General features: G+C 45.6%; 1 pseudogene; it reads left to right on the forward strand.

The window, feature by feature from the left end:
• Positions 1–9,482: 9,482 nt before the first annotated feature.
• LOC120835998 lies at positions 9,483–30,046 on the forward strand (annotated as a pseudogene).
• Positions 30,047–72,089: the final 42,043 nt, after the last annotated feature.

Genomic DNA, 72,089 nt, shown 5'->3' on the forward strand with positions numbered 1-72,089 from the left:
TGCACTTTAAATCCTCCACGAGGACGTCTGTATGGTTCTGATAACTGACGTCAATCAAGCTCCACAGGTCTTCCGCGTACAATCGAACTGATTTAGCTTGTGCTACACTCGGGGTGATAACTTAATGAGTGCGCAGAACGAGGGCCTGGCTGACTACAAAATATTAATACCGAAGTTACTACATTTCGTTAAAATGTTTGGTGGATACGGAAGCTGACTGACATGTATTTTGGTGATCCCAGATTCCCGCACGAGACAAAAGAGCTAGAGGGGACAGAAGGGAGAGCCTGGGAGCTGATACATAAAAGTTTTGAAAGTAATTGACTTTACTTAGGCGTCAGCAGCCGTCATGGGTCCCCTTTTGTTATTCTGTTTCGAATTTCGTACAGTTTCTGCTATACAGTTCACAACACAATGACAACGCATATTAAGACATAAAAGCTTCTCAAGTAAGGAGGGTGCATGACGCTGTGGTAATGTTCCACGGACGCCCGCGCGTAAGCAACCTGCTCCAGCTGCGCGCGTCGTGCTCCCTCGCATGACTCATGCCGAGCCAACGAAAGTGGATGTTACGGAACTTCCAGCGCACCACCGGCGCAGCGTGGAAACGTGGGATGTCCTGGGCGAGGGTCAGACACATCGGAGTGGGACGCACATCCTCGCAGCGCCCTTCTCTCCAACCCGCAGTTTTAATAGATTCAAGATGCCTCCAAGAGGCGCAGCATCTACGGACGGCCACGCGCTCCACTGTTCGCATTTCATTTGAACCCGATAGTACACATGAACTATTTTATGCATGCGAAACAAAACTGGACATTGAGATTGGTAGCACCCAGTAAAGCGAAGTATACGTGTTTATCTACCTTTTCGTTACTTTAAAAATAATTATGTCCTGCGTTTACCTAAGCACGTTTTGCCTCGCCTTTGTCGCTGACATCATGAAAAATAACGGTGTATTTGGTGTTCTACTGCGCTGTTTCCTTGGGTGTGTTCTAGACAGAATTGCTTCGATTAAGACCTGTTCATGATTCATCCCAGTATTGCTGCCAACACTACGTTTTCGGTACTGTAGTTCATTACACTTTTGTTAAGACAGATGCAAACAGAAAACATATTGTGAAGGTCCACTTTTTGTCCTCTGTCATCGGCGGCTTTTAAAAAAAATTCGTAGAATCAACCATTTCGTCTGTGCACTCACTCAATATTCAGTTAATCAGCCGTTTTGATATCTTTTCTTGTAAAAAAGCTTGTTTTATTTATACCATAACCTTTTGCTTCCCGCTGTCGACATTTTCGAAAGACACCATCGCGCATGACCACCACTAACGCCCTATTTTCTAGTTATGCAGAGGAGGTATGACTGTCGGTACTACCACCTCTGCTCCGTGACAACGCCATTGTCACTGCAAGCTGGAAAATAAAACAAGGCGGTAAGTTTTGCGAGTTGGTTGAACATCTTCAATCGTGAAAACAGCGCAAAAATTAATCATAAAAATGGAAAAAGAAACATAAAATAGAGATGTAGGCCTTGTCTTTTTTTATTGCGTTCTAACAGAAAAATGAGGAGACCTCGAACTCCGCCGCCTAATAGACCGAACCAGAAAAGACCAACCACTACGAACTGCAATATTAGAAGGCAGAAGCTACTACTTCTTTTGCTTTGTAATGACCTGCAACACCCACAAAACGTTTCCGCGGCTGCCAAGCTCTTTCGAAGGCCTGCGCCGTGCGTGGGACCCGTTGATGTTCACCACAACCTGAAGGCGTCCAGGCAACGACGAGTACAATCTTACGCAATGTCTTGGTTGTTGCGCAGACGTTCCCAATCCTCCTTTATGGCGGCCCACAGATGCTTCACAGTTGCCACTTGAAATGATCTTTCGAAATGTCACCTTTTATGATGAACTTTATGAACTTTAGACTCGGCACCTATTGGGGCCACTCAAGCGTAGGGATGCCCAGCTGCTGCTACATATTGTGAACGTTCTTCCTGGCAGTGGGATCGAAAAGGAGAAGATGTGGCAAACGAAGCCGCGTATATATAATTTTTCTCGATGGAACACACTCTAACAACTCGGCTCGGTTTTTTTTCTTTCTTTTACTAAAGGCCGAGGAGACACAATAGACTCTCGGCAGCCGGAGCGTCCTTCGGATTTCTAGTTGCAGCGGTTGAGGTGGTAGTTTACAAAAACGCCGACATTATAAATTTGAGCAGCTCGATGAGCATAAGACTGCGATTTATACGACGCACTTATTGAGATCAAAAAGGTGAAAGAGGTATAAGGAGCCGCCTTGGAGTAATAACAAGCGAAGACTGCCAAATTGCCTTATGCGGGGGCAAAACTGCTTTCCAATAAGTCTATATATTTTTTAATTTACTTATAAAAGCACTCCTCGAGCACACATCATGACGTAGTAGCGTCATTTCTTTATAAGCATACCGATCGTGCATAACTACATGTATCCTAATGGCTAATTTATCATTATTTACAACCAAATGTTACATTCTGCGATGCAACACTCACTAAGCTTTGTTTTATTTTAGGATGTGTTCAGATAAAGACTGTCATTACAATTTTTTGTTTTCAAATACATGTTTATATATGGTAACAAAACATGTTTACACAACAACATAACTCTTACTTTCTTTCGTTAAATATATCGTGTGAGAGAACCGCGCATGTTTCCAAATTTAGTAGCCTAATTGTGCACCTTTATAGAGCTGTGCGACAGACTACACGTTTGTTGCCAATAGCAAAAGTGTCAGCGTAAATGATCAATGCTTCGAGAATTACGCTCCAGAGCACGTTTGTTTGGCTTCACAGAGTAACTCATATTTGCGCGCACGTTGTTTTGTTATATTTTTGTTAGAGGGTAACAGTAAATAAGTGACATGAGCATAATCAATCAAATATAGCCACGTATGAAAATGTTAAAGACCAAAAAATTAGTGTGCAATTGTTGTTTCATTGTTTATTGATACTGTAGCTTCGTAACAGAACAAGCAAATACACACAATTCCCACAAAAAAGCACAACAAAGTTTTAAAATAACTCTCTAGTAACCACACTTGTTTACAAAACTTTGCAAGTGCTAATGCAACAGTCAGAAAAAATTAATCTTACCGATCATGCATTATGGCATGTTTAATTGACCCAGATACTTTATTTTCAGTATCTATATCCGACGACGACAGCCTGCCGCTTGGAGCAGACAAGCCTGCAACAAGGAGCTATTTATGTGCCTGATCCGCACAACTTCGATTCCCCTTTAACAGAGAGGGAACGACGTGACAGCCAGCAACACGAAAGCCAGCATTCCCAAGTCTAGTACGAACTACATTACACAGAAGAGAGCTATTTGTTCAACTTTCATTTCCTGGGGTGACCACAAGTATAAAAAATTCAAACATAACAACAAGGGGGGTCAAGTTGGCAGGAAAAACGTGAAGACCTAGCCTCTGAGGTAGACCTCAGAACAGCGTGCTGATGCTTCACTAGGAGACGTATAGCCCCTTCAGGGCTAGGTCTCCTGAAGAGGGCAGGTCTCTTAGTGAAACGTCGGAACGCCGCTTAAACATCTACCTGCAGCTTCCTTCACAGATAAGTATAGAAAGAGAAGCTTTTCAACTGAAATGTATCCTCTTTCAGATGCACATGTGGAAATTGCCCCCAGGAGGAGGAGCAATACTGCAGGGACATGGCGAAAATCACACAAAAAAACTTGCGAAGCTGTGTAAAAAAAAAAAAACATTTTCCGCCTGTATGTCTGCATGTGCGGCTGCTGAACATAGCGTACGACCAACTTAAAATTGTCCGCCCAAATTATTTGGAGCCAGAAGCTCGGGATCGGAACAAGTAAGACCAAAACGTTTATAGCAGATCAAATATAAATGCACCACACCGTAAGACGCCTGTAAATCATGCTTAGTATATTGGCGACTCGAGCGCAATCGATGCCGCGTAGCGGCAACGCCGAGAAGCTCAAGAAATATGGTCGTTTCGACTCTGTCGTCTGCTATCGCTGCTTGGTTCTCGTAAGCAGCAGATAAATAAACATTTTTTCCCGTAATTATTTTTATGCTTCCGCCGTATCATTCCTACGCATTGACTAGAAGAAGGTTTATGCGGTCGAAAGATTGCTTTGCTTTCATATGTAACACAGATTTTACGCTGCAGTGCAAGAAATGTACGGTGGTCTACATGCTGAACGACGAAAATGACCTTCTTTCGTCCGCCATTTTCTCTGACTAGCGTGCCCCCTGTAGAAGCGGAGGCACAGGTAGGGAGATCATTAATATAAATAAGATATAGTAGTAGACCGAGTACAGAATCTTGCGGGCACCGGAGTTGACAGGAGAGTATGAAGAAGTATTTCCTTTGGCGTGGACAAACTGTAGACGGTTAGTCAGAAAAGGCGTTTATTTAAGCGTGAACATATGGGCATATGTTAAGGCTACTAAGGTTATGAAAAAGGAGGGCGTGAGGAACTTCGTGAAAGCTTTAGAAAAATTAAGGTATATGCAGTCAGTTCTGGAACCCTGGTCGAGTGTGACATAGAGATTATGAGTAAATGCAAGAATTTGGGTTTTGCATTAGTAAAAGTTCCGAAAATCATGTTATGATGAGTTAAGGACAGAGTTAGAATCCAGACAGTTATCAAGATGAGCGTAAAGTCCGTTTTCAAGGATTTTGCATGGTATGCTCGTTATAGAGATAGGACGGTAGTTAAATGGATTTTGTTGATCGCCACCTTTCCCACCTTCGAATCCAATGGCAAGACATCATGTTGAAGTGACGGAAGAAAAGATCTTGGACAGGATAATGATAGAGTGCATTTTAGTGATCTTCAAAAATGTTCTGCTGATGCTATCAGTGCCTACCGCAAAAGACATTTTTAGGTTATCAATAACCTTAGCAATTTCTTCACTATCTACAACGACAGAATAGATAGGCAAAAATCACAGACGGTAAATACAGGGCCACATGAACTAACTGGAATATAGAAATGTTAAGTAAACACATCATTTAAAACAAAATAACACCGTAAATTGGACAATTCGTCTCCGTCGGCATCCCTAAGCGTTATATTCGAAGAGAAAGAGGGACTGATAAGCTACCAAAATTGACGCGGGTTATGTGACCACAAGGAGGATAACGTATTATTAAAATAACAAGATTTTGTATCTAGACCTGCTTTTCTATACACACTAACTGCAGTACGATACGCTGACCCTCGCTGTTTGTGGTCCGATAGCTTTGCGGTACGAAATATTCGTTTTGTTGTTGTTTTCTAGCCTTTTTTAAGAACATGTTATACCAAGGCGATTCAGGAGAAGACGAAATAGAGCGAAGCGGCACGTGCGCTTCCATGAGGTACGGAACTTGTTATTTAAATAAACACCAGTTAATCTCAACTGAGCGCTCATCAGAACAATCCAAGTGTGTATCAGGAGAAAGTCAAATGTTCCTGTTAATGAAATGAAAATCAGCTAGTGCATACTAAGAAGTTCGCTTAATTTCTTTCGACCTACAACCTGAAGGTAGATCTAAAGAACAATGCAATAAGGAATGATCACTAAAACCTGGCAAATGATTTAACGAAGAGATGAGCTCAGGCGATGTTGTTAAGATGAGTTCTTAAACACAAGAGGTTGAAGCAGCAATACGCGTGGTTGAGTAACTACTTCTGCGAAATTAAAATCAATACAAATTTTCACAAATTCCCTGCACCCAGACGAGAAGGTACTAAGATGAGTAGAAACCTCTGACCAAACTATGGAAGGATAATTCAAAATCGCCCAAAAGAATGACTGGAGCATTTGGAAGTGAGCAATGACTGTGTTGATTGCATCGTGAAATTTAGAAACACAATGTCGCTTCTAGGGAGAGGGCGATAATACGCGCCTAAAATTTATTTCTTGTTTTTTTTTTTTTAGGTTGAGCCAGACCCACACGAGATCAAAATCAGATACCATGTTCACTTCAAATCTGTCATGACAATATATATATGCAAAAGTTTCTGCAATTTAAAATTTCGCTGTTACGTATCTTGTCGGATAACCAGGTCTCAGTAAGAACAACACCGTCAGCATTAGAAGAACCAATTTTAGAAGATAAGTCACCGTTCTTGTTCCTGACGCTTCTAATGTTAATAAAAATAACAGGAATAAAATTAGGAAACGTGATAACTTCACAGCTTCCACCCATCACTGCGTCTGATTGCGGAGCTCGATTGGGATTAGAGGCATTATGTTGAGGCAAATTGAAGTGCGGTAATGAACTTGACGAGAGTTGGTAGCTCCGGTATTATGTTCAAATGAAGTGTATTCTGGCTCCCAGAAGTTCGATCCAATAACAGAGTCAGAGGCAGGTGCAGGTATATAGCATTTGTTCCCAGTGAGTATTTTGTCGAACCGCAGTTTAAAAGGATCTCTCCCTGTCCTCGCTACTTGGAGCAGTTTACACCGAGCGAGACGCACCGGGGGGTAAAACCTTTACCTACTGAGAAGTTGGTGCCCTTGAATTTATAAGCATTTGGAATCGCCGCCTCTTTATCTTTGTAAGATGCCATTTTAACAATATTTGGGCGACCCTATTGCTGATTGAACTGGCCAAGACGTTGAGCTATTTCGATACACGACGCTGGAAGTTGTAAACCTCATTTTTCGAGGCATACATAAAGGACAGTCATTTAGGATTGTACCCAAGGCTCCCTCTCAGTATCGCGGAAACCAAAGAAAAGAAGATTAGCCCGGCGCGCTCGGATCTCAGCGTCATCACAGCGTGTTCTGAGCTGAGATATCTCGGCGGCGGCAGACTCCATCGGGTGAACAGAACTGACGCTGCTGCTTACTCAGGTCGATTTGGTAGCGGAAAGGTTATTTTTCAACGGGTTAACCTGTATTGTGAGCTCACCTAGTAATTTTATGATGCCGCTTTGTTTTCTTTTTAGGTTTCTCACTTCCTGAAAGATGTTATTTCGGCCTGCCTGCAGTGTCGTTCCAATATCAAGAACTTTATTTAGTAGAGCTTCTTACTCTTTTGGCATATGCACAGGGTTAGGCTCAATATTCCCGCTGAGGAGTAAGTGCACCCAAAATCGAACACTATCGGCGTATTTAGAAATGGATGCAAAAGCAATCTTGCAAAGGTCTATACATTTGAAATACAGCTCAAGGCATGCCTTGGGGCCCGGCAGCAAAAAACGACACAGGTAATTCCATTTGAATTGAAGACAGTAAAATGAATTACCCTGAAACGAGACGACGAAAAACTTGGGCATCTTGATGGTGCAGATGCTGCCAGGCCCACTGACAAAGTTGACGGAAGTAGGCTCTGTACTTCTCGGAGGCGCTGAGGTCGCAGTGATGGTAGAAGTAGATAGGCTGATTCGCCACGGCACCGTAGGAAACGGCGCAGCAGTAACTACGTTTTTTGGCGCAACCCACAAAGAGTGGGCTTCTGATAACGAGTACGTTTTTTTTTTCAGTAGGTTCCAGAGAAGTAGACGATGTAATGTTGAAGCCAATGATAGTGTTTCCGTCGCCGGTTGGCGTAGGCCATGACGGAACCAGGAAACGGAGTAGCAGCAGAAACGAAACGTCGAAAAACTTGGGCATTTCGGTAGCGCAGATACTGCCAGGCCCACTCACTTATACAGAATGACATATCAACTTATTTCCGATCTAAAAAAGAATAAGTCTTGATGATCAGGATCCAATGGGCATTAAAAATCTGCTGGACCATGTCTGTTCCCTAATCTCCCCGCACATTTCTTGCAACCAACGACGAAGAGCAGAAAACCTAAGGCCCCCACCGAACGAAGCGTTGCTCGGGCTGCAGCCAGTTCTTTCACCAGCCATGATGTGACAATTGCCGATGAACCCGAAGCAGACGACGATGAAGTAACCCGAACAGACACGAGCGCCTATGTTTGGTGGATCGCTCCACGCTGCGAGGTGAGAACTGATCTCCCGTAAGGCCCCTCGATATGTTTGCGCTTGCCTCGCAAGTAGCGTCAAATGCGCCACTGCGCAAGGCCGGTGTCTCGAGCGGCCCTTGAATGCATATGGTGGCATACCACCGAAATTAGCGGCTTTTGAAAGCGAATGGCGGTGGAGTACCCGCTCGTGTCACGAGTCTTGGGCGTTTTCAGAACAATGGTCGGCTCTACTTGAAAAAATCGCCTTTATCAAGGGACTTTAATCTCACGTAGAGTGCATTCATATACACGCGCGCTTTTGCTTGAGTGGTGACATCTCTGCCATTTTTCCGCCGAATCGTTTTTTTATGCATTTTGAAGTGCCGTTCATGGATTTATGCAATTTGAAGTCCCGGTGTCGTTCAGCTCGAGCGCGTAGCTTTGGCTAATGCATAGATGCCATTTTACCGCCCAAGTCACGCACCGAGTGTACCAGAGCGTCACGCGCTGGCATATTCAGGGCAACAATGGATGTCTTCACCCTGAGGCAGACAAACATGTAGCCACCCTAATCTCACGGCGACGGCAGCGCCACCGTTTCACCAGCTACCTCAGCGGCTCGCGGTTCTCCGGTGAATGGCTCTCGAGTTCCCAAAGTAACCGCCCCCTAGTAACGTTCGTTGCGACTGAACTGTATTCCCTTCTGGTGCTGGTGTCCCCTGTTATGAGTCCTTCACCTTTCTTTTCTTAACATATTATATCAGAGTTATGAGTAGGCTCCGGTTGATGTTGTGTTCAGGAGGTATGCTGGCGTGCGCTAGCCCACTCGGGGGCCGAGTGGGCTAGCACAAACTAGTTCGGAGCACGTGGTGCGAAAGCTAGCGCTGCAGAACCTGGCGATCCCAGGATCAATCCTCTGCCCTGCCCATTTCGAACTGAATGAGCACCGTACCGCCGTGCGGTCGCATATCCATACTGCTTGGTACACGTTAAAGTCCCCAGGCTAGCGGCCGTACTGCACTGGCGAAATTGCTCATCTACAGTACGTAACAACGTCGCCATGTTCTGGCAGACTAAGCTTTCGCTGTATAAAAAAACTTAGGACCAATTTGTTTGTTTGTTTTGTCTTCTTTCTCTTTTGTTTTCGTCTCTTTGTGTGCAATTTTTCATCAGATTAAACGTTTACAACCTCACCCAGCTTACCACCTTACTACATTTGACTACGTTTTGAATCAACGTGTTTGCGTTATGTCGATTGCCGAGGCGGGTTGTCGGAAAGGAAAGGCAACACCGTCATTTGTTTTTATAGCGGATGTACACCTAAGGCCTTTTAGCTGCTCTGTGAAAGCAAGATTTTCTATCATTTCCGCAAAAACGGTAGTCGCGCAAAAGCCTCTCTTGGCATTTTCACTACATCGAATCTTAGACGAGAATTTGTTTGTTTAGTTTTCTTTTACGCACATCTGTGAATGAGATATAAAAAAATTATTAAGCAAAAACATTGCTATATATATAACGTGGCGGCAAGGACTTGTCCACGTTTCTTTGACAATAGCAGCATGTTAAATAATCACAAACTTGCCTGCTTCCTCTTCCTTGGCTGCTTAGCTACTGGAAGTAACTTAAACGGCGATGTTGATAGTTGTGATAGCGAGGCGGATGTCGGAAAGCCACGGAACGATGCTGGAACATCCTCACTTGAATTGGTCGGTCGACTGGCACTTGTAACTGGTGCGGGCAGTGGCATCGGGCGGAGTGTTTCTGGTACTCGCTCGGGAAATATCACGGTAATCATAGCTGATATCAACAAAACAAGAGGATCAGAAACCGTTACAACGCTTCCAAGTACGTATGACCATATTAACAGCATTCGCGAATTTTGAAAATGGATTTTTTTGGTTGTTTTTTCACAACAGAATCAAAACTTACCAAAAGCAGCAAAGCACACCCAGTGGTTTGTCTCTTCGCAACCGGAAAATGTTTGATATAGATGAATGAACCCAGTTCATCTCACCGGGCAATAGAAGAGTTGTGATGCAAGTGCCGAACTAATACAAGGGCTGTATTTTTTTTCTTTTTGTTTTTAAGTTCCGATAAACTGTGTTCAGAAAAGTAAAAGATGAAAGTTTAAGGATCAAAAGCGAGCAGCGGCATTGAGAAGGACAGTCTAACGAGCTATTTCTGGAGAATAAAGTTCGTTTCTTGTGCTTCTTGAACGAAGCAGTCATACTTCCAGGTTTTTGGATCCACTCGACAGAAACCCGTAACTTACGTGCATCGACGTTTTGGATATGTAGAATCTTGTGCCACCCGAAGCCTGATCTGTAAACCGTAAACCTACTCTCCGTTGCTACGTCCATAACATGGCAAATAATTGTGAAAACACAAGTAACAGCGACAAGTGAACCAACATCTTCTGACAATCCGTCACTCCCCGTGGCGTTCGAGCAAGGTGGTATACCCCCTTTTCACCTTACGTCCGGCCACAGCGGATGTTATGAGCCATCGAAGCCAACCTAAGGTCATACTAGTTTACAGTTGCCTTCGAGAGAAAGCGACGTGACCAAGGGAAGTGTAGTCACGTGCTAAGTGTACATAGCTGGTTTGGCTGGGATGACCCGTAGTGTTCTCTGCGGTGAGACACAAGATGAAGCGGACTATAAGGTTATAGGTGGTGCAAGATATCGCCCGATTCAAACGGTTTTGTTCAAATCCGTCCGTTTACACTGTACATTTTATATCCACACAAGGAATGGTGTGCACATTCGTTAGCTGTGTCAAAAGTTTGTCAAGTCAACAGTCTTGGGTAGTAACGCGTTACTAGTTACGCGTTACTAACTGTAGTTCTAACTGTTGTTCTATTACTTTTTATCAAGTAACGATGAAAGTAACAACGTTACTTTTGTCGTTACTTTTCAGTTATTTTATGACCACCGTATTTACTTGAGTAATTGCCGCACTATTTATGAACAAGGCCCTTTCGTCTACTTCCTCACAAAACACATACTCAATCAATCATTGCGTTGCGCATAAATAACGCGGTGCATAACCAGATCGAGAATATGATTTTTCATACAAAAATTCAATCTCCAAAGATGGTATCTTGGCCCGAAGACGTTATCTCTGCCCTGTAAACAGTTGGAATCATGCTGTCGAACGCGGTGATTGGCAATCTGCGTTCTTTGCGAAAAGGCGAACACTCAGGCTTTCTTCATAAACACTGCGGCTATTACTTAAGTAAATACGGTAATATATCAGTGAACGAGTACAATCTAGCTATTTCTTGCATTTTCCAAATTGTCTTTTCCGACATTTCGAGTGTGAAGTTGCCCTTACACGAACTTGTGAATACGTTCTGTCTCGCGAGTCCCAACCCGAATATAGCCACGTTTAGGTTTGATGAAAAAAAAAATCAGTTATCTTTACGCACGTGCATGTACTTTGTGACTCAATACTTACATCTTAGTATCTTAAAGCACTATTTAGATTGGGGTTTTTCTTTTTTCTGCGCAAACGCTTTTTAATCGGGTGAATCAACCGTGAATCAACAATACACACGGAGGGCGCTGCGCATGATTCGTATCTTGATTAGCTCCGCTACTACGCAGTGCGCATGTCTCGTATTTTGATTTGCGCTACTACTCCGGCGTGGTGTCAACAGTCGAGGCGAAATTTACTGCTGTTTTCGCGAGGTTTGTTTCTGAGTAAAGGGCTGTAGTTGAGCTTGTTGGTGCATAATATTCGTTTTTCCTAAGTTCAGCTGGCCGCGTTTGCCCCCGTACAATTCCTTCCTGCGCGCCAGTTGAGCGCCTGTTCTGCAAGGGCAGAAACGTGTCCGCATTCAAACGAGGAAAACTTTCTAACACTAATTTCGAGAAGCAACTGCTGCTAAGCTACAATGTGAAGTCAAAAGCGCACTTTTTAATTTTATGCAATAAAACTTGATGAGAGGCGTTTTCTAGTTTTTTCTAAATGTTTCGTGTTATAGAAAAGTAACTGAAAAGTAACGTCGTTACTTTTTAGAAGTAACTATAACTGTAACGAGTCACTCTTTTGTTGCGGTAACTGTGACGGTAACTTCGCTATTTTTTTACTGAAAGTGACTGTAACTGTAACGAATTACTTTTTAAAAGTAACTTACCCAAAACTGCATGTAAATTCGATCGTTAACATTTTCCTTCCTACTAGCCTCGTCCTTCCTTTTGTCTTGCAAAACGATAAACAGGTTACACTTTATTCACATCTTTGCGGCTTTTTTTGTTTATGCGATCGCATTCTTTTCCCTTCGACCTTCTTTGCGAAAACCCATTCAATTACACGAAACGAATGCGCATGCGCGGTAGGGCGATAAGTGGATGAATTGAGAAGAAAGAGCACAAATTCCAAACGTCCCTCAAAAAGGATTGATTCCAGGACCCAGAATTTTCAGCTCGACACGCACACATCCAATATGCCAACAGGCAGTCTTGTGAAGCGACAGTTATTATGTTAAAATCTTCTATTCTAATCGCACGCATGCACGGATCTGAAGGTGAGGTATTCGCTGGATGTGCCGCAATGTTCAGAATGCTTTGCAAGACCAAGCAGCTGACTTGGCAGTACATAGCTGAAAAGAAGCGGTGACGTTCTGAGTCTGACCATCTTTATTACATCCAAATGCATACGGGCATTTGACACTCACTTCCACGCTACAGGGCTCATCCCGATATAATCAACGCAGTAAAGCCTAAAGAGAATTATTATAACGTGGCGCAGTCTTTTGAATGCCTTCCTTACAGGGCCCCTCCAATCATGCTTAAGCGCCAACCTTTTTTGCGGTTTCTACTTCTCTTGAAGTTCGGGCAAGCCAGCGGGCACGGAGAGAGTAACTAAATATCACTGCGTCACATTTTAACCGGACGACGCGGAAACCTCCTCCATTTAATGGGGTGATCCGCAGTGCCGAAAGCGCGCGAAATGTGACGTCTTTGGTCCTAGGCTTACTACTGGTTAGAGCCGCTAAAAGCTTCTTTTAGCCGAAATACAAAATATAAGTGGCGCGAACTGTTTCAATTATTTATAAAAGTAGTTTTTGTTCAGTATTTTAGATCAGAAAAGAAATAAATGCAGTTTATAAAATACGGTATCAAGAAATGACCCGTCGACATACCCGCCACCAAGCGGTGGAAAAGGCGGCGCATACAAGAAAGGTGTGGGTCATAATATTCATAGCATTCCTCACACCGCGTCAAATAATTAACTGAAATTTACTAATTATGTCTTGAATTATGGAAAGGAAACTTACAGTTCCCATTAAATATTTGTTGAGCGTCACTTAAACTACTAGATAAATAAACTTCAAAAAGATTTCGGGCACGTGGGAAGTGCCGGTGTGCGCCAACATTACCACTAGTGCAACAGGCATAAGGTTAGCGCTGCCAGCACCCAGATGCCAAGATTATAATCCGCGTTTTGGCACAACTAGCACACCGGAAGAGAAACAGACAATAACCAAAATAAGTAGTGGTTTAATTTGGCAAATTCGTGCCAAAATCAAAAGAGAAAAATAAGCGTTGCAGGCGTGGAATGTCGGCGTGACAGCAGGGTCGAGCGCTGGCAATACACCGCATAAGTGAGGGCGAGGACGATACGAGAGAACGCGGGGATGTCAGATTGTCGGGCACTGGTTCGAATGATCAGTGGGTAAACAAACCTAAAGCTAGCTGCCCTTGCCTCCAGTATCACGCGCCGAATGCCATAGAACCGGAAACGCAGGCGACCGGCGTTCGGCTTTCGCATTCGAACGAATTTGACGAGTGTAGTGAAGACAAATGCAGATAGATAGCTTTAGGTAAACCCATTAATCATTTTAAAAAGAGCTCGGCGTTCTGACGTCATCATTCGCTCTCCACTTCTCTAACTCAAGTTATCCATGTGTAGGCAACACCGCCTAGAAGACAAGGCCGTATACGGCCGACGTTTTTGCGTACACTAGTCAAGGCCAACGCTGGATACCAATTGGAAAACAGTGCCGCTTAAGCGCTCGGGTTGGAGTCCAGTTTGAGCCGAACGTTGACGCAGTCGTTTCTATCAGCACTAGGACTTTTTTTTTATCTAGAAGGTGTTGGCTATACCAACGCCTCCTAGATAACAAGGCCGTACTACTGAATTAGATTGCGACATCGGCTAAGGCCAACGCTGAACACATGTACGATGGACACGGCATGATTGCGTGAATGTTCGGCTCAAACTTAACTCGAAGCTGGACAGAGATTGACCCAGTACTCGTGTCCAATCTCTGTCCGTCGTCGGCCTTCTCTGATGACGCCATCTCACTCAGCACTACACCTTTGTTATCTAGGAGGACTTGGAGTGGCGATGTTGCGCATAGACTGACATCGGACCGCCACGTGGAGTATCTCTTGTACCCACGTGGGTTTCTAAATCCTTCGGCGTAGAACGTTTAGAGCGTAGACGATTCGTAACTTGATCCGACAGTCAGGAGGACGCTAAACTGAAGAAAAGAAATATAATTATGAGAAGTGTCCTCACTCGGGAATCGAACCTGGGGACTCCGCGTGAAAGCCAAGCATGGTAACCATTTCCCCTCGCACGTGCTCGCACGGTAACGCGCGTGGCTATAGTTTATTAGCCGACGTGTTTTACCAATTAGCCACCTATATATTATGTAGCCCTGGGCGTATAACTTACCCGCATAGGCTGCATTAACGTACCTTTGAAGCATTAAAAAAACTGCCCGAATACATTTCAAACACCCTCTACATTTCTTCAAATTAATAATCTATTGATTTAATTGGTGCGTAAACTTACTTTTACTTGCAGACCAACACCTTAACCACACGGCCCTGTACGTGGACGTTCGGAATTCGACTTCAGTCAAAGATCTCTTCGAAGGCATCGAAACTAAATACGAAATGAACATCAGTATGGTGGTCAACAATGCGGGGTTTCTGCATTATATTACTCCGCTCGTAAATCTAAGCGAAGAAATATTCGACAATGCAATCAACACCAACCTATAGGTGAATCACTGAGCTTGCTTCCAGTTGTCCTTATTGCCTTGTACTTTACGGGTTTAGTTGTGGTATAGAGATAACCTACAAAACTATTTGCTCAATATACACACTCACGAATATATCTAAATGTATCATGCAGGGTAAGTATAATATACGATTATTTAATACCAACAAGTTACCGTTAACGTGGGTAACTCCAAGAAATGCATAGTCACGAACTTGTGTTGGCTGCAAGAGCTGAAGTGCTTGGTCGGTGGAAGGATCGGAATCAACTACGATGGCCTTGGCCCCTTTCCCTGTAGAGAGGAGGAGGCCAGGAGATTCTTGCACTGACGATTTACCCTATGGTATGGTCAGGCCTAGGGAGCGGTCGCGGAAAAGGTGTGGATGAAAATGCGGGTCGCCGTCGTCTCTCTCGCTCGAAACTCAAGCCATTTCATTCGTGTACAGTCGCGGCTTGGCGCCTCATTGAGGGCGAGCAGTGCACGCACCAAATCTTCGAGGAATTCTGTAGTGTTGATTGAGGGCTCAAGAGGTCTTGGTTTTATGTGCCTGCCGTTTCTTAGGTGGGAGTTCGCCACACGACATGGGCCATCTTTTATTTCATAGGCTTGTTTAAGTAAGAAAAAAAACATGGTGGACTCCTAAAAGCCCCAAAATTCCACAGACACGCAAAAAAGGGCGATTTTTGTGTGGAATTCGACGCTTTATCGAATGCCAATCATGCCGTAATCCCCAAAAGTTTATACAAATATTTATTTGTGCGTAGTTTGTAAAACTATAGTCTCCCAATTAAATACTGTTAAACATAACAATCTGAAATCTTTCGAATTCGTCCCCGTACACCACTTTATAATTGACACCGAGGAATTGGAACCTGCTCTATCTATGCCAATCTGCCATTCCCAACATCCCAACGAATCTTTACCCGCAGTACAAAAAGAATCAGGTCTCCTCAATATCAGAGTAATAAAAGCTATAAAGCTAAAAAAAAAAAAAAAACGGTATGCCAAATGAGGTTTCTACTTCTGTTATAAGAGGTGTGCATTTAAAATCTCTATCCTTGTCCATGAATGCCTTCCGTATTTCGCTTCAGTGCTTCCTAAAACGCGATATTAGTTTGACGTAGCTTTCATGAAACGTATTCACCTAAATTCTCCTCGTATACTGGAGGCTGGAATTAAAACTTATTTGTATTTTCGTGTAATTGCAACGTGATTGCGAGTTTCTGAACGTATCTAGCTAAAACTATGCACAGAGGGGACCGAAGAATGTGCATTGATGCTTAAGGCTTTCTCTGAAGAAATACATGAGTAAAAAGTTAGAAATCCATCACTTCGTTTCACTATCTACGGCGTCCGTCTGCTAAAAAAAGGTGTCTGATTGGCGCAACAGCCGACTGATCTCGGTTGTCCCCTGCGCAGAGGCAGCTGAGGGTCGGCGGCAAAAGCAGGGGGTACCACATATTTCAGTGCCAATCGCAGATGTCACACCACTGTTGTCGGTGGACTGTTTTGTAGGTTTCTCTTCTCGGTGAAGCGCCTCACCCAGCGTAGCATTAAAGAGGAGCTCGGAGGTCGCCTCCGAAACTGTGCCCTAAAACGTCGGCGGACCTCTTTCGTCCTGTGCCGCCCCCTGTACCAGAACTCGACCTTGACTCGCATGTTGGGCGTTACCCGCATCATGAAGGAGACTTACACCACAAAACAGCACAAACCGAAGTTGCAGACAAAAAGTATGGACGCGGTAACAACGACAGTGCAAAGAAAACGACGGCATGCAGCCGAAGAAGTTTTTTCCGACAAGATCCTAAAGCTAACTTATTTTAGGTTTTCTCGTTTTGTCCTAATTTTGTGTATTTTATTGGAACAACAAAACAATAAAAAAATAACCTGCACTCACAATGCGCTCAGAAAAAGAACGCATCACTTCTGACTAAGAACAGCCGTCTGCTATTAGAGTTTTATTATTGAGTACAGGAGCAAGCGCAAACTGTGAGCGTTTGCGTTAGCATTTTGCGCTTCACGATGCGCATGCGTGTCGTCCCCATGTGGCAATTCAGGAAGCAGCTGGGCTCCGTGCATGCGCAATATGGTACACGTAGCACTAACGCAAAGGCACAGCGCTTGCGTTGGCTCGTGTACGCAAGATTCGATTTAGTATTGTGTATACAAGCGAACGCAGGCGCTGCTTGTTTGCGTTAGCATTGTGTGTTGCACACAGCACGTGCGCGCTCTTGGAATGCGGTCTTTGATTCGCGCATGGAAACGACGTGCACGCGCAGCATGGAGCACAAAATGTAAACGGAAAAGCATAGCGCTCGCGTTCGCTTCTATACAAAGTAACAAAACTATCTACTTCAAGTCAATATTACCGAGGATGGAATAAGCGCCCGTAGTGGCCGCCTGCAATATTACGTTTCGCAATCTGACGTCTGTTGTGCCACCCAGACGCCGTTTGTTAGCAGCGGACCCCGTAGGTAGGGATTTAAAGTGCATGATTTCTAACTTCTTATTATAGTCGGTTACAAGTTAAGGAGGTAGTAGAAGCCCCTCCCCATAAACGTGATGCGCCCGCTTCAGACGCCTCCGCAGTCAAGAAAACAGTTCGCTGAAAACGCCCCTTCTGCTTCAATGGATGGATATTGACTACAGACAGACCTTGTAGCGGGCGGCAGCTTGCGCCACCTAGCCGAGGCAAATTACTCGCTTCGGAAGGTTGACGTAAAAAGAAGGCTTCAGTGCAACAAAATTGTTACTTTTATAAGTAATGCATATATGGTTGTTGGTCTTAGTTTGATGACCTTTCTACTCGAATTAGGTACATTCCGTGTATTTCCTGCGTTTGTCAAAAAAAAAAAAAATTGCGTTTCGGGTTTTGAAAGTTGCTACGATACGCCTTTTGACGAATCCGAAGTCGTCTTTCCTTTTCCCTTATGAATCTCAACGTGGAGACAGCGGAATGCGATTCCTTCGATTCTTCTTCGTCAAGAAAGTCTGGTGCAGCCTCGCCGCCTACGCCAAGGCGCCTCTACAAGAAGCATAAGAGCGGCGATGTCCTCAACCGAGTTGCACAGCAGCTGATAATGAACGCGTACGTTCAGGTGCGACACGAACCGCCCGCCCAGCCCGGCCAGCCCGGCCTCACTGTGGAGGAGTCCAGCATCAAAGTCAGCAAACTGCTTGGCGTTGGTGTACGCACCGTCCTCGAGATTAGGAAGCAGGCGAAAGAAACCGAGGGACAAGTTGTGACACCTTCTTGGAAGCGCCCAGCAAGTGAAGGCAAGAGGCGGCGCAAAGTCAGGTACGGCGACTTCACGTTGTGCGCGCTGAGATCGTGCGTCCACCGCTTCTTTCGACGGAACGAGGTCCCCACGGTCAAGAAGATAACGGCCGAATTCTGCGCGAGCACTGAACTTCCCTCGTTGAAGGCTTAGACTGTGCGTCGCCTTCTCCACGACATCGTATTCGAGCATGACAAGAGGGAACGAAACTGCCGGTTGATTGAACGAGAGGACATATTCTCCTGGCAGCAGAGGTACCTGCATGAGATCGCACGTCTCCGACAAGATGGTCGGAAGATCTTCTACTTGGACGAGACGTGGGTGACGGCAGGGCACACTGTCTCAAGTGTGTGGGTAGACACGACCGCGGCCGCGTCTCACGACGCCTTCATGCATGGTCTTTCGACTGGCCTCAAGCAGCCGTCGGGGAAGGCCAGCGTCTTATTGTCACCCACATCGGCAGCGATGAAGGCTTCGTCGACGGCTTCCTGGACGTGTTCCGTGGACAAAAGACCGGCGATTAGAACGAGCAAATGAATGGCGCCCGCTTCGAGAAGTGGTTCGACGGTGTCCTCGACAAACTGCCGACAGAAAGCGTTATCGTCATGGACAACGCTTCTTACCATTCACGGCGGTTGGAAGTAGTGCCGACGACGAGTTCCCGGAAGGACGACATCCGACAGTGGCTGATGTCTAAAAACATTTCATGGAACCCCAAGATGCTGAAGAACCAGCTGCTCGACATTGTGGCCTTGGTGAAGCCACAGCACCTAAAGTATTGTGTGGACACTGCTGCCGAGACGGCTGGCTGCACTGTGGTCAGGATCCCACCGTATCACTGCGAGTTCAACCCCATTGAACTGATACGGGCGCAGATCAAGAACGGTGTTGCCGCCCGAAGCACGACGTTCAAGATTGTCGACGTGGAAAGGCTCCTTAACGAAGGTGACAAGGTCACCACTGACAACTGGATTAATGCTGTCAGGCACGTTATTGACATTGAAGCAACGTTCCGACGAGGCGGTGCCACAAGTGCCCACATCCAGCCCATCGTCATCCAGCTGGATGGAGAGGACACCCCATCCGAGAGTTACCTGTTTGGTGTCGAGCCCCTTGACGAAGCTTAACGTCACCATTATGAGAAAGCGTGGAACATCTCGGAACACAAAACGGTCATTTTAAGGACCACTCATATGCTTTAAAATCGGACTGTTGTTCTTGACCACCACTAACCTCCTGTGTCTCATGTTATCATGCTTCGCTGCTCGTTGCCGTATAGCATTTCGATATGCAGCTACCAGACAAACTTTTTTATTTTTGTTGCGATAATGTCTAAGCTAGTCTATACACTGCACTGTGCCAAGAATCACCAGTATAGATTTCAACTTCACGAAAACAGAAGTTTGCAGCCCATCTACGGCAAAGACATCAGATGCCATATTGACCCTTCCCGCTCTCTAAACATCTTTGCTACGCAACAAATAGAATTTTGATTGCAAATAAGTTCTTTTTTTGTCTAAGATAAACGACACAACAGATCACTGCCAGTGATCCGCTTTAAAGCATAAATGGGACGTCTGGGGCCATTTACCTGACTGAGGCCTCTGGGAATAACAAAGCCGTGTGTTAGCACAGTGGATAGCGACATCGCAGTACCAGTGCTCTGTTTCGAAGTCTAAAAGGAACGCCTATGGTCATTCACATGATTTAGGCCCCTCTGAAAACAACAATAATGTATGTCAGCACTGTGGGCAGCTAACTCTTACTGCCAGTGATCTGTTTCGAAGCATAAACTGGACACCTGTGACCATTCACATGACCGAGGCCACCCTGAGAATGACAGTAATGTGCGTTAGCACTGTGGGCAGCCAACTTGAGCTGCCAATGATCTGTTTCGAAGCATAAACTGGACGTCGGTCGCCATTCACACGATCGAGGCCACTCTGAGAATAACGATAACGTGCGTCAGCACTGTGGGCAGCTAGCTCTAACTGCCAATGATCTGTTTCGAAGCATAAACTGGACGTCGGTGGCCATTCACATGACCGAGGCCACTCTGAGATTAACAATAACGTACGTCAGCACTGTAGGCAGCCAACTCTAACTGCCAATGATCTGTTTCGAAGCATAAACTGGATTGCGGTCACCATTCACACGACGGAGGCCGCTTTGAGAATAACAAAAACGTGCGTCCGCACTGCGGGCAGCTAGCTATAAGAGCCAATGGTCTGTTTCGAAGCATAATCTGGACGTCGGTGGCCATTCACATGACTGAGGCCACCCTGGGAATAACAATACCTTGTGTTAGCACAGTGGAGAGCAAAATAACAGTGCTAGTGCTCCGTTTCGAAGCATAATAGACACGTCGAGAGTTCCCTTGAAGTTGACGGCCATTATGACTCTTGGGTTGCACTTCGGCGAGTTGGCTAACACCTCGTGATGGATGAGGTGTTAGCCAACTTTGCCTGCCCTGTGCGCCGAAGTGCGGTCTGAAGGGGTGTGGCATAGATTTCCTGAATTTAAGAGGCGCCATTGTACTCGCTTGAAATATATCGTAAAAACAGCACCGATTGCTTGACGTGAGAAAAAGTCGGCTACAACATTGATGAAGGATTGGTGAGGGGACGGGGATCTAGGGAATGCCAATGCCAGTAACTGGGCCTAGTTCAGTTCGACTCAAGCTTGATATTGCCCGTCTTGCAGAAACGCTGTGATTAAGTGAAGCGGTCTTCCATAGAGAACTCAGTTTTGAGCCTTCCGGACTAGTGCAATGTAGAGGATTAAATTAAACGTTTTTAAAGCCGATAAGAACCACAATGCACAGATTGCAGCCAGACTTGTTGCCGAGGATAGAGTCGTGAAGTTCCGAAAGGTTGTTTTTGAGTGCTTGGGTGGCTTCTAAAGCTGGTTTAGAATGAATAGAGGTATTTCTGGGTTTTGTGATGCTATAGTCTGTAACAGGCGTAATCCCCTTTTTTAATGGTGCTGCTGTAGTGCCCCCATCAGCTGGCCCAGAGGTCAAATATATAGTGCACATCACAATTTGGGGTCCCTTCTCGTACCCAGATTAAGTGGGTCGCCTCCTGGAAGGCCTGGGGATGTACTGTTGGAGCGGAATCGGAGGATCAGTCTAATGGGCTGCTAAGAAGTTATCCCATACGACGGATCATGCAGAACCCTTCGAAGGCTGAAATCTAAGGCTTGCAACGAGATCAGGTAGGTAGGTGATCGCTTCCCACTGGCGGTGTGCACTCGCCATACCCATCGGCTTGGGGAGGCCCACGTTAACCCTTAGCTCTCGGGCCCGAGCCCGCTGTACTCGTCATAATTTTGCACCAATAATGCCGATAACGAGTCCATCTTGTCCAATCCAGAACCATTTCAAATTTGCCTGATGGCTCCTTATCCAATTCCAGGTCGTGAACTTTAACAGCAGAGGGGCGTAAAATTCATTTCGTTTTTTTGTATAGAGTGCATTTTGTCTGGCAATGGCTATCTAAAAATGATGCCTGCGGTAGTGTTTAAGTAACGCGGCTCAGAAACAGAATTTTTATGCGGTGCCACTTGATCATTTCATCAAATGACATTTCCCCGACAGTTTTTTTCATCAACGCTGCGACGTTTTATCAACAGGTTGTTTTATCGACACTCAGTCATCGACATAACTTGCTATGTTTCGTCGACAAAGATTTTTGTTTGGTTGGGGGTGCGCTGGTTTGTTGGTGAGCAAGGGTACGGGTACATGCACGGGGGGAGGACCACCCTTACACGCTGCTCTGAAGTGGCATGTACGGGTGTGCTTAGTGGTCCACATTTTTGTAATGAACTGCTGGAGACTGTCGCCACAAAGCGTCGTGAACTGGGTGGGTCGGATAGTTTAACATGTGCCCAGTGAAAAACGCAAAAAAATGTTCCTACAGCGTGCAATTTGTGTGTCGATGAAACTTCACACCACAGTTTGGCAGTATCAATGAAACAATCTGTGTCGATGAAACGAGAGTCGTAAAAAGTTTTTGAAAGGTGTCGATGAAAACACAGAAACCCTTCTTTCCGATGGTTCCATGGAGGCTCTGACAATGAGGACGGCAAAGTTGCCTCCAAGAAGCTCAATATGTTTTTTACACGAGTCTGTCTTTGTCAAGGCAGACCAGGAAGATGATTGCAGAATCTGAAGAGCTCGTTCGCGGCTACGGCCTGGTATAATGCAGAGATAAACATACATCAGAAATGTAATTAGGCGGTTTGAGCTGTTGCTTGATTCAAACATTGATGATTTTATTTTTATAAAGACAAATCATTCTGCCACTTGCATTCGGACCAAGATCAGGACATCTGAGTATTCGGTATGTTTTCAATTCTTGATTTAAACAAATATTTCGCACACAAGAAAGCCACAATTCATGGAGCGGGAAGCTGCCCTTGCAATAAATTTTTATTTACATACTTTTCATATTTCAGAAATTATCAAACCAACTCTGCGATCCAATATTGTGGACACCTTTTCCTTCTAAAGTAAATTGGAAAGGTTGGTGCGTGTTTACCGATAATACCTCAGGCCGCGACACGACGCGAGTGCAGGTACACGCGTCACGTACCCGGGTTACGAAGCATAAACATACGACTGACAGGGCCTCTGAAGAGCAAGCAGAATGTTTGGAAGCATTTGAGAGAACCAAATCTGGTTCCCTCAGATTCTCTGATATATTTTTCCAAAAGAAGACATCAGCTTCTTAACGTCCAAAACAATGTCAATTAGATGTTTTGTAACATACGCATCAGTGGCTTTATCATTTGTATTCCACATGTATGTAACAGGGTGCACCCGCGGGTACTATCGCAGTCATAGATTGCCGTACAGCTGATTGCGACGCGGAAACTTGACAAGGACGCCACATTTCACTTACGAATACATACTGCTTCAAAGGCGTCATTTCAGTAGACAAGCTATTTATTAACGCCAGCAAAGATGCGGTCGAAATCGGGTGAAGACAGTTACTGTGTTCGTGGTTCACTTATGCCCCTCCCGCACAGCCCACTACACTAATAAAGAAGAGTTTGGTGATTGCTGTATTTTAACGTCGCTCCACGGAAACCACTGCGAAGAAAAGCCGATGCCGTCACGATGTTGAGGCGCAACCTGAGGCAGAGAAGCAGACGGCGTTCGACGTATGTACGACGCTAGGCTTTACTCCAGCATCGAAATTTTCGATGGCAATTCCATCGCTGGATTTTCACGCTGTCGGCAGAACCTATTGCGAATAAAAGTGGACGCGGTTACGACTTAGCGACGTATGCTCGGGTAAGTGAAAAACCCCATTGAAAAACAAAATAATTGCTGCAAGATACTGGAGCCGTAGAAACTCTGCCCGGCAGCCATGTTAAAGATATACATTTGCCAGAACAAGATTGGCTCGGGCAGGTCGTGACGTCACGGAAACAACGGGACGCGACTGGTGGCGGAGGAATACAAGATTCCCTTTGAGGGGCATTTGCCGCTACCTTCTTGATTTGTAACCGACAGAAACTTTGTCCAATGTAATTTATATGCACCTAATACCCGTTCTTCGGTGACCTCTGTACAAAATTTGAGCTCGTTACATTCAAACGCCGTATTATTCGGTTCTTTCAAATAGCCAAAAAATCGGTTTGATTAGCAGTTCAATGTTTCAAACATGTATACTGTACTCCATTCACCCACATTTTAGGTAAATCAGTAGTGGTTACGAGACCAAATGTTTATGGAAACTACATTTATAGAAACGTTCATTTACGCCACGGCCTTCACCTGTTATGCTTCAAGTGCTTTTAAAGTTAAATCTTTCAAACGATACTGGATCTATCTTGTTTCATGATCACCAGCGACAATAAGCCTTCACTCTTTATAACAATGCTGTTTTATGTGGTTAATTTCTGAGATCGTTGCGTCTTGTATCTAGAATAAATGCACATTGAATTTCGTCTTAAATTCAAACGAAGCATTTCGGAAATAACGTATTTTATACAATTGTATCTTGTATATAAATACTCTTCGATTGCTGCCGTCAGATATGCAGGGTTCGTTCGAGAAAAATAACCCCAAGTTTATTGAACGCATGAATAAACTACGCGAGCAGAAAGCTGTAAGTTTACCAGAATGTGACGCATTCAAATTAAGAGAGAGGGAGAAAGTTTAAGGTCATTAACTTACGGGGATCAAATATTTAAAAACGATAGAGACGACGATTTCGAAGAAAATTGGAACAATCGTGTCTGTTTAGCATCGCATCCCATACATGGCGGCGCAACTCCGTGAGTGTCAGAGGCACTGGGTTTACTTTTGGTTTTTGGCGGCGAATCGGGATCGTTGTTAAATATTTTCCGGTGTTTTACCTACACACTGCCCATAGTAATAATAATAATTATAAGAATGCTCACGACTCTTGACGTGATACGTAAATAGACTCACTACGTTGTTAAATTGGCCCTTTTCTTCCTATTTTTGTTTTTTTGAACCAAAGCTAAGAAAGCTCTTAAAAAGCGAGTATGAGGTGATTTTTAGTCTATTTTCGTCCAGTGAGTTTGAATTTTAGAGGCATTTGACCCAAAGCATCAATGAACGCGAGAAAAAAAATAACCGCTGGGTGTGACGTCATAGCCAGAGGTTACGTCTGCCTTGAGCGTGCTGGTTATTACAGAACGCCTGCAGCGAATTTGAATGCTCGGGTATGGCTTAAGGAAAGCGCGGAAATGTCTAGATATCTGCACTGCGGAAATGTTAAGATGTCTGCGTCATGCTATCCTCCTCGCTCCGATCCGGAGTACACGGAGGGGTTGGAGGGCTATTTCGAAAGCCCTGCTGTGGCTACTTGGCGTATCAATCTCAAATACAATTTTGATATTCTTAATGCTAAAACACAAACAAAATCAATTTAGTTTTCGATTTGTTTAATGTACACAATTGTTTTAGTCTTTCTTTTATATTTGCCACCAAAGAAAAAAAGGACGCAAATAATATGTATATCTAAAAAAAGAAGTTAGAGATATAAAAATATATAGCCACCTGATCGAACTCTAACCAAAAATAGGCTCCTCTCTTTTTGTGCTGCTCCCATGCATCCTGACTTTCTATTTTTTTTCTTGTTGATGATATAACATGTTTATTTGAAACATTCAGACTCCGCCGATCTGACCGCTATTGGAAGCTACCGCATTTAAAGAGCCCATTCTCGACTATCCAGTGCGGGTTGATGCCGCTTCAGTGATGGCTGTTCTGTCAGTTGACCTGTCCGTCAAGGTGAAACACTGCTTCGTCTCTGAAGATAAGAAAGTCCGAATTGGCGGGGAATGAAAAGGGGTTGGACTCGATCCTTGGAATATCTTCGCGGCAGACGTCCAGATGTCGCAGTAAAAATCCAGCTTGAGGCTTCAGCTTATACAGAACTTGTGCCTTGTATAGCTCGCATGTTCTTCCCGTAAATGATCCGACGCACAGTAAAAACAGCGACGCCAAATAAAAGTGCCGCTCTCTTCGTCGAAAGATGCAGGCCCTCTGCTTTGAACGCTCCCAAGATCCCGTAGAAGGGCTGTTCTTTTTCCGGCTTGCTGGCGAAGAGGTGCTTCTTGTTGGCGATGCCACCCGGCTCCCCGGAACGCCAAACCCACTTCCAGATCGTTGTCTTTGACGGTGGCCTGCAACGGCGCTCGCGTCGGTATCGACTATCGATAGCGAAATTTCTTGAGGCCTTTTTCTTCTGAATACTACATCACAACAACCATGCGTTGCTTTTGAGTTTATTGCTTTACAAGGCACGACAATTCAGCGGAACGAGACAAAAGATAAACGTTATCACCAGGAGGGCCAATATCTGGCTTCCAGAAGCGAAAGTAACCCGGGTGACGTCTGCTAGAATAATTAATATGAGGAATATTCTATCTCAGAAAATGCACACAAGGACGAGAGTGTACCATTTCTTTTCTTTCTTTTTGTTGAATAAAAAACAACAGTGTGCAAGTAAAACACAAGAAAGTTTTGAACGACAACATTTTGGCGTCAAAACCAAAACCAAAACCATGCAGTTATTCCGACACCGACCTCTAACACTGATCAGAGCCGTTTATACTGAAAGAGTTTCGCGAATGGGCGGAGCCTGTTGCCCGCGAACCATCGGATTTTGTGATAACACAAATGGGCGTTATTTTTTTTTTTGTCTTGTATATTCTTGAGAAATCGCATAGAGTTCCTATGAGCCAGAGCCACAAAATGGCGGACGGAATTAGTCTTCCTCCAGGTGTCAGACTATGCTGGTGTGGTTACCAGGCTGTTAAAATCCCTTTAAGAAAGCCAGACTCCCTCGGTATATACGAATAAGAGCGGCGATGTGGGTTAGTTGGTTCATACTGACGAAAAGGCAAACAGCGCACAGTAAACGGGGACTAAAGGAAGTGCAAACAGGACAAGCGCTGACTCTCAACTGAAATTGAGCCAGCGCTTGTCCTGTTTGCACTTCCTTTAGTCCCTTTTTACTGTGCGCTGTTTGCCTTTTCGTCGGTATATACGACTCTGACACTGACAGACTAATGTCGCCATCTATGTGATGCGACGCAAAGCAGACACGATTGTTCCCCATTTCTCCGGGGTTGTCATCGGCTGGTAGAGATCAGTACTTATTTTATTTTATCTTTTGATCCAAGTAGGTTCATGCTCTCAAACTTTTTCATTCGGGTTTATATTTGTTGCGTCAAATTCTACCGAAAATTCAACATTCTTCGAAACATAGTTTTTTTTTCTGCCGGCTGAAAAGCAGGGATTTCCTTTCTCAATCGGACCCTGTAGATCAATTTTGAACATGTGCCTTGAATAGGTAATAGCAGGAAAAATGATTAATTGCGTGTCTTGTCGTAATCTGCTCTATTTTCGTACGACACGCGCTTCGCACCCTTATATTGGTAAAGGTAGAGGAACATTGGTATGGCATAGCGACTCATCTTGTTTTAAACACACTGCATATTTTAGTTTTGTCTGTACCTTTTCTTGACTACCCAAACATAATTGAAATGTTTATGTCTTTCCGACGGTTAGGCATCCGAATACGTATCATAATGATTAAAACGCGTTCCTCTATTAATGAGAATGCTCCTGTCCATGACATACAGATATATTCAAGTAACGAGGTTATTTCAGTGATAAAAATGAAACAGGTTTACTGTGCCTTGGAGTAGCCTTCATCAAACCACCTTGTTAATTAATACTACAAAAGTATCCGCCAAGCGAACTGTTAGGGAAAACATATAACAGGCACGTAATTGATGAATGCAAACAAGATGAAGCCCCAGTTTGATGTGGAATGACATCCGGCATGTTATGACGAGGTTCCCGTAACTTACATATACTGATATCGAGTTGTTTTAAAGTTGGATAATATTTTATTTTACGTTTGTTTTAATTGGCTCACCATGAGGGCAGACAGCACGTGCAATAGCCTGCACTTTTACAAATTTCTTTAATTTTTTAATCAATCAGTCAATCAGTTTATTTTTTTCTTTCAAGGGGTACATACTCCCTGAAATTGTACTTCCGTGCGAAAGGCGATCGTGTCGCCTCACTGGGCTCCAAGGTCCGTAAAGAGAGGGGGGGGGGGTGTGTTAAACAGCAATAGCTCCGAGTTAAACTTCGACAAACTTTCACGATTGTCTCAACGTTTGCGTCGAGAAAGTTTTTTTTTTTTTTTAAATTTCCTTTCCTATAATTTTGAAGAGTATAAAAGAAAGAAATATTGCATTCAGTAACACTAAGTGTATCAGAGTAAATAATGTGCTAAGTAAACTCTTGGAAGTAAAGTCGGTAAATCAAACGGGTATGTGAAGAAATACGTGTGACACAGTCGTGAGACATAATCCCACCTATTTCTCGGACATATGCAGTAATTCCTGCGACCAGATATTCTTACAGAAGTAGAAATAATTTTTTATTGGGAAACTTTTTTTGAGAAACCCAGATATAACCTTGGTAAAAACAAAGGACTATAACTTTTATTAGGTCAACCGTACTTTGTTACATTACACGAATGTAATACAAAGCGATTAACACAAATCTAAAATAAATACCAAAACCTGCTATCTTAAAATAAAAAAAAAATTCAGCATGTTTACTTTTTTCGATGAGAGGCATTTTTGTTTAGTTTACTCTTCCAAAATTATTAGTGAAAACATACCTCCATTTTTTATGTAATAATTATTTTCCGGGTCTGCTATATAGGTCACAAGCATCTAGGGAAAAACTATTTTACTAAAATATTTTTGCTTGAACCTTAAGCACCTATAGTGTTACGAAGATACCGTCGGCAGTGTGGCAAACACGACACGCGATGACAGATGATAGAATGACTTAAGGAGGCCGAGCCAGCTCGTGGAGCCTACGCCGAGATGACCATGAGCGCCGCTGCCCCGTCGACGTCTTCACCTTCCTCAAAATATTGCTAGGAATGGAAAAAGATGCACACACGTAGAATCCAAAATAAGTGCTTAACGGGGCAAACTTGTGCCTGCAAACTTTAAAAGAAAAAGTTCCACCGTATCTTGTGCCGTCTACTGAGGGGTGACTGCTACGAAGTAGCGCGTTGTCTCTGCATCCACGTACGTGGTGCGTTCACGAAAGTTTGGAAACAGAACACGGATTGGCAGCCAATGACATGTTGTTTGAACTTTCCACAAGATCGGAGGCAAGCGGGACAAAATTTAACCCCGTTCCACCTCATGGCAGTCTACTGCGTTTCCAACTGCAGCTCGCACGCGGCAACCTTTCCTGCGTATAGGGTCTCGTACATTTATAAGCAATAGTATAGACAGGCTTTTTCTGTTCTGAAGAACCCTTTCCTGATTTCTGTTTGTTGCTATTTCACCTTTCCCCTTGATAACATGTATTTCTTTATAAATTCGCTAATTTATTCTTCGATGACAAATATGGTTCTTAGGTGTTAAATATTAAATCATACAGACCGACAAATATTTATATAGATCGTCTTTAATATCATCGAGTAGCTGTCGCAGATCCTGATTAGTTATCAGCAATGAAATAATAAACTGATAAATATCAAACAAGAGGTTATCGTACAGATAACTATCCTTAAAGCGCGACTCCAAAACAAGGTGAATGCACTATATTTATATATATATATATATATATTTTTTTTTTTTTTGTGAGATGGTTAGTTAGCGAGGAGATAAATCCTCAAATAAAAATATTGAGGTTGTTAAATTGTACTGCATCGGGATGTGTTTAGTGGAATTATTTATTTTCCTTTATTTCTATTCTCTAGATATACTTAAAATACACAATATTACTTGTAATGTGAATGGCTCTCGAAGTAAAAATAGGTCTTATATTAGACTGGTCTTATCGCATGGCAACCTCAAACTTGAATGCAGCATTTTTTGCTTGCAGGGTACATTTTTGGTGACCAAAGAAGCGGTCAAGCACATGCTATCACGGAATGTAACAGGAGCAGCCATTGTGAACATTGCCAGCATACTTGGCAAGGGTGGCTTTCCAGGACTCGGCACCTACACAGCCTCCAAGGGGGGCGTCATTGCGTTCACCAAGTCCGTCGCCCTTGAGCTGGCGACCAAGGGAATTCGGGTGAATGTGATTCTGCCCGGCCTTACGGACACTCCCATGATTCAGAAGTATTCAGACAAAGATATAACCACGAGGCTAGCGGCAACGATTCCCATGAAGCGTATCGCGCAGCCAATCGAAATCTCGGAAACAATTCTGTTCATGTGCAGCCCCAAAACGTCTTACATGACCGGAGCTTCTATTGACGTTGCCGGAGGTTCAAAAACATAGGTAAATGTTTGTGACGAGTGCTTTCGATTTGAAATATAGCCTCAAATACGGAAAAATATATGTTGTGAGAAATTAATTGATGGCTATGGTAGGAGTCCGTAAATAAACACTCTTGAACTTCTGGAATTGGTAAATAAATTCCTACGAAAAAATTTCCTCGGTGCATTTTATTTATACATTGTCATTTTTGTTTAACGACAACATATTGAAAAAAGGTGTTTATATCAATTCCTTCTTTTTCTATATTTCTGTGTCTCGGCGTAAATTAGATGGGGGTAAGCGCCTACATTAAATATACTAATCAACACAACTTGGCTAATTTTCCTTCAAATCACTTCATTGGTGTGTCAGATTGTAGTTTCAGTGTTTAAAATAGTCATTGTTTGTGACTAGATTGATCAATAAAACTAAAAAAAGGGGGAATATGTCATGAATTATTCAACGGCCATTTCTTTCGCTTTTTTTAACGTGTGACTTTGAAGCTGAATCCCCCAAAACATTAAAACTTCTGCCGCGTATAATTTTTAAGTAGAGGTTTTGAACACCTCCATTGCATTTTTCTGTCGCACATCTGTCAAAAATATGCAACGGGAAATTGTGACAATTTTTTGTATCAAGTTATTCATAAAACTAGGTATTGACTCGGTAAGGATTCATCGCGACACAAATAAGTTAGAGCTGCTCGGATTGCTTTATTACGAATATTTTCTATAGCATTAAACCAAGTAATTAATTACGGCAGGTTCGGTTCGTAAATACTTCAAAGTACTAATGCGATTTGTTTCTTAGCTTGTTATTTGAGCTGGCTATTCTTGTGCATAAATTCAGCACGCGGCTTAGTCGAATTGTTGCTAAGTTGCAAATAGAATCTTGCATTCCCTATTGAAAATTCCATCAAGATACGTAATTTGGGACACTGACTGCCAGTCAGCAGTCTTGGTGGAACGTGATGGACCGTCAGACGTCATCTGATGGTCCATCAGATAAAGTCTGACTGCCACTGCCAAGGGAATTTCATCAACAAGGGCGGCATTTATGAAAGAGTGAAGCTATATGCACTCATAAATATCGCCAAATGCCTCGACAAAACAAAATGTTCGAAAAAAAAAAAAAAACCACGACCACCGTGGATCGAACCCGCGGCCACTTGCGTACAAATCGGACACCTTAACCCCTATGCTACGCGGTTGCTTAGAAAACTCGATTTCACCATTCGTTTTATACGGGATGCTTCGGTTGCAAATGCACTTAAGACTTCAGCATGTTATGCAAAGCACTCGTACATCACTCGCCGTACTTCAGTTCTACTCACCTGCCATGTAGAGTACTTCCGCCCTATAGCGATCCTTTTGTTCGCGCGTCTCCGGCCCAGTAGACGTGGTACACCTTGTCGTCTTCAACTACACCGCTAAAGTCCCTTACATCGTCGGAACTCACAACAGGCTGGGTCTTGTCGAGTAGAAATTCTACTAAAACATAAGACATTGTAGAGCCCGGCCAGGATCGACAGGTTGCAGCAAGCGGGAAAACAAAACGAGTTGAGAGCGATCGTTCATGAAAGCTCGGCGAAGCGGCGAAGACTCTATGGGCGAAGCGAAGTGGCGTGTTGGGCGGCGTTTCGGCGGGCTTCTAATCAAGGTTGTCGGTCGGCTGCGTGTCATATCTCTAACATCAGCGGTTTTATGGGCTCACGTCTCGAAATCGTTTTCTTGTGCATAGACTACTTTTTGTATTCATAGATTTGACGAAATACTGGTATCCGAACGAACTTTACGTCCTTTGACCGTACGTCTGTCTGCACGTCAAAGCTTTTTGACGTGCAGTCAGAGCCAATCGATATACAATCAGAATCGCCACCAAGACATCTTGATGGCATTTCGCGGCGGCCGACGGCCACCAGGAAACCACCAGAAAGCCGACAAGCGGAGTCTGACTGGAGTTTGACTGTCGGTCAGAGTAACTTGTTGGCCAATCAGACATGTTTGACGTACAGTCAGGCACAGTCAGCGGTCCACTACAAAACATTGACTGCCAAACAGGGTTACATTGATGGATTTTTCCTTCGGGTTGCTAAGGTCTCCCTAACGTTATCTTATGTTATAAGGCAGTAATTCTTAAATGGGGGTCCCCGAAGGAATTTTAGGGGTCCGCCAACGCCTGCCTCACCAGTCGAGCCCGGCAAAAAAATTTGTCTTATTTTCAGAATAAAATGAAACATTCAAACTTTCGGGTGAGTTTTCTTGTATTTGTGCCAATGAGAGAGGTCTACTTCATACTACTCTATTGAAACATATTTTTTACCGGAATGTCATTTCAAGTAAAAGCCTATTTTACTGGATTATGGGACTGTTTCCACTTCCAGTAAAACCGTAGTTTACCGGAATGTCACCGGATTTGTTGCTGGAATATCACCGGTTGTTTTACAGGAATGTTCCCGTATTTTTACCGGAAGTTTATTTCTAGTAAAGATCTATTTTACGGGATTAAGGGACTCGATTCACTTGCAGTAAAGCCAGAATTTACCAGCAGATCACCAGATTGGCCGACCTTTACCGTGTTTTTCTTTCTTTTTTCGGACGTCAACGGAAGGCACTTAGGAGGAAGCGTGTGAACCGTGGTTGGTGTACGTTTACCAGAGGCTGGACGATTCGGTAACAATTAGAGTGGTTAGTCCATATAGACGTGAAGGTTCTATGTATTTATTTAACAAGGTCGATACCAGTGAAACAATTTGCAGAGCTGTAGACCAAAGCAATCAGACCAAATAGGAAAAACCAAGTTCTTTGCCGCAAAAGATATATTTCAAGGTACTCACTATGCCGCTGGGTAAATTCCTAGACGCACGGAAGTTCAACTAATAAAACCGCGCAGGTGCACCACACGGACACACACACGTACACTGTCAGCAGCACGTTTAGCGAAAACCACGAACGCGCACAGCGAACATCCGCCGCTGTTGAGAAATCCCGGGCACACTCACGATGTCGTCCCTGATGCCGTCGCCGCGGTGCACCAGGCTTCAGTAGCACGCTTAGCGATAACCACGACTGCGCGGAACGAACATCCGCTGCCGTTGAGAAATCCCGGGTACGCTCACAAAGTCGTCCCTGGTGCCGTCGCCGCGGGTGCACCAGGCGTCAGTAGCACGCTTCGCGGAAACCACGGACGCGCGAAACGAACATCCGCCGACGTTGAGAAATCTTGGGCACAGTCTTTTTCGCTCACTGGATGCTTCTGAAGGCGGACGGGCGAAGAGACGTAAGAAACAGGTCACTGAAAAATATATTATTTTCATCTGCACACCCAGCTGCTTTGGAAGATACAGGCCGCACACATGGAACGAGAAGCCGAGAATGAGCGTTCGTTCCTGGCCGGACGTATTGCTCGTTGACGGACAAGGAAACAGGTTTTGTTAAAAAATAAATAAATAAAGTCAGCAAAACGACCCTCTCGAATTTTCCCCACAAACCCAATGCGAGGGAGAGAGAGTGCGTGGGGACTCGTCCTTGTTCAACACCAACTGGAAAGGGAGAAAGCCTCGGTTCTGCCCCCTTTCCACTCTTACTACATTAGCTAATGGGGCGGCTGCGAGAGGCGGCTCGACGGGTCCGGACCTGTCCAGGCATGCCACCCCATTGCAGGTGCGGCTGAAGAATAAGGTCTACCAGTCCCTCGCAGAATCGGCCTGCTTCCGAGTGTCTTTTTCGACGTGCATATCTGTTCTGTCGAATTTCTCGTGTTTTGCGAGTCGCTGTGAGTTTTTTCGTGACTCCGCAAGCTTGAGAAATGTGAAAAGAGCGACGGTGAGATGCCGGGCAAGTGCTGTGTGCCGCGATACCGCGGAAACTACACCGTGGACACCAAAGTGCACGTGTTCAAGTTCCCAAAGTATCAAACACTGAGGGACGCATGAATACGCGCTGTGCCACGGGAAGACCTCTCCGTCACCGAGAATTCAAGGGAAAGCTTCCTTTTGGTAGACAATTAATTGTTTCATTGCAAATGGAAATTCAATATATTGTAGCGGCGTGGTGAGGCGCGTGCCGGGAACCGCGGAAGACGATGGCGAAGCACGGGCAGACGGCACGGGACTCACTTCTAATCTGGCCTAATTTGGTTATGGACGTCGTTTTGCAAATTAAAAAAACGTAAGTAACATTTGGTGTCAGAAGGGGATTCCCGGCATTTTTCCTGATGGCCCTAGAGATCATTTTACAAGCCGCAAGGACATTTTCTGCGCGAGTGTCAGCACCTCGCTGAGTGGCGCGGCGCTGCCTGGATTACCACCGACCAGAACAGCTTCTTTCGCCATGTTCCATCACTGAAGCAACGCTAGCCGACTGTCACAATCGCCCGGGAGCCCACGCCACAAAGCGCGTAAGTGCGCGCTAGGCTTGAGTGGTTTTCGGACAGGTTGTGTCAGTTTTGCGGTTAAAAGCATTCACAAAAGGTCATGGTGTCTCCTGTATTAGGCAATGCCGGTTCATATCGTTATCGGTGTTAACTTTTCAAAAGGCGCAAATGCGCTGTGGACTTAGGCACCGACATGTTCTGTGCCGGCATAAGATTTGTTCTCTGACATGTCGCCAGGGGTGACAATAAGTGAACCACTTGACCCCCTGGTATCAGGACTCTTTGCATCAATCTTCCAAAAGCGCTAACGTGCTGGACTTAGGTGCTGCAGGCAGACTCTGAGGTCAGCCTGAACTTTATACTGTGTGCAAATGAGCACGAAATTTCATGTCAAGAATCTGCATGCTGAAACGACTTCACTCAAGATAAAATTTTCGAAACAAACAAGTTGAAGCAAACTGTCTAACACCGTAGCAGTGGGGCGTGGTTGTGTAGCAGGAAAATGATCCAAAGATCATCTCTCCAAGAAAACAGGTCCTCAGGGGGAATAGTGAAGCGGCGTGCTGAGGCGCGTGCCGGGAACTGCGGAAGACGAAGACGAAGCACAGGCAGACGGCACGGGACTCACTTCTAATCTGGCCTAATTTGGTTTTGGACGTCCTTTTTGTAAATTAAAAACGTAACAATATGTATACATTCGTATAAATGTGGCTCGCCATCCGCACTTTATGTCAAATACCCATTGGTTTGTTCATTGGACACAAAATTTCTTTCTAGGTATGCGAACTTCACTTCGGACATGAGGACATCATCCGAGAAGCATCGCATACCGATGAAAGTACTGACCGCACCATCACAGTGCCCTTATCCCATGTCCGTCTTCGCCCTGACGCTGTACCGTCGAAGTTCTCTAGCTGCCCGACCTACCTGTCTAGGGAAGCCACAAGAAGAGAAGATCCCGACTCCAAGCGGGCGCGCATGGAGCATGCTGCTATGCAAAAAGCTATCGCGGAGTCCGAGGAGCTGTTTAACAGGGCACATGACGAGGACAAAGTCCATTCTTTAGGAGAACTAATGTACACTTGCGGAGCAAGGAGATGAAGTTTTGGAACATAATAGAAAAGGACGAAAGGCTTGTTATTATCCACATCGTTGACGATGAGGCCCCGTGGCTGAAGTACTCTGTCTGCGTAAAAGGAGACATGAGCGTGACGCTACATGTCATGAAAACGACGGTAAAAAAGTTAGGTGCAAATTTGGTCGTTCCAGAAATTGCTTACAGTAAGAAGGGTATAGTAGAACTCCTCGAAGGCATTGAGAAGTGGGACGGGGACCTGATTTCCAACTCAGTCGATGAAATTTGCGAGGCTATTTGCCTACTGCTGGATCAGTTGTCCACGTCCCACGCAGAAGACGACGCCGACTACATTAGATTTCTGCGAGAGCAAGTAAGCTTGTTCAAAGCGAAAAAACCAGCGCAGACGCTGCTCTGCAGATTTCATGGTGTTCTGTTGCATTCTTTTCACCATATCGCCCCATGCGTACGCTTATATACGTAGCCATGAAAGCGTCCCTTTGCCGCATCCCATGACGATCCGATCGGTATGCTCCTCTTATGGCACGAGCCCTCAAGAAGAGCATCAGAACGAAACATTCCTCAGTTACATGGCGATAAGAATTTCTGACCTCAAAGATGACCAGCGCTTCGTCACCGTAATGGTAGACGAAATACACATCAAACTTAACTTTGAAAACAAAGGGGGCAATATGACCGGAGCTGCGCTTAACTCAAATGAAGCTGCAAACTGTGCGCTCGTTTTCATGGTGCGCAGCCTGAAGTGCAAATTCAAAGAAGTTGCGCACATCGTGCCAGTGCACAGACTAGACGCGGAGTTCCTGCACAAGATGCTGAAAGATGTAATTTGCGGGCTGGAAAAGATTGGGTACCGCGTTGTGTGCGTCGTGAGTGACAACAACTCTGTGAACAAAAAAGCAATGTCCCACTTCGAATCGCCCGCTTCTAACAGAATTGTGTATCAACACCCATTAGACCCTGCAAGGCCGCTGTTTTCCGGTATAGACCCGGTACACATACTAAAATGCCTGCGAAACAACTGGATCAACCTGAAGAATGACCAAGTTTGCTTCTACTTCCCTGAGATGCAAACAAATGCGGCACAGTCAGAGCGCATGCAAACAGCGTCATTTTATACAATCAGGGACCTTCAAAGCAAAGAATGTGACGAGCTGTTGAAATATGGATATGGGTTATCGAGAAAATCCCTTTACCCGTCGAATATTGAAAGGCAGAACGTAAAGCTTGCCTTGAAAATCTTCAATGATTCCTTGCCTGTGGCGTTGCGTGCTCTTGGAGCGAAGCACAACCTGTTCTCATTTGAGGCCACTGCTACTTTCATCGACATCATACTCAAGTGGTGGAAAATTGTGAATGTGAAAACTCCGTGGAAGGGAAAGAAACTGAGAGACCAGTTCCAACAAACAGTGTTCTCCGTGGACAACGATCCCAAAATTGACTTCTTGCACTTGCTTTTGAAATGGCTGGATGAGTGGAAAAACAAAGGCCTTGACAAAGGTACTCTGACAAAGGAGACTCACGCTGCGCTCGAGCACACTATACCTATGCACTTGTGGAGCTCGCTAGGTACAGCTTCGAAGAGCTTAAAGGGAGGGGGGGGGGTGCAAAGATTTCCGGATATCGGTCAAAGATTTCTGGAGGTTGTCCTCTGACACTTCGGAAGTAAAGAACAGAAAACTGATTTCGCCTGCGTTTCCTAGTTTTTGCGTAAAAAAAAGATGAATATTGGCATTTCGGGCACCCCTCAACTCACTCCCAGCCTTCAGGGTCACACCTGGTCCCCCTCCTAGTGACGTCATTCGGAGTGCCGTGTAGCTTTCCGTGTGTTATCTCGGAGGACGCTTCCTCTCCCTCTTTCTGCTGACATTAGCGGGCGTTATGCTGCAGCTTAGAGCCAAGCGAGGTCACGTAATCTTTTCGCCGTAGTTCCTTCGGCTGGCACATTGGGCTGCAGGTGGGGGGAAAAGCTCGACTTTTGCTTTTCGATTATGCAGCGGAATCGCGGCATTTTTAATGAAGGATGTGTTTACTTTATCCTCCGGGACACGATAAAGCAAGGTAAAAATGGCGAGATGCAAATTGTTTTAATCATAGAATCGTTGCACCGCCCCTTTAAAATGACCTATGTTCTTTTTGGTAAGATACAAACAGACTGCCTAGAAGACCGGTTTGGAAAGTATAGACAACTGGCAGGTGCGCAGTATCATGTTTCTATCAGGCAGATTTATGAAGTCGAAAACAAGCTGCGCCTGCAGAGCACCTTGCCGACTATTTCCACTGACCAGCATTGGGAATGTGTACGGAAGCAGATAGAGGCATTGCATCCCAGCTGCAACGTAGTTGTAAGCAGCGAGATGCTTTCGAAGATACAGGACATCCTTCCGATCCTGGTCTACGTTACAGGATATGCCGTGTACGTGACCCTCAAAAAGTTGAATTGCGCAAAATGCAAGGACGCGTTGACTGTGGATAAGACAATCACAGTGTCTGCCGCCCATGTACACTATGATCTCGTGAAGCAGTTAGACCGAGGAGGTCTAGTGTACCCATGGATGTTTGCGGTTAATGCTGTTGCTCACAACTACGTTGTCGAAGAGCAGCTCGCTACGCAACCAGAACTGCTACTAATGCCCGAACAGCGCCAGGTCATCACGAAGCTGACGCTGCATTTGCTGGCCAACGAAGAGCCATCTGACTTCGACGCCTGCGAGAACGGCCACACGAGTGAATCTGCACACTAAAAAAAATCAGATCGAAAAAGAACTTTTTGGAGTTCTTCGGCTTGTCCATATTTTGCACCTTAAAAGGTTCTTTTAAGCACTTTATAAAAAAGTTCTTCATGAAGAACCTTTAAGGAGTTCTTTTAAGTTCTCTTTTCAATGAAACAGTTCTTCGTGAGGAACTTGTAAAAAGTTCTTTTCAGCCCTTCTACCGCTTAAACAGTTCTTGGTGAAGAACCGTTTAACAGTTCTTTTAAGTTCTCTTTTCAATGGAACAGTTCTTCGTGCGGAACGTTTAGAAAGTTCTTTCCAGCCCTTCTGTCGCTGAAACAGTTCTTTTTAGTTCTCTCTCGGATAAAGCGATTTTTCATCAAGTACCTTTAAAAGGTTCTTTTAAGCTCTTTTTTAATTAACCAGTTAATAATATGAAGAACCTTTATGAGTTATTTTAGGGTCTAAGGAAATAAGTTCTAAATAACCTTTCAAGGGAACTTTTATGTTGTGTGTGCGAATACCCCGTCGGTTCAAAAAGAAGAGCGATATTTCTAGGTTCAGCACTGCAATGAAAGTCATTCTGTAAAGTGAAATTCTTGAATCTAGAAATATTGCTGCGCTATTTAAACCGAGGGGTATTCGCACACCCCAACAGTAAAGTTCCCTTGAGAGGTTATTTAGAACTGTTATTTCCTTAGACCCTACAAAAACTCAATAAAGGTTTTTCATGATTTACTGGTCAATTGAGAGAGCTTATAAGAAGCTTGCAAAGGTATCTGATGAAAAACCGTTAAATCCGAGAGAGAACTAAAAAAAAACTACAAAGGATTTCATTTCAACCACTACTTGCTCACCCCTAACTTTTAAGTTACTTTTCACCGAGAGAGCTTTTTATTATGAACCTTTTCAATGAAAGGTTTGTTGCAAAGACCACTTTCGAGTTAACTTGAATAACTTATTCGCAAAAAACGACTTGGGCAGCAATTTCATTGCACAGTAGCTCTTTTGTAAACCGCTCATTATTGACTGTCTCGAACTGTTCAAAGAGGCAATATACATCACCTAGACGTTTTGCAAACGTCAACAGACGTGCAAGACAGGCTTTGAACGACAAGGCTCCTTTTCTGGGGTACTACATCTACTGCAGAACCACTGGCTTGGATGGGCATTCAAGTACACATTCATCGTTGATACTCTTGTCAAGACCAAGTATGAGGTATAGGGAATAAGGGTAGGAGAAACAAAAGAGATGCTCTGCAATGTCCAACCTGTCAATGGTGAAATGAAGACAAGATACCGCGGTTCACAAAAAAAAACATACTGACGTTATTGAACACGACTAGACTGAAACTTAGCACATGACTAGAATGCTTCTCTGCCTAAAATATAGATCAAATATAACACGGCCTAGTGGAACACTGAAATGAGACACTGAAATTTCGGCCTTGAGAAAATGGAGACAACGTTCTAGATGTCTGAATTCATAAATGGCACGTTAACGAGCTCAGATCTATTATTTGACCACTAACAAAAGAAAACAAAAACTGACTTGGAAAAACTTCAAAACCCTTTCTTGTTGAGGTCTACTTTATGGATAAAAATGATATCTTGGGTACGAGATGGACGAGGCAACCACTCAGGTGTGGAAGCAGGAAAAAGGGAATTGCGGCAAAACAAGAAATCTGGCCCCCTTCCTTCTCATGATGCCCCTCTCCAACCACACACTGCGAGGGCGCATAGCACAAACAGGTGTTAAACCCAGACAAAGAGCACAACAGCACTGCAAGTAGGCAGCTGCAAACCAGGCTGTTAGCTGAATTTAGACAGTGCCTAAGTCTCTTAGTATACCCTTTTTAGGTTTGAAGTCACTCAAAACCAGACAAAACTGATCCGCCATTCAGGCTGTCTATTGCTTTGAAAGTTTAATGGAAAAGGTGTTAAAATGACCATTTCGAGAATGCAGAGGGCCGGGTACAGCTAAATAACATCAGTGGTGGTCTTGCCAGCGATGTCTGCCCTCCTTGCCTGTTACGTCTGTGCCATTATTTGAAGTAAGAGCTTCACATCTGTTGCAGCCTCGGAGCATTCAGCAGCCATAGTCACTACGTGGTCTGCACAGTCGTCGGTACCTTCTACGTCATGATGTGGAACCTGAAAAAAAAAGTCAGTGCCATGTACAGAATATGAGATTTGAAGAACAAAGTTGGTGTACCAGACGAACTCCAGCAATCCTTATATTATGTTATGTAAAAAATTGTAATTTAAACAGTGGGTGCACGGGTCCAAATAGATCAAGTTATATGCACTCTATATTTTAGCTATAATAAGGCAGTTCAATGCAACAAAAGAGATTTAACCGAGAGACAACCAGAGAGTATTTGATATATCTAACAAGCCATGCAACTGTGACTTTTACAGACTACATTTACAGCAATGTGATTCGTTCAAGTCACTTTGGTGCACCTGTTGCAGTAGTCAGAAGTCTATTTAGGAGTAGCCAAAAGTATGTTAAGGAGCTGCTAAAAGATGTATTGGCATGTAAGCAAAAACTTTGTCTTTATTCTTACCACTGTGAATATTATCATACAGTTAATGTGTTGGCATGCTCCACTAAAACACTATCTACTTTGCCCTCCCACTCCTGTGCAACCTTTTGTTAACATCAATTGCTTGACAAGTTTGATTCTCTCGGACAAAGCACTATCTGCTTAGTTGCACATAGAAACACCAGACATGGCAACAACACTCTGAGTGATAATGGATAGTATGAACTTCTGTGAATGGTGGTTTTAGGTACGGAATCAAAAGTAAAGCAAACAGTACGTACCACTAAAATAAAATAATGTAAAACTAGAAACATTTTGAGTACTCAAAGTGATGTTTTGTTGCAGTTCTAAAGGTTATAATAAATCAAAGATTTGGTCATTTGATTGTGGATATCAATGTCGTATATTTAAGACTTCATAACAAGAATCTGCATGCGAACAATAAATATGCCTTTTAAAAACAATCAAGCCGAATTTGGTAAGGTCATTCCCAAGCTTCTAACCATTCCTCTGGACGGGCAAATGAAAACTGTATAAAGATTCCTCTCATTTTGGCAAAATGTAACAGGCTAAGCACTTTGAAGCATATGGTGCAGCAATTACGTAACTACATTTAGCTGAATAACTATTTAAGAACAGTTCCCGTTTCTAGGTTAGTTTTATTTCTTTTAACTGTATCAGAACCAGATTATAACAAACTTACCATTGTCCTTTTGTATTTTTGAATACAGTCACTGCGTTGACGTTTTTCCTTTCGCTTTCGCCCACCACCTTTGCCATAGTTTTCCTTGTTTTGCTGAACTTCTGGCAGATGCATAAGAAGCAACCTTTCTTTTTTCATTTTGTTAATAAGGCTGTGCCGCAGTGAATCCTACAGTGAGACTGACGAGTAGCAAGCCTGTTACAATGCAGATAATGAACTTCGATACAAGCATTTCAATTGTCAGAATGAAAACAAGTTCTTGTAAATCTTACGCAGCGTCCAGTGGAGTCGGCCAGGAAGGGGTATGACGCTTGGAGGGCACGAATGACATCATCTAGCTAAGACCGACTTGGCGTTCTGGAAAGAAAAAACAACAAATGTTAGCCTCTATTTTAAGATATATAAGTGAGGACTTCAATTGCTGCTGCTTTCGGACTTTTGCTCAAAATGTCTTCTGCCAACGAAGCGACCAACTTTGTTCGTGCTTCATTTCGCTGTGGTTGAAAGAACAGTTCACTCTTTTCACACAGCCTCTGTAACAGTAGCGACAGAAATTATGGTAGAGTATATATCTGTGGCCATAGATCCTTACAACCTCTGTAGACCAAACTGAGGCTGCTGTGTCACTAGCACGAGGCACATTGGAGGGTCCCGGCAAGCTGAAAAGTAACAATGTAATTAGTGCATCTCGAATTTCACAAATGGAACGCAAATTTCGAATTGAGTAATGTGCCCCACCTTTCTTTTATGTCTCCTTTTAGCTGTTCAATCAGTTTTAGCAGTTTGACTTGCAGTTTCATAGCAGGGAGCAACTGCTCAATCATCCACACTGACAAGTTTAGTAACGTGTTCCCATCAACCTCTTCTGCATAAAAGGAGATAAAATATTGCACATACAGTTTATATCATACATATATGTTATATATGTTAATGACAGAAGTTATACCACAATTTTCTACCCTTTTATTCTGATGGTGCACACAAATATAGTATAAAGAGAGTGATGATGGGGGGGGGGGGGGGACAATCATAAAGCAGCGGCATGTATCACCCCAACACTGCTTCCATTTTCTGGTTCCCCAGATCCTCCCTCGACATGTTTACGTTTCATGTGCTTCCTGAAGCTCTCAAATGCAATAAAATATCGTCCAGACGGAGAGTACTCACCCAACTTGCAAACAGAATTAAAGTCCGGGTCACCATGAGCTATCTGGACATGATTTGTCAGATGACTCCCGATATGGTAGCACAGCGAAAACTTTGAACACTCGTATCCGCTCGTGCTGAAATCGCACAAACGACGACAAATCTCACCAATCGCCGAAAGACCCGGAAGCAGTTCCTCGCTCACAAAACATGTCCAAATATCCACACTGCACTACAAGTTTCATAAAAAAATATTCGCGTGCACATGGAAGTAGGGAAGGATAGCACCATCGAGACCCCGATCAGCCACCGTTACCGGCGTTACCCTCAACTTGGAAACTGAAAACGCGAGACGAAACCGACGCCGCCAACCAACACAAACAAAGAGGACGGAGCATTCTGCTTACCTTGGAATCTCTGGGCGAAGTCTCCAAGGTTTTGCTTTGTCAACCAATCTGACGCGTCCTGGAGCTTCCATCTAGACCCATCTGTATGTTCTCGCACCGTGACCCCATCCATTGAATGCCGCCGACAGAACCAGGTCGAAACAGTAAACAGCGAACCCCGAATTGTTGGCCGCCGTTACTTTCGCCTTTACAGAATCTCACGCAGGCAAACGGCGCGGCGCAGCGGCACCACCGGCACTCCTTCGCGCGCAACCGCTTCCTCTAAAAAACAAAAAAAAACGTTATGAAGAATTTTTTTCAGGCAAACGTTCTTCATCGCCCGGTCGCCTTTCTGCTGCGCCAGGGGACGACACTGTTTGAGCGAAAACAGTTCTTCACGAGGAAAAAGAGTTCTTGGGGCGGCGAAGAACCTTTCAAGAACAAATTTTTTTAGAGTGTGTGCTGAAAGACATCCTTCGGTGCAGCACGAACGTTTTACTGAAGAACTTCTGTGGAAAGCTAAACGACAAGCTTCTCGACGCTGCTGACAAGTAAAAAAACGGAAAGCCGCAACTCTCCAGAAGAAATAGGTATATTGCTCCTGATGAAGCGCAAACACAAACGAAACTGGATTGTGTAAATACATGTTTCGCTTCTATAATTTTCGTTAAGTGAAATTTCTTTCACAGCACATGCACGCTCGTTATTGCAAGAAAAAAAAGTGTCCGCGCGGTCAATCGGCGCGACAACCTCTCTTGAACAGCGCTCCGCACTTTTACCAATCCGCCCTATCGTGTAACGTCACGGGAAGAGAGCTAAGGCCTTATACGTTTCTAGACGGCGTTGTCTTGGTGCAAGGCACACCCCGTCCCCGGCTCGTCTCGGCTACCCCGTCTCCCTGCGTCGGCTACGAGTGCAGGTCAGTAAACAGGGAAGCGAGTCACCCGTTTCGGGTTAGATTTCTAGGAAAACCGGGTCGTCTGGTATACGAAAGTGGCTGCCGGTGACGTCCCAGCGAAATCTGTTTGCCAGCAAATAATCTACCAAAGACTAGTAAACTGGTTTCGGGTGAAAACGGTTGAAAGTTCCCACCTTTTATGGATCGTCAAAACAGTTCGCTGCACATACTTCTTGAGGATTGTAACGTTGTCCCGAGCTGAAACTTGCACTCACGAGAATGCCGCTCGAGTGGTCTCGTACCTGCTCTGGCCCAGACTTTTGCCTTTCGCAAATATCAAGTTGCCGGGGATCGCGCTGTCCGCCTTTTTGGATCGTCAAAACCGTTCGCTGCACGCACTTCTTGCAGAATTGCAACGTCGTTTCGAGCTAAAATACGCACTCACGAGAATGTCGCTGCATTGGCGGCCGCCGTTACAAACTCAGTCCCCCTGCTCGTCTTGGCTTCCTTGACTTTAGCCGTTCCCCTTCCGTCGACTTCCAGTGATGTTCGGTGTCCGGCAAACGAGAGTGGCTTCCGGTAGAATTCCAGCGGCGGGTAATCAATCGAAAGTGGTTCTGGTATAACTTCGAGCGAAAGTGGCTACGTTAGTTTCTAGTGAAAACGAGTGAAAATTAACCCGTTTCCGCCGAATGTCACTGGAAGTTTTTGCCGGATTTTAACCGTAAGTGGCTCCGGTAAAAGGTCCAGCGAAATCTGGTTACTGGAAGGAACGGCCGGTAATATATTCACCAAAAAACTGGTAAACTACGCTGTTTTCCAGGGAAAATGCGTGGAAATTAACCCGTTTCCACCGAATGTCACTGGAAGTTTTTGCCGGATTTTTCAATAGAGTTATAGTCCTTTGTTTTATTCATATATTAAATCATTATCCTAATTAACCTATACCCTTTCCTTCCCCTAACCGCGAACGGGGTTTTCCACCATCTCTGTCAATCCACAAGGGGTCCGGAAACATCAATGGCTGAAAACCACTGTTTTTGAGGGATACAGAAGATAAATATACTTTGCGTTTTGTCGGCAAGATTTGTTTCTTCTCTCACCCGGGTTCCTTAGGGCGTTGCACTCCAGAAGTGGAAGGCTGTAGACTGCTGAGACATTATATATTTTATAACCTGCCACAATGCTCTTTTGTTTTATGTGCTTGGATATATTGCGTGTCTTTGAATAAAAGTTAAGCATTTAAAGTGATCGCATAAATCGGCCTGGCAACGTATCGAGCCACAATTTACCACAGTGGTGTCTAAAGGTGGTGAATGCATTGTACCAAAAAAACTTAACTTGCTTGATTAAAAGAAGTAAAAACAAACGCCATAACTGTGTCTTTATTTTTGCCGCGCACCCTCCAACTGGCACAACAGCGTACAGATGGTGGCAGCGATCCCGGCTGCTTACGGAGCCTTTTTTGCGGCGGCTGCAGCTCAGCAGACGCCCGTTCGCACCAAAAGCAAACGACATCTAGCTGAGATTACTTCACGAACTATCGCTTTTTCGTGTTGTGTCTATCTAATAGGTCTTATTGGTAACAAAAACGAAATCAGGCACTGATCATTGCAGCACCAAAAAGCGCGCGCCTCTTATGTTTTTTTTTTTTTTTTTTAATGTTTTTTTTTTTTGGGGCGACCGAATGGTTGCGGAGCTGCCGTTAGCCGCCGACCGCGCTGCCGCCATCTTTGGGTTGTTGCGCAAGCCAGAGGGTGCGCGATTAGCAGGCGGGAGCCGTGTGTTCTCTACACACGGAACACCAGTTATCGTTTTGTTTATTCTTTATCAAATTTTTTTTTTTTTCAGGGATGTTTTTATTATTTTCAGGCGCCTCTGTGGTATATTCCAGCACGATACTTTACCCAGATGATTTATGCGATAACTTTAAAGGCTTCACCCGGGTTCGGGGGCGCGCGTTGGATGTTGGAATACTTTTTTTTTTTGTCAGCTAGCACTGGGAATGCAACCTGTCAATGTGGAATGGACAGAAGACAAGATTTTTTGGTAATTATAAAAACAGTTTTTGATGCTAATTTACCTCTTGTCGAATGATGGTGCTCAGGAGCAGTTAAGACACGGTGAAAGGAACAGCAAGCCATAAAACGGTAGTTTTACTTCGATGAATTGCCTTAATTACTAAGCTAATGAATGATATTCAGCATGTTCCGCCCACGCAACATCGCCGAAAAAGAATTAAGGTTATTCCTACCCGACTCACTTTTTTTAGTCCCTTGATCCCCAGCCTCCGCTATTACTTTTCTTATTTAAAGAACATCCCTAATGTACGTGAGCCAACTTCCTTTTGGGTAAATATAGCAATTTCAAGTTATTTGGAACGTAGTTGAAATTGTCTTGCAGTACGCAATAATTATTTCAAACAAAACGAAAAAAGGAAAATAGTTTTATGAATGAATAAAAGATAATACGAATGATCCGTGCTCCTAAGCTATGCGGTGCCAACCCCTTTTCTTTTTTGTCTTAGATACTGTGGGAGGTTATTGGGTTTTACGAGTTTGTCGCACAAACGTGGGAATGTTGCAATGTGTTTTGCAAAGACGTCATTTTTACTTTGTCTTTTAGAATGTTGTTGAAGCTATGTGAATTGAATTCAAATATGACCGAATACTTCATAGACGTCGTTGAAATATATTAAAATCTGAGTGGCACTTCCTAGGCAGATTTAAAAAATAGACGTTTAGGCGAAAGAAGGCAGTGCGAAATGATATCGCACTTCAAAAATAATCTGTGCAAAAATTTTGGTAATATATATTATATCATATTTCCGTGAGCTTGAACATAGCAACGAAGCTCTACTGTTCCCTTCAAGCATTCGTCGCATAGTATTTTCCGCAAACAATTGTACCAGATGCCACGACTGCCTTTCACCTCAGTTCGACTATGTTGTCAATGTTTGCAGTGAAGTGAGAAGTGCCAATTGTACAAATAAACCTCTTTAGATCTCTTCTATAATAAGCAAATATACATAAGCTCCCCGTTTTGCACATTCAAACAAAGTCGATTGTACACGAGTGCAATTTCTAATTCTCCGCCTAAATGTAGGGTTAGCGGTTCGTATCAGATGCCAAGGTTTCAGAGCTCACTGTCATTTTAATGAACACCTTTCGGTGATTTTTTTGAAAGTATCAATAGGGAAATGGGCCCGTTTTATGTTACTGGCGCTATTGTGGTCGACATATTCGAAAGTTCCGTCAAAACGGATTCTACCGCTAAAACTGAAAACTACTAAACTTTAGACTAAAATAACAAATAGTTCCGAAAACTCGGCATCTGATTAGGATCACTACAGCGCTACATTTAAACGGAAAGTGAGCGGCCGGCGATTCGTAGTTTTTTTTTGCGTGTGAAAGTACTGTCAATTTTTAAGGGACACCTTGTACATACGTTGGCTCGACAGAACTTTGAGCTACCGCACGGTCGCTGCTTTAACTACCGCGCTGTTTGTGGGACTATACTCCATTTCAGTTTAAGCCGCAACGCAGCTGACGCTACAACCTGATGCTGCCGATAAAACAATGCCGCATTTCATCGCCGAGGTGCTCACTCGCTTTGCATGTTGGCTTTTACCGACTAAGCCATCACGCACACTGAATGCGCTGCTATCCAGCCAGGGAATAACGTCTTTTCTGTGGCTCTCGCGAATCCATTGCTTGAACGAGGACGCAGCATGCGGAAAAAAGAGACCGGAAATACCTCCAAATGTACGTTACTTCGTTTGACGCGAAAGAATTTACCCTGGGAGCATACGAAGCACCAATATGCGTCCCGGTCTCCGGCTGTCGGATATTGATGCGAGCCCCCCCCAACGTCAGCACGGTGATATGCGACGCGAGTGGTCCTTTCTACTTTTTGGCGGAGACCCCTTTTCGCCAGCAAGTGTCTCGGTGTCTCCGTGAAGCATCGAAGTGTAGCAACAGCCCTCTTCAACAAGCTGAACAGGCTGCCGAGCTTTCGAAGGCCGATCTCCCGCAGCGCTGGCACCCGGAGAACCGCGCCATGGCGCTCACTGGGGTGAGTTAGGTCGTCTCTGTACAGTTAGCATCACTCACAAACAGTTGCAAGTGAAAGGAGTATAGCAAAGTAAAACAGAATGTTACGGAAAATCAGCGGATTAGGCGATGAGTGTGGTACGACCGAGCCCAGTGCGCAGTCGTCTGGTTTTAGTGTTTTCCCTCAGCGACAGATTGTCTGCCACTTGCATAAACAGATAGTGTGGTAGGATATCTGTACGTGGGTCATAAACGTCGCAGCCACGACTCGGTGTTCGATGGTAGCCTATTTTAGCAGTGCTAGCGCCGTGTCTAAAGGGGTACTCACACGAGGGATAAATCCCAGGGATTTCTCCACAGCACGCGCATACCGCGACGAAAACGTCAAGCTTCGCGATGTGCAAAAGCCTCGCGTTTTCGTCTCGTGATGTGCGCGTGCCGGGCGTCACGAGACGAAAATGCGCGCGCCTCGTGATGCGCGTGTGCCAATCTACCGCAATATAAGAAGGTGATCGTGAAAGAAGTCAGCACCATTTGTCTCGAGCGTGTTGGCGAGAGAGGAAGCTACATCCCATTTCTGGGCGGATCGGGTCGCGTTACAGCCACTCTTTATTTTAGAAAATGCACGTAAAGTCCCCACCGTGTTGTTAAGACCATTTCTCGGGTTCCGGAGAAAGACCGCTCAGCACTTTTTGTCCGGGCCCCTGTTCGAAGTTGGGAGCGGACTACTGTCAGATATTTATCAGAGGCTATCGCCAGTGTTTACAAAGTGAGTGGCCCCTTACCTGGGTCGAAAACTAGTGTCCACGGGTAGAGATATCGCAGAGCGAATGAGGCAGGCTTCCTCGCTGAAGGATGCCGTAAAGAATGGAATTGGCCGCACGTCTCGAAGCTCCAGAGACGAGTTTCTCCAAAAGCTGCAGTCTGGCGGAGTGCATAAAAAGGAAGGCGTCCAGCCAGTGCTGTTCAGTTTCTGGACGACAAAAGAAACGAAAGATCGTGCATAACTTTTTCAATAGCAAAAAAAAAAAAAAAAAAAATGACGGGCGATATTTTTACCCTGCACGAGCGTTCCTGTCTGTGCACCAGCGGAGAGCCCGATCTGTTCTCTCTTCCGCCTACGTCTTTTGCTTTGGAAAAGTCCGAATATATCGAATTCCTCCCGGTCGCCATGACAACACCCACTTCCGTCTTAGAATTTCACGTTCCGTCTCTAGGACCTCACTTCTACGATCTGAAATCAAGCTTCCTGCACACCCAGTCAAAAATCGTGCGAACCAATGGCAATCCCGCGAGCACCACCGCGACGGACGGAACCGTCAGGCACGATAAGGTCATACCGGTTTAGGCATTTGGGAGCTCCCTTTTTCAATAGTTACACGTGTATCTGAATCAGACTTTGGTGAGCCAGTACGAGAATTATGCTTATCGTTCCTATCTCGATATTCTCCTGCACGTAAACCAGACGACTAGGGATCACTCTCTTTCTGCGATGTTATACAATAAAGACCCGGTAAATATGTCCGAAAAGCTCGACTTCCCGCCGATGCTAAGGGCCTTATGGGACGTTTCAAAAGAACCGAAGGAAGTACGCTCTGTGATATGTTTTGTCCTCTTATGAGTGACATATGTCACCAGGACAAGCTTCTCTTGAACGGGGTAGATATTCGCATCGTGCTGCGGCAAAATACCGAAGATTTCAGGCTCTTGGCCGCTTCGGCGGTTCCCCAGAAACACGTCGTCCAACTTCCTCGCATTGTGCTCTACATTCGACGCGTGCAAGTGGCCCCGACGGTGCTTGTGGGCATCGAAGGACGTCTGCAGTCCTCTCCCGCGACTTATCTACTACGTGGGATGGAGATCAAGACCAGAACCGTTTCTCCCGGTGTGTCGCACATTGTCCTCGACGATCTGTATCCGCATTAAGTGCCGTCAAAGCTCCTTGTCGCTTTCGTGAAGAGCCAGGCGTTTCAGAGATGTCGCGAGCACGACCCCTTCAAGATCGAACACTTCAACCTGAAAACGGCGGTCCTGGACGTGGGTGGCTGCCAGCAGACGGAGCAGTTTGATTTTGGTCAAGATCTGTACGTGAAGGACTATATGAGCTTCCAACACCGCCTCAATCGAAGTGACGTCCCCTACTCTAAAGGTGTCTTCTCAAAAGACTCCTTTCTGCTCTACATTTTGACTCCGGACAGGAAAGAGCAGAGTCTTTGCCCAGTCTCCACGGCGAGCGTGAGACTCACCTTGACCGTCAAGCAAGATCTAACTAAAGCCATCACCATTCTCTTTATGTCAGAAACGCCTCGCGTCCTGGAAATTCACAAGGAGAGAAACGTCAAGTTTTCCGCTTGAAATGGAAGAACACAAATTTTACCCAATGTTCGCGGGAAATCACTGCACGCGTCCCCTGGTTTCGTGGCACGTTCGCGTGCGACGAGATTGGTCAAAAGACAGCGTCACCCGGTCTTTACGTAGTGAATACGGCACCGAGGTCTTCGTTCGGTGAACACTGGGTTCTTTTCTACGTATGCCCGAAGGACAAGGCAATTAGTTATTTTGACAGTTTCGGAATGATTCCGATTCATGGGGAATTTTACGACTTCATTGGAGGCGCAGCGAATTTCTTCTACTCCAAGAGAAGAACTCATGGAACTCGGTCGCACACGTACTGTCTATACGTGAATGCGCGCCTGTGCTGCGGTGTACCGCTCCGCGAGTGCATTCAAGCTTTCTGGGCGAGCGACTACCGACGGAACTACCGACACATCTCCATACTAGTGCGCAAGCAATTTCCTTCTCCCGCTTTAAAACTCTCCTGCTGCTCCTCTCTGAAACCTGATCTCGAAATAAAGCCACAAAAAGGACACAAAGCGAGGATGGATCTTTTTTTCTTTTTCATTCAATATGCATGCATCTAAGATATTCTCAAAACATGGAGAAACAGATGGCGCGCGACAGCTTTTGATACAAATATCAAACGCTTGGTGAAAAACAAAAAAAACCTCGCGCTACATAAAAATGGCTCTTTACAATACCCTCTGTACACACACACACACACACACACACACACACACACACACACACACACACACACACACACACACACACACACACACAAACAAATACATCAGCTTGAAATGAAAAAAAAAAAAAAAACACTTCGCAAAAGGCTTTAATGTCCGAAAGGAAGAGTTGAAACGCCGTCAGAGTCGATGAAGCGCTTGTTGTCAAACGGGCTGAGTCCTATCTTCTCCACGACGACAGTCTTGTTCTCGCACAACTTACCAGCAATAGTCCGCTGCATGATCTTGTGCAGAGTTTGTTGCTCGAGAGTTTGAACGTACAGCTCGTAGGTTAGCTTACGGGACTCGCACCTTTTCACTCCTTTCGCCCTCACGTAGTGCTCTCTAGAGGCTAGTTCCATCGAATAGAGTTTGGGTTTTAAACAAATCCAAAAATGTGATCTTTTGGAAGCTCGTTTTTGAACACTCCTAGTTTCATTTCGTTTGCGGGAGAGAACAAGGGGTCATCGGCTGGGTACCCAGAACTATCCAGCTGAGTTTCGGCAAGGGTCGCGAGCTTCGAGTCGACATCCGGGTCGGTGATTTGGAGGATGAACGAGTCCGTGTCGCTGTACGCTGCGCGAGCGTCGGGGAAAACGCGCCTGCCCTGCTTGGAGAAAAATTCGTACATGACCAGTTTGGACATCTCTAGGATAGAGAAGCCCGCGCACACGGGTTTGTTCAAGTGTAGGGTTCTCTGGGAACACTGAAAGATCACTAAGGTCGGGCTAATTGCCGCAAACTGTCTGAGGTTAGGTTTCTGCAGGTTTGTCAGCACTTTCTCCTCGCTCACGCTGATGACAACGTTATTGTAATGACGTGGGTTTTCGATAGTCTTGCCATAAATTGAATTCATAATGAGCTTAGATAGGTTCTTTTGAAAAGCATTTGTCGCCTGTTTTCGGAGGTTGTGGTTAAAGTCGATGAAATCTTTAAGGTTTCTGCGAAAACTTCAAAACGCGATGAATGAACTTTAGTCTTAAGCCCTACTCCAGATACAGCTTGAGTTTTCGGTAGTGGATAATGTAATTGCGTTTCGGGTAAGAGGTGAGAAGCAACTTTCGCTCAGACTCTCGCTGGGGTAGGTGAAATTTTTCGACGAGCGTTTTTTGATAGGGTGAGAGCCATTCGAGATGGCTCGTCGTTTCTCGGGAGCCAGGGGAAGTCCGCGTGCGAATCGTGTAGTTCCCGAGGGTAGTCAAGGTCCACCTTCGAAATGCAACCCTCGGGCGCGTCGTCGGGAACCTGCTGGAAATGGAGAGCGTCGATTTCCTCGCGGTCTAGCCAGCGAAAATCTGCGCATGGAAGGGATTGTCGCATGGTGGAAGCGTAAAAACCGTTCAAGTCAAGGTCTAAAATTTGAGAAACCGCCGTGTTCGGATCGAAACATGCGGTTCCTGGCATGTTAGCCCTCGTGTTGCGAATGGCACATTGAACGATTCCTCCTCGCAAACCCGCTTCGATGAAGAGATACGCATCCACGTCGTCGAGCAGCTCCAGTTTCACTCCAGTTTGTTTAAGTGCGCAGGCGAGACTGAGCGCGGGGAGGGAAACGTAGTGTAACGGATCGAGCTCGTACGTGTCTAAAGTCTTTTTCCTGAAATTTTGGAACACGTCGGCGAAAAGTAGGCAGTCGGGTTGCAGGTAGCACTCACTGTATTCTCCTAGACTTTTGAAATTAAATGTTTCAAGGACGGTTTAGGCGTGACGGTAGTCCTGCTCTGAAATTTGGCTGTCGTTAAGCTTGTTGTAAAACGACTCGGGCGGCGGTAGCTCGGGCTCCCGGTAAGCCTCGAAACTGGACACGTAGTCGTAGGGAATTACGCCTTTCCGCGCCAGAAGCTCAAAGTGCTGCGGAAAAGCCTGCTTTAGACAGCACAGGTTTTTCTAGTCTGTTGAAACGGAGGTCCTGAACCAGCGCGTCCAAGCTGGTGGGGAGAAATGCCAGACTGTCGAGAAACCGCAGGTTACCCACGTCGAGTCGCTTAAATTGCTGGCAGGTAGCGGCGCGCACTTTAATATCTTTAGACTCGAATAAGTCGAGTTTCGGTAGTATAAAGACCAATTCATACGAATGGTTGTGCGCGAGCACTGGAATGACTTTCTTGTTTACTCTCAGATTTAAATTGCATTCCTGGCACAACGAGTGCCTGTACGATCCGGTGAAGTGGTCGATATCTCTGACTTTTTTTTTTCGATTTTTAAACCATTCGCCACAAATCGCGCAGTGAGAGGCCGACGCATGAGCCTCTTCGTTCACGCTCACCATTGGCACTTCCTCACTTCAAATTCATTCGCCAATGAGCTTTGACAATTGATTAAGGATGGAAATGAACTTTTCCACGCAGTCCTCGCCCCGGTACAAAAACTGCTCGACGATGCGCGAGTCCGTGGATCGGATTACGAGTATGCAAAATGAACTGTGGACGTGCTTCTTGTAAGCCTGACCCATGCTTTCCGCTTGCAGAATGGCCTCGAAATCGTAGACGCAAAAGTAGGGGAAAGGTCCCATTGTGTGTGGGCTCCGGAATACAGAGCGTCCCCCTTTGCAGGACACACTGTTCGGACTGCCTTCTTTTCTTTCCACAGCGATAAATGACTCCCCAGCGCAGTGCGTAAGCGAAAGCCCATCATACACCTTTTACAGCGAAAACGCTGACTGCGGCTGTTCGCGAACAGTCCGGAAAAGTTGGTGATTAGAACAAAGTGATCGTCTATTAGAAGCAAATCCACGTGATTCTCCCGCTCGCTATAGTTGACTTTGAGCGGGTAGACGATCCTTTGTTCTCGATCATAACTGTACACGTTCACGGACACGGAGTTTTTCCTCTCGAAAGCCTGCACGTCTTGCGAAAACGTCACTGGATACTTGGTGGGGAACCAATACTTGGTCAAGTGCTCTCGGTAGCAAGAAGCTCTCGTTCGTTTAGAGGGTACGGGATGGAGATCGGCGAGCACAGAAAACACAAAGCACATGTTTCTTTCAGGGTCATTAGTTGCTCGGTCACATTCACTAGGCACTGTCTGCTTGGGAGTTCACCGGGCATCACGAAGCTTGCAAAACCTACCGCGGGCGGAATGAAACGTCCCACGGTGATGGTGCAGGTGTGAATGGCGACGACGACGACAAGTCCGGACCCACGTTCTTGATACTGTTCGAGGCAAGCAGAAATCTCGGCGCATGCAGTCTGTAGAGCATCGCGAATGCTACCTTCGGCCCAGACCGTGTGGACTAAAGAATGAAAGTAGTGCACGCTGAATTCGAATTCGTCGTCGCCATTGAGACGAGTCATTTCCACGGTTAGTGTGGTGAAAAAACGGAATGGCATTTCATCAATCCTAAAAACATTGGCCATTGCGTCGGACTGAAGCCGTAAAAGGGTGGATACATCGTGACACTTGTCGTCGCGCTCGTGCAAATGCATATCATAACGCGCGGTAAAGTTTCGAAAGGCGCACAGCGAGTTGATGAAGGGAAGGCAATCTTGCGGCGGGATATTGCGAACCTGGGCCAGGTAAACTTGTAGCGACTCCGCGCTTGAGTACTGCTGCCGCTCTCGCGCATCGCACAAGTGGCAGGTTACCATTTTTTCTAATTGTTCCGCGTGACTCGCAAGTTTTTAGTCAGAGCATGAGAATGTAACAACGGGTGACCGCTCGTCACCGATGTTTTCTTTCCATTAATAGTCCGGTCACTGCCTTCATCTTCTGGATGTCTTCCTCGTTGAGCTCGGCGAATCGTTTCGGTAAAAATACTTTTACGACGTCGCTCTCAAGTTGGAGAGTAACACAAACTGATGGTCCGTAACGTGTGTCCATTCGCGTCACATCGAGCACGGGTATCTTAACATTACATGGAATGGTGGTCATGCTTACGAAGACAGAGGACGACGAAGCTCGCAGTGAAGACAGCTTGCTCAGGATCCCGTCCATCTTGAATTGACCGCGGAGAGGGCGGCGCCGATGGCTCGAGGTGAGATGACAGGTCCGAAAATAATCACGTTTGTACACGGCGGACCTGCAAAGCTTTTTCTCGCATTACCTTTTCTTCCGCGGAGAGAAAGCAGTGAACGGAGACAAGCGGATGAACCCTCGACATTTATACCAAGCGGATTGCAAAATGACGACTCGCCTTGAATCAACACGTGCGACACTATATATAAAAAAAAACACGACACTGAAAAACAAAAGCGAACGAGCGGATTGCCAACACAACGTATTTAATTTGCATATAAAAAAAAATCACATTCCGAGCTCTCGATACACGTCCAAACATGTCTAGACTTGTTCCTGTTAGGTACGTACTTGAGAAAACATTGTGATTTGGGTATACGTTCGGGCGTCGCTATAAACCGCACCCCGCAGGAGGCACCTGTGAAAGCAGGTGTTTGGAGAGTGGCGTCTCCACGGACCCCGAGCCCCGCAGGGGGCGCCTGCACCTTCGGTGCTAGGTGCTTGGTGAGTAGCGTTACCACGGACCCCCGCCACGTGGGCCACCATACCCGCACAAAGGGGGCACCTACTTTGGTAGGTGCTTGGTGAGTGGCGTCACTACGAACCCCGAGCCATGTGGGTTCGCCCACCCACGTCTGGCTGTGCGTGGCTTAACCCGTGTCCGGGGAAAAGGGGACCCTGGTGGTTGAGCTGAGCCCGGGGTATGTTTGGACCCTTCGGGGCCCCCCGGGCAAGGCAATACACCGCTTCGACTCCTGCTTCTCGTAGACGGGTGTCCAGGCTTGGCCCGACCAGGATGATTCAGTCAGTCGCCTCTTCTACCCTCTTCTTCCTTCTTTCACTTTTCGTTCCACCTCTTTCTCTTTTCTTCTACACTCTCCTTCCTTTTTCACCTTCTTAGGCGGCAAGGGCTAACCTTGAGTGGAAGCAGGTCCTGTCCCTGCATCCACACTCGGTTATAGTGCCCGGGCAGCACTGGTAGAGTAATTGTGTCAGCCAAGCCTTTCTTGCTATGGCACATTACCTACCCCCTTGTTGGGCTCCGTGGTAAGCGGTGCACCCGGGCACTGAATCTCCTCCCATCTCTCATGGGTTCCAAAGCAAAACCTCTCTCTGATCGGGCCCTGAAAAGGGTCCGCACCGAAGTCCCTCTGAAAGAGACGACCTCATCTCCCCCTACATTCCCCAAATTTTTGCTTATTCACTCTGAAGACGATACACCACTCTCCAAGATGTTCCCCTTTCTTGTTGCGAAAGTGCTAGAAAGTGTGGTCGGGAAGAACTTCAAAGCCAAAAAGATGCCCTCAGGTGACCTTCTCGTAGAAATTCAATCCAGACAGCAGAGTACTGCACACCTTGCTTTGAATTCTGTGTCTGATCACAAAGTGACTGTTTCACCCCATCGCACACTCAATACTATTCAGGGTGTTGTCTCCGAAGATGACTTGATTGAGGCCTCTGACACTGAGATACTTGAAGGGCTCTCTGACCAAGGAGTTGTAGCTGCGAAGCGCATCTCCATGCGTCGGGACGGTCAAGAGCGGAAAACTAAACGCATGGTGTTAACCTTTCAATCTACCACACTTCCCGAGGCTGTTAGGGCTGGCTATCTCCACTGCAGGGTTAGGCCCTATGTGCCTAATCCTCGAAGATGTTTTAAATGTCAGAGGTTTGGCCATGGCTCTCAGAGCTGCCGTGGTAAGACCACTTGTGCCAAGTGTGGGAAAAATTACCATTCTCCAGACTCCTGCTCCAACGAAGCCCATTGTGTCAACTGTAGTGATCCACACCCAGCGTATTCTCGCTCATGCAAGACATCGGAAGAAGAGAAAGAAGTGCTTAACTTGAAGGTCAAAGAAAACCTCTCTTACCCGGAAGCGCGCCGTCGCTTTGCGTTCTTGCGCAAGGGTGGCTATGCGCAGGTGGTGCAGCGGGGACCTGCACCACTGAAGGTTGCAGTGGCAACCCAGACGTCCTTTCTGGACTATGGGAAGCCACGGCAGTCCCCCACGCCCCAGCTGAAGATTCAGCTTCCGGGGCATGCAATCTCGGCTAAACGGTCTACGGACCCTCCCAGCCAGAGTGCGATCCCTTGCACTCCAACAGGGCAACAGGCTGTATCTTCTCAGGCTCTTTCCCAAACCCAGGATGGGTCGGTGGCTGCCGCAACCGTCCCTCCTCTGCGATCTCCTTCCAGGGAGAAGGGTCGATACTCTCGCCCACACTCCCTGGAGAGAGCATCATCGAGGAAGCGGCATGGCTCTTGTGCCGCACCTGCAGCGCCTAAGGGACAGGAACGGGTGGACTTGGGCGACGCTTCGCCCAGCACCTCCTCTGCCCCTTTGGCTGGGTCTGGTCGCGGGCGGCGCATGGCGCCCCGTTCCCCGAACCCGAAGAAACCTGCAGAAAAAGCCTTGCCTCAGGAAACTGAGGCCATGGATGAGTGTGAAGTCTCCACTCCTGCGTCTGACCAAGACGACTTGGAGTGGCAGACTACTAAAAGTAAGCACAAGAGCAAAAAACCAGTGATCCCACCAACGTGATGTTGTACATTCTTTATTGCCCTGCGCGGCAGAGTTGACGTTTTTACTTTTACTTGTACCTTACTACTTTTACTGATTTACTAATTTTTAACTTAGTTTTAGAATAATGGCTAAATTTACTTTTATGCAGTAGAATTGCCGCGGCCTTTTAAGGAATATTGACGATGTTAACTTTTTTATGGACAACTTCAGTCCTATAGCTCTCTCTTTACAAGAGACTCACCTTAATGATCATCATGTGTCTATTATACGTCGTCACCAAGTTTTTAGAAAAGATCGTTCCACATCAAACTCATCTGGTGGAGTAGCGATAATCGTCCGAAGTGGAGTTGCTTGTTCTCAGATTCCTCTTTCTACACCCCTAGAGGCTGTAGCTGTGCGTCTCCTCTAGGACCGCTTCATCACCATTGTTTCCATCTATATTCCACCAAATGTTCCACTGCATATTCATGATCTTCATGATTTAATTACTCAGCTCCCTCATCCTTTTTTAATTTTAGGAGATTTTAATGCCCACCATCCCTTGTGGGGTGGCACACGCCAGGACTCGCGTGGTGGGGTCATTGAACGGTTTTTATTGTCATCTAGTCTCTGTCTTTTGAACAGTAGAGAGCCTACCTTTTTTAGCGCAGCTCACAACTCATTTACATCCATTGATCTTTCCATTTCATCTCCATCCTTGGTGTCTTGTTTCACATGGAGCGTTTTAAATAATCCTTTTCGAAGCGACCACTTTCCGGTTGCTCTGGAGAGCGTGAAAGATATTCCCAGTCTTATGAAACGAACTCCACGTCGGAAGCTAGAAAAAGCAGACTGGGCTCTTTTTAGCCAAAAATCCAAGCTTGTTCCCTCAATGTTATCTTCATTAACTCATGCAATGCCACAGCCTACATCACAGAGCATATAATTGGTGCTGCTCTTCGCTCCATCCCTCAAACTTCTTCGAACATCTCCAAGAAATGTAAGCCATGGTGGAATGAGGAATGTTCCACCACAAAGAATAACCAAGATAAGGCTTGGGGTGTCTTTCGTAGATACCCGACATCTGTGAACTTAATGGAATTCAAGAGACGCAGAGCTTGTGCCCGCTGGACTCGGAAGCAGGCTAAAGGAAAATCTTGGCGAGGTTACTTGTCCTCCATCAGCAGCTATGTTCCAGCAAAGATAGTGTGGGACCGACTTCACAAGGTCTAGGGGAAATACCGCTGTTTTACAATCCCCCTTTTTCCGTCTTCTGGAGCCTCATTGCTAGACCAGGCTAACGTGTTGGGCACTCACTTCGCTGCTGTTTCAAGCTCCGCACATTACTCTCCAGCATTCCTGAAGCGTAAGGCAAACATGGAAAAGACGAGGCTCTGCTTCATAGGGGGAGCGTCTGCACCTTACAATCAGCCATTTACAATGGTTGAGCTCGAAGTGGCTCTCAACTCCCGCAAAAATTCTGCCCCTGGTCCCGATAGAATTCACTACTTCATGATCCGACACTTATCTAGAGAGTCACTTAGTGCTCTTCTCACGTACTTCAATGGCCTGTGGTGTGATGCCTACTTCCCTGTTGAATGGAAGCGGGCTGAAGTTATACCGCTGTTGAAACCTGGCAAGGACCCCTCCCTTCCTGCAAGTTACAGACCAATAGCATTGTCAAGTTGTCTGGGGAAAACCATTGAAAGATTAATTACCAGACGTCTTATTTATTTTCTCGAGCAACATAATATCTTGGATATTAATCAGTGTGGCTGTCGTCCTGAGTGCTCTACAACAGACCACTTGCTGCGGCTGGACACCTTTGTGCGCGAGGCATTCGTCAACAGGCAGCATTGTGTATCTGTTTTCTTTGATTTAGACAAGGCCTATGACACCACTTGGAAGTGTGGCATCTTGCACGACCTTTTTATGTACGGAATACGCGGTAGAATGCTTCAGTGTATAAAGAGCTTTTTGTGTCAACGCACTTTTCGAGTTCGGCTGGGAACAACATTGTCAGACTTGTTTGTTCAAGAGAATGATGTTCCTCAGGGTGGAGTCCTTAGTGCCGCACTCTTTGCAATAAAAATTAACTCTCTTAGCAAAGTCATTCCTCCTTCAGTATCTTACTCGCTATATGTCGATGACATTCAGATATCTGTAGCGTCATGTAATATGTCTAGCTGTGAGCGGCAGCTACAACTGGCCATAAATAAAATTACTACATGGGCTGATGATAATGGTTTCAGGTTCTCTCCGGATAAAACTGTTTGTGTTTCTTTTTCTTTAAGGCGTGGCCTCTGTTTAGATCCTACACTTCTGTTAAATAGAAACAACATTGCTGTCAAAACGGAGCACAGGTTTCTAGGAGTTACTTTCGACCCTAAACTTACCTTTGTTTGGCACCTCAAACAACTCAAGCAAAAAACTCTGCAGGCATCGAACATACTCAAAGTTCTTTCGCACAAGTCGTGGGGCTCGGATAGAAAATGTCTCCTTCGTCTATATTCTTCGCTCATTCGATCCCGCCTTGACTATGGCTCAATTGTCTATGCCTCTGCGAGACCGTCTGCTGTAAAAATGCTCGATCCAGTACATCACCTTGGGCTGCGTTTGGCATCTGGTGCTTTTCGCACCTCCCCTGTGCTTAGCTTGTTTGTTGACTGTCACGAAATGTCGCTTGAAAAAAGGCGACAGCTACTTAGCCTCAACTATGTTTACAAAATTTTGTCGGACCCCAGCTCCCCCCCTTATAGTTGTATTCAAAACTCTAGGTTTTCTCGCCTCTTTAACCATAAGCCAACTGCTGTGCGGCCCTTGAGCTTTCGTGTCGAGAGTCTTCGCTCCTCCCTCAATCTGACTCTTGATTTTAACCTCTTGAATAGTTCATACCATACTGCCCTGTGGAATGTCAAACCCATTTTTTTGTGACTGGTGCTTCACAAAATTCAGGAAGCAAAGAGTCTCACCTTTAATTTTACAGCAGGAATTGTTTGCATTGGAGGAAAAATACAAAGATTATAATCATAATTACACTGATGGTGCAAAGTCGTCAATGTATGGTGGTGCGGCTGTATACTCTTCTCGTTTTTCCAAAGTCGCTCGTCTAAATACTCTTGCCAGTATTTTTACTGCCGAGCTGTATGGGGTCATGATGGCGCTTGACCATATAGTTCAGAGTAAAATAAAGAAAGCCATCATCTTTGTAGATTCTCAGAGTGTTGTTCGGGCTGTATCTTCTGCTTTATCAACAAAGAATCGGCTCACCCGGACTGTGCGTGTTAAGGTACAGCAGGGCCTACAGGGTGGTCACGACATTAGGTTTTGCTGGATTTCTAGCCATATGGGCATTGCAGGCAACGAGGCTGCAGATAAACTGGCCGTCTCTTCGCAAAATCTTCCCGTATCACATGTCCGCATCCCCCACCAAGACTTAAAAATGACTATAAGACTTGCAGTCTTGCAATCCTGGCAGTACGAGTGGGATGTAGAGGTTAATAATAAGCTTCACACCACCAAGCCAGACCTTGGTACCTGGGAAACATCTTACAATAAAAATAGGTTCCACGAGGTCCTCATATGCCGCCTGAGAATCGGCCACACCTACCTCACCCATAGCTACCTGCTTACTAGTGAAGAACCTCCATCCTGTGAGCGCTGCGGTGAACCTCTAACCGTTCTTCATATTTTATTCCTTTGTCCTGGTCTTCGGCAGCAGCACAAATTCTTTTTTCCTGATCTTTTCAAGTGTCGCATTCCATTCCACCCTGCCTTGCTGCTTGGTGAGCGGCCACTAATCTCATTCAAACGTCTTTTCGGTTTCCTTGAAAATACCGGATTTTTAAAAAAAGTTTAGAACTATTCTGCTCCCCATAGTTTAATTCTACTCACCCTTTTTTACTGACTCACCTTGTTTCGCGCAGTATGGTCATTGATGCTCTTGCGCCATTAAAACCGCAAACAACAACAACAACAACGCTATAAACCGCACTGTTAAGACGCGTGTGAGCATTTATCGTGAAGCAAAAGCCGCGCGAATGTTCCTGTTAGGTACGTAGTTGTATCGCGCGGTCAGCTGCGAGCTTGGGGAGCATTCGCCTTTTTTTTTATTAGTTATCCTTCGTTGGGTAAACATTCAGTTTTGGGTATACGTTCGGGCGTCGTAATAAACCGCACTGTTGCGACGTGTGTGAGCATTTATCGTGAAGCAAAAGCGGCGTGAGTCTCCCGCCGCGCGGGAATGTGCTTCGCGCGAGTACTTAGAAACGTGTCTGCGATGCCTTCTTTTCACTCGTCTACGAGCGTAGCATGCATGGTCACCGACATGTCTTCGGGCCTGGACAAATTTCGTTTCCAAACGCCAGCGTCAATCACGATGATTGGATCCTCTAAATCGGGCAAAAGCACGTATATTCGCAAATTTTTGAGATTTAGAAGAGAAATGTTCGACAAAGTGTTTCACGTCCTCTACTACGTTTTTGTGTTTCCCCAGAGCTGGTTTTCGGAGACGAGCGTGGTCATTGTCACCAAGAAGATCCCGCAAAATTTAGACCCCGAAAGAAATTCGCTGATCATATTCGACGACTTTCTCGCAAATTGAACGAAGCTCAAAGACATTTGTGAATATTTTATAGGAGCTGCTCATCACTATAATGCTTCGGTCATTTTCATCACGCAGAACATGTTCCTCCAAGACGGGTACTTTAGAACAAGCCTAATTTCTTCGGTCTTAATTATATTCCGTTCAGTTAGGATTGCCGATCAGCTCAAAGTGATTTCCCGACAGCTCTTTGGGTATAGCAGGGGGCAGGTTCTACCGCGTATATATTCGGACGCGTGTAGAACGCCGTTCAGTTACATTCTGGTTGACCTATCACAAACTTTTCCCGATAATTTCCGTGTGAGAGCAAAAATCTTGCCGGACGAGGGTCCGGAAGTCGTGTACGACACGTCCGTCTCCTAATGAACCTCATCGCCCAGCACGCAAGATTCTTGCACCTGTTGTCGGAAGCCAAATCATGTAGGCAAGGGAATCACTACTGCCTCACGCCAAGGAGGAGCATCTGAAAATAATTAGGGAAATTTGTTTAAACCTGTGCGCCGGACACCTCCTTCTCTCCGCAGCTATAAAAGAGAAAGTGAGATTTGCACCCGTCATGCGGTCATTGGGAAATCGAAAAGACACGCACAAGAACGTAATAAAGACGTTGGTATTGAAGGGAGATTTCCTACCCCTGATCCTTCCTGCTCTTCTAGACCTCATATCAACGATCGGGGGAAGAGCCATCGCAAAGGCTATCGGAGTCTGAGAAGTATGAAAAAGTACCATCTCGTACCGTACAAAGAGAACATTCCCGAGATTCTGAAAGAAGACGACGAACCGGACGACATCAAGCTAAAGAAAATAATTCAAACGCTACACAAAATGTTACGTCCGTACACGTCGAATGAGAGTAGCACACACATCGACGAGGTTAAAGCGACACCCATCAGGGAAGAACGGACAACGCAGGCGAGCGAGGAACAGCGTGGGGACGACCCTTCCGTCATAGTCAATTACTTGAGCAAAGCCTACAAACAAAAGGGTCGATCGCTTCTTGCTCTGCTGAGGCCGGTGCTCACCTGGGACCCGCAAACCTTGGAAATTTCGATCGACGATAAACCTCTACAGGGATCCAACATTGTGGACCTGGTTTCCTATTTAGTTCCACGCTCAAAGAAATTGCCAGATCCGGCTCGTTCGATCGCATCACGAGGTTATTGGTCTAAAAGAACCTGCCAGTGACCATGGTGAATCATGATCGCTTTAAAAGAAGGACCCTCAAAGCGCGGGCGGCCATTCGTCCGAGGTGCGTCTTGTTCTTCGGTCATTTCACCGAAGCGCCTTCGTACCGCTTCCCCGGAGCAGCGGACCGGATCACCGACCCCATCGCCGACCGAACCGGCTCCCTGCTGATCCCGTTTCTACCGCCACACCTCGTGCCTCACAGCGCCCGGTCGAGAGAGCATGGAAGAAATTCTAGACAAGGATTACTTTAACGACAAGGAAATCTTTCCGCTTTTCACCCACGACACCGAGCGAAGATCGACACGGGCCTCGGCGCGATTTCCTCGGTAATTGCCCACACCCCCGAGGGAACGCTGGTGATTCACGGAGAGCCACTTGAGGGATCCAGCATTGTAGAGCTTCTGCACTACGAGTTGCACAACAGGCAGCCTTCCTGGATGAGAGGCGCCATTTCCTCTCTCATAAATTGTCACCTGAACCTGACAGCGTTTGGAGCTCGCAACTACCGACCAACAAAGCGGTGCGCCCAGAAAGCATGTCTTCGTCACAAAAGAAAGCGAGCCAAGCCGTATAATACAAAGCACGTCATTTAGCCTCTTTCGGTGGAATCAACAGGCTCGCACGACATAAGGGGCGAAGAACGGCGGAAAAGTTTCTAGAAGGATCGGACGCATATACGCTCTTCGGGGAAACCAAGCGCCCTGGCGTTTACCGCAAAACGCTATCCTTGGGACTGCGAGACGTCTATCACGCTGACCTAGTGGAAATTAAAAAAATTGCCAAATACAACGATGGAAAACGATATATTTTGTTTATGATTGATACGTTCTCACGATTTCTCACCGTCGTCCCCATAGCTCGAAAGACGGGCGCGGAAGTTGTCAGGGCGTTGAAAACTGTCTTTCGCAAAATGGGGAAAAGCAAGTGTTTATGTACGGATCATGGTCGTGAATTTTACGGAAGATTGGTCCTCTCGTTTCTGGAGAAAAACGACATTAAATGGTATTCCGTGAATTCGAAGCAAAAGGCTTCGATAGTTGAACGAGTACAGCGCACCATAATGAGACGGGTTTACAAGTACTTTGCGTATGCATGAACCAAACGATTAATTCAAATCCTCCTGGAAATCGTCAAATCTTATAATTTTAGCCACCACAGGACAGTGAACGCTAGGCCGGTCGATGTTACCCCACAGAACCAGACCGAATTTTTCTTCCACTTGTTCCCCGATCCCGGTCGCGTGAAAATACCTAAATTTCGCGTGGGTGAGCATATGCGCATCTCCAAAGATAATCACGTTCTCTTGAAGAAGTACACGCAGTCGTTCACGGACGAGGTGTTTATCGTGGACCGAATTCGATTAAGTGTGCCCAATACCTACCACCTCGTCGATATCGTGAGAAAAGAGCCCGTTCTCGGCTCTTTTTACGAGGCAGAACTGCAGCGCGTTTCCCTGGCCGAAAACAAGACCTGGATCGTGGAGAAGGTTTTGAGACGCCGACGTGCGCCCCATCTGCAATACCTCGTAAAATGGAGGGGCTACGATTCCTCGGACAACAGTTGGGTTAATGCGAAGGATTTAGAGGAATAAAATACATGAAGAAACAAAAATGTTCGCGTCCTTTACCCGATGCCTCGAGGGATCTTGGGCTTTGTGTGCACACAGATCGCGCGAAACAGACACACACGCGTAATAAGTTTTTTTCATTTTTTATTCAAAACTTTTGACAGGAACAATATAGCTTCACGATCGAGATGTATGCCGTACAATGAGGCTTTCCTTCCTCTGATCAGTCGACGAAAATGCTCAGAGGACATCTTCGAAGGTACATGGACTCGCTGATGATGCAGCTGTCTTCACACTCGAGATCATATTTCCGGGGAGCAAGAACGTCCTGCTTATTGAGACAGTGCTTCAGCGCCTCAGTCTGATTCCTTTCCAAATTTACACCGGCTCTTTTCAGATAGCCCTCTTCTGACCATACACGTATTGGTAGCACGGATGCAGGACACTGATGTACTTTTGATCTCCTTGTTCAGACTCATCTCGAGCGTGCAATTTTCGTGCAGGCTCGCGTTCGACATGCTGACGCCGATGGTGATCACGCAGACAATTAGAAAGGAGCCCATGATGAATGCGAGAAGACACTTGACGGACGCGAGCGTCACAGACTCGATTTGTTTGCCCGCTTGCTCCAACCTGTCGATCCTGCCCGGCTCTACAGTGTTTTATGTTTTAGTAGAATTTCTACTTGACAAGTCCCAGCCTGTTGCGAGTTCCGATGATGTAAGGGACTTTAGCGGTATAGTTGAAGGCGACAAGGTGTACCAGGTCTACTGGGCCGGAGACGAGCGAACAAAAGGATCGTTCAACGGCGCGAAAGTACTCTACATGGCAGGTGAGTAGAAATGAAGTACGGCGAGTGGTGTACGAGTGCTTTATGTAACAAGCTGAAGTCTTAACTGTATTTGCAGCCGAAGCATCTCGTATTAAAGGAATGGTGAAATCGAGTTTCTAAGCGATGCCGTAGCATAGGGCTTAAAGTGTCCGATTTGTACGCAAGTGGTCGCGGTTCCGCGGTGGTCCTGTTTTGTTTCTTTTTTTTTTCTCGAACATTTTGTTTTATCGAGGCATTTGACGATATTTATGAGTGCGTATAGGTTTACTCTTATATAAATGCTGCCCTTGTTGATGAAAATCCCTGGCAGTGGCAGTAAGACGTCATCTGATGGACCATCAGTTGACGTCTGATGGTCCATCACGTTCCATCAAGGCTGCTGACTGGCAGTCAGTGTCCCAAATTACGTATCTTGATGGAATTTTCAATAGGGTACGTTCTTTAGTTCAATTGGAGCATGCAAAATACATTGGACGAGACAGACAACCGCACTTGGGCGTCCCTCATATGTCTGAGCTGTGATTTAATTTTTTTTTTTTCAGTTGAAGTGTATCTTTCTATTTTGGCTCAATTAGTATCTACTTGTACTGAATGTTTTTTTTACAAGGCTGCGTCGGGACAGATGACCTGTGTGCTTGTAAGTGTTTGGTGAGTGACGTCACCAATCACCATGAGCCCCGAGCCCAGCGTGGGTTCAGACCCCCTGCATGCCTGGCAGTGCCAGGTGTCAACTGGGGTCCCGGAAGTTGAGCCGAGCCCGGGCTAGGTTTCCTTCAAGGGCCCCCGGGTTAGGCAACACACCACCCCAGTCCGCGCTCCTCACAGAGAGGTGTCCCGCGTTTACTTGCCCAGGCCGATTCGGTCAGTCGCTTTGCTTAACCTCTCCTTTCTTCTGATTCTCTTCTCCATCCCTTTTTTCAACCTCTCATCTTTCAGATGTAACGGAATTCTTTGAAAGTGGAGAGGAATTATATAGACGCTTTAAATATATGCCAGATTGAGCCGCCATAACCGATCTTCTCTCGTCTTACCGAGATGCCGAGCCACTGAAGCGGGCATTGACCAGCCTCCCCAATGTCTATACCGGGAAGAATGACACAGTAGCACCCATCGTGGCCATCACCTGTCCTGCTGTGGCAATTATGAAGTGAAGCGAAGGAAATAAGAGGACACAAAAACTGAAAGTCGCTTAAGGCGGCGCACCTGCACAGCTGCCTGAAAGCGTCTAAAGACCATGGGTGTTGAAAACCACCAGGTTGTGACATGGGGACGCCGAATACTTTACTATGAAAATAACTCACTCCATGAAAATCCAAGGGCCTTGGCACGAAGAGGGTTTGCGTGGTTGCAACGACTGGATGCGCTGCAGCCTCAGGGTTTTCCCCTTTGAATAGACTTATCTCACCAGCCAGTTTCGTTCAGCTGCGATTGCCACAATGCATTGAAGGGCCTTTACAATTCTGCATGTGGGAGAACCCTGCTGGAGCTTGGCGCATGACGAGACGACACGAGCCGTCTTGTGCACTGCCGCCTACCTCCTGTGAACTAAAGTTATGCAGCGTCACGCATGTTTTGAACGCTTAAGGTCCTGTCACACTGAGGCAACACGATGGCAACAGCAACACAGCACGGTGTAGAACAGTTGGGCAACTTGTTGCTCGCTCCCCGTGGTATCCAATAAACTTGTCACATCGCGACAACAGCTGCACAACATGGACGACAACGAAAATGTCGCATCGGTATAATAGCTTTCGGCAACAAAAACAGCAGCAACTTGCGTTGGACATTGTGTGTTGCCCTGATCGCTGGCTGAGCGAATTTCGGGCCGGCAGCACAACACGGATAGCCTCGATGGCAGAGCTAGTTCCCTATAAATAACATCCTACTCAAATAAAGGCTTGGAAAACGTTATTTAACAATAATTAAGGCTGGCGTGTAGGTAAAATAAATTTATGAATGTTGTTACTGTGTAATAATTCTGGAAGTCGATTGTCGAATTGGCAACGGCCACGGTCGTGAACGTTCAGATCGATGTTTAAATCAGAACTGCCTAGTGACCAGCTCACATTATTGCTAGAGAAATAAAATGGCATGCCTACTCATCCGCTGATGAGGTATAATAAAAATAATCCAGGAAAGCAAAGAATAAAAAACCGAAGCAATAAAATTACCATTCTGATGATGATAGTTGATGCTTGGAACTTAGGAACAGCTGCTACCGGACACCAAATTTTTTTCTCAAAAATACCCGGGACATCTTGGAGAATGAAGCGATCACATAGTAGGCAATAAGCAAATACTCGTAGAAAGCGTTAAAAGCTATTTATTCCACCGATTATTATGAAGGCTGATCGTGTCGGTATCAGAGTATTTAAGCACTGTCAGTTCAGCTCAACGCCACGCTACAAAAGGCGCTTTGGGCTGCGGCCGGTGCTAGCTCAATCTTACAGTAGAAATGGAAATTGCATGAAAGAAAGAACCGGACAGAAACACTTCATACGGCGGCGTAAATCTCGAACATAGATTAGCGATCTCACTTTCTTCGGTTTGGGCTATCTGCTTTGTCAGCGAATGAAAAACATTATCATAAAATAAAAGGTAAATAATACTCCCCGTGTCAAGTTTTCTGATCGCGGTCACTGGTTGATGTCGTCCCGTGGTAATTTCTGGCCTTTCGAAAGAACTAACACTTTGTAGTCACATTTCCAGCACCGCCGCGGCGCCGCACAAGGACGAAGGTAAACAATCAAGATGGCAGAGTGTTCCCCGTGGTGTCTTCGCCGTCAGCGCGGTGTGACAGGGTGGTCCGACAACAAATCGGCGAACACGGTTCCCGGGCAGCAGCACCATGTTGCCCGACCGATGTTGCCGAATTGTGACAGGGTCTCCCGCGACATGATTTCCTCGTTTTGCCGAATAGAGTTGTCCAACTGCCACCTCAGTGTGACAGGGCCTCTAGTGCGATCGGTCTGTTGGGACGAGGGATGGCAACAATAGATGAGTGTCGCCATCTAAGGTTGCGGACACCTGGAGCACTAGTCGAGGCAGCTGTCCCTACTGTCTCGACTTTCCTTGGTGTGACCACGGCAGCCTTCTCCCTTGGTGTGGCATGACTGCTTTTGCAGCGTGGACGGTGTAATCGTCATGCATTCGCTCAGATGCGCGGTGTCTACACCGCTAGGAGAATAGCAGCGCACCCACAGTGCCAAACTCTGGGTGCGCTGGCGTAAATGAATGGAGACGAATCTATTTTTCCTGGTAAAGTATTTGGTCACATTGTCAACTGGCATGCTTACAGCCAGGCTACCAGTGACCGTGGAGAGGTGACTCGCATCCCAAATGTCCCAGATGCCTCTGTCTTACTTCGATCAATGCAATTGATGTGCTTGCAAGAATGGGGCATTTACAATTAACATATAGCAATTCATTCAAGATAAATATTAAACACATCTTTTTAATGAATCAGTATGTGCTTGTAGTTTAATTTCATTTTTTCTGTAGGGTTAGAAGGTTAATTAACAACAAAATTTTACTTTTTTTATTTTTTCTGGTTTTGTAATTTATGGTTCCAGGTCCACCAGCAAAAGACATAGGCATAGTTGCATGTTATCCCTTCAAAACTTTATAAATCATGAACTAATTGTATTTTCGATGGTGATCATAGCAAAAAATAGCATGTTACTATTTCAGCGGTTGCGGCTTGTGAACTTGAGACTGGAATGGACCTTTTCCAAGAGCTTGTCACCACGCGCGAGCGCCCGATGCCAAGCGGTGGAAGTCGGCACAAGAAATCAAGGAAATTCGGAAGGAGGTTGTAGATCAGCAAGTAGAACACATAATTAGAGCATTTATATAATTGTTTTACACACAAAAAAGAAGAAATTGGACGGAAAGCAAAACACGACGTTTAGCTGGACGCCTCGAAAGCCCCACTTTAAAGTCGCGTTGGTCGCACGATCAGTCAACAACTTCGTAGGAAAAAAGTACATAGAATGCGGCTATACCTCTAATCACCGTAGTCATCAGCTGTGCAACCTGTGCTTCACCGGAATAACCAGTTCTTCACGCCTTCACCGCCTCTTCCTATAGATTACGGTCAATCCCTCCTCCTGTGGCCGAGCGTATGGTCATCCAACCTTTGAGAATCCACCAGATTGAGCGAAAGTTTCCTGTCTTGTGATTCGCTGCCCTCAACGGGGCGGGGCCCCCGTCTCCTGTCGGCGCCGGGGACGTAGAACACCGTCTTTCAGCTCATTTCGGCTCCGGCTGCGCGATTTCGGTCCGAAGCCGGTCCGACAACGTTCTCCCAGTGGAAGTGCCGTCCAGCTCTATCGCCAGGACGGGGTAAAGATACGGCTTTCTCATTGCCTCCTGATCCGTCCGCCACCGTCGTCATCGTTGCTTGTTAGGTTACCTGTTTTTCGTGGGTTCCCTCTGGTTCTCCGTACCAAGTTGATCACGAGGTATGAAAGTCCCTAGGTGCGTACCTTCGCACTGCTCGCGTGGCTCGCGTGCTGTCGCGCACGCGCCGCAGCTCAGAGAGCGAAGAAACTGGTAGCATAGCTCCCATTATCAACTGGTAGTGCAGGTGACTTCCTTAATTATTATTTTGTGCAGCCACCGCCTGGTGCCGTCGGTATGTACAAAAAGTCCATTGCAGATAAAATTAGATTTCAGCTGTTCGTCAGGCCATGGTGGTGGAAATAAAAAAACAATTCTTTGGTGGGACGTGCTTGTTGGTTTAGACAGCGAAACTTCCAAAATTGGGTTTGCCTTGCGATGTCAAATTCTTGAAAAAGTTTCTTCGTGTCAATCCAACCTGAAACATCTCTGTTTCCTATATTATTACAGGTTTGTCACCCTGTTTTTTTTTCTATGGTGATTTAGAACTGATAAAAGCAACGCCGGAGCGCACCGCCGAGTGCAGCCCCTCATGTGGCATGCACCAGCAAAAAAACGCGAACGAGGGTTGGTAGACAAGGCTCATCCTGTAATCGATGCCACCAACCTGACAGTCCACAAGACCACATATAGTATGCAGTAAACCAGTTGTCGCCGTTAACCTGTCCCGACCACGACATGGTGGCCGCGGTGGGATCAGGTGTTTACCACGGCAAGGACAAAGGCTATTATGAAATGACATGAGATGAGTGAACATTGCTGTTTGCGCTTCTGCCATTTGTATTGCAGCCACATAGAGCTTGTCAGCAAACCTTGAATAGACCCTTTTCAAAAGTGCGCACCATCTATACTCCGTTCATTCTTAAGCTGAGACTGCAGTGGGAGCTACGTGCCTGCCGGGCCAATCAGCCGCCTCCCTTTTATCACCTGACCCGGCTCTCCGCGCATGGGTATGGCCGTGAGCGTGATGACGAGCAAAAGCGAGGCATATGACTGGTCTAACGAGGACGTAGCTTCAACCGCAGTCTCAGCTTAGAGGTGAACAGAGTATCGCAGCTGAAGCACAAATTATCAAAGTTCGCCATCGTTTTGGCACACACTCTGGGCATCTATTGGACACGAGGGCTGTGCAAGCATTCGGCGTGAACTCGGCTTGGCTTGTACCGAGAATGAATGTTGCGTCAGGGTTCGGTAAGGACTCTGATGCCATTACGGGTCTCGTGCAAAGAGATGGCGACCGCCCATGTTGCTTGATGGGATCATGAGAGGGTCCGTTACATAAAAAATTGCCTTATTTCGATACATCTTATGCAAAATTGCTTGGTGGTCTGACAGCACTTGGAGTGTCGCTATTTTAATGTTTGGAAGCGTAGTCGGTAAGCGGTGGAGGCATCGGGGACAACCGTACGGGCAGTGTGCGATGGCGCGGCAGCTGTGTTTTCCGTCTTCTGACCATAAAATGTGGACGAACAGTTTAAACAACCAACCTCAACTGTCTGACGAAACTCTCAAAGGGCCGTGTACACGCTGGCGACAACCGGTAGTGTGTAAGCTTCCACAGCGAAGGTGTAGGACTTGCTCCGCTGCTTCGACGAGGTTGTCGCCACTGTGCACAGGCCTCCGAGAGTTTCGTCAGACAGTTGCGGTAGGCTGTTTAAACTGTTCGTCCAGATTCCATGGTTGGAAGGCAGAAAACACAGCAGCGCCGCCATCCCACACTGCCCGTACCCATACAAAAATGGTCTATGGACGTCTATGGAAAATCCTATGGTGAGCTATCACCTTCTATGGCCCTCTATGGTCAGCCATAAGAAACAATAGAACACGCTATAAGCACCTATAAATAAATCAATGCCTTCAAAGCTATAGAATCTCGACCATTCCGATTTCTATACTTGCCTATAGAATAATTTACTACTATGCAGCTATAGACTCGCGACTATTCAATATTCTTTAGCGAGCTATGGAGTATGTATGTCCCTGATGCTATAGAGTCGCGATTATTGAATGTGCTTTAGCCGGCTATAGAGTGGTG

The sequence above is a fragment of the Ixodes scapularis genome, unplaced genomic scaffold (assembly GCF_016920785.2).
Source record: "Ixodes scapularis isolate PalLabHiFi unplaced genomic scaffold, ASM1692078v2 PGA_scaffold5__190_contigs__length_132052651, whole genome shotgun sequence".
In the NCBI taxonomy this organism is placed as follows: Eukaryota; Metazoa; Arthropoda; class Arachnida; order Ixodida; family Ixodidae; genus Ixodes; species Ixodes scapularis.